Source organism: Gouania willdenowi, chromosome 6 (assembly GCF_900634775.1).
Source record: "Gouania willdenowi chromosome 6, fGouWil2.1, whole genome shotgun sequence".
NCBI classification, from domain to species: Eukaryota; Metazoa; Chordata; class Actinopteri; order Blenniiformes; family Gobiesocidae; genus Gouania; species Gouania willdenowi.
In genome coordinates this window covers 27,870,616-27,924,226 of record NC_041049.1, presented here as the reverse complement: position 1 = coordinate 27,924,226, position 53,611 = coordinate 27,870,616, and the positions used below count along the sequence as shown (strand labels likewise).

General features: G+C 41.1%; 3 protein-coding genes across 4 annotated transcripts in view; 2 read left to right on the top strand and 1 right to left on the bottom strand.

Moving 5' to 3' along the window:
- Window positions 1–1,098: 1,098 nt before the first annotated feature.
- On the bottom strand, window positions 1,099–10,237 carry LOC114464340 (troponin I, slow skeletal muscle-like). Its single transcript, XM_028448411.1, has 8 exons — window positions 10,090–10,237; window positions 8,033–8,060; window positions 7,875–7,878; window positions 7,736–7,777; window positions 6,896–7,027; window positions 5,674–5,763; window positions 2,309–2,476; window positions 1,099–1,875 (listed from the first exon to the last, which is right to left on the bottom strand). Exons 2-8 carry the CDS (start codon window positions 8,041–8,043, stop codon window positions 1,789–1,791), a joined length of 534 nt encoding a protein of 177 aa, XP_028304212.1. The 5' UTR covers window positions 8,044–8,060; window positions 10,090–10,237; the 3' UTR covers window positions 1,099–1,788.
- A 3,601-nt stretch (window positions 10,238–13,838) lies between these two features.
- On the top strand, window positions 13,839–45,328 carry lamb4 (laminin, beta 4). 2 transcript variants are annotated; one of them, XM_028448404.1, is made up of 36 exons: window positions 13,839–13,851; window positions 15,424–15,476; window positions 20,094–21,976; window positions 22,053–22,188; window positions 22,542–22,615; window positions 24,026–24,085; window positions 24,171–24,299; window positions 24,451–24,514; window positions 24,583–24,794; window positions 24,862–24,982; window positions 26,135–26,323; window positions 27,178–27,333; window positions 27,411–27,511; window positions 27,893–27,972; window positions 28,167–28,353; window positions 28,448–28,582; window positions 29,273–29,461; window positions 30,320–30,432; window positions 32,013–32,124; window positions 32,215–32,392; window positions 33,758–33,901; window positions 34,451–34,682; window positions 34,769–34,914; window positions 34,992–35,216; window positions 35,304–35,521; window positions 35,706–35,802; window positions 36,226–36,589; window positions 36,690–36,853; window positions 36,930–37,135; window positions 37,256–37,453; window positions 37,574–37,718; window positions 37,936–38,143; window positions 39,349–39,484; window positions 39,561–39,728; window positions 42,249–42,402; window positions 44,685–45,328. In XM_028448404.1, the coding sequence occupies exons 2-36, from the start codon at window positions 15,455–15,457 to the stop codon at window positions 44,822–44,824; spliced, it is 7,086 nt and encodes a 2,361-aa protein (XP_028304205.1). In that variant the 5' UTR covers window positions 13,839–13,851; window positions 15,424–15,454; the 3' UTR covers window positions 44,825–45,328. The 2 variants fall into 2 exon arrangements, with proteins under 2 accessions (XP_028304205.1, XP_028304206.1); XM_028448405.1 differs by having other exon boundaries at window positions 13,842–13,851; window positions 15,424–15,442.
- Window positions 45,329–46,551: 1,223 nt separating this feature from the next.
- The window catches only part of lamb1a (laminin, beta 1a), a 29,919-nt gene continuing 22,859 nt past the window's right edge, over window positions 46,552–53,611 (top strand). Inside the window, exons 1-9 of the mRNA XM_028450406.1 lie at window positions 46,552–46,633; window positions 48,986–49,185; window positions 51,400–51,538; window positions 51,609–51,682; window positions 51,759–51,947; window positions 52,029–52,092; window positions 52,623–52,825; window positions 52,904–53,024; window positions 53,093–53,281. Coding sequence (XP_028306207.1) covers window positions 46,612–46,633; window positions 48,986–49,185; window positions 51,400–51,538; window positions 51,609–51,682; window positions 51,759–51,947; window positions 52,029–52,092; window positions 52,623–52,825; window positions 52,904–53,024; window positions 53,093–53,281 — 1,201 coding nt within the window. The 5' untranslated portion in view covers window positions 46,552–46,611. The remainder of the gene's footprint in view (window positions 46,634–48,985; window positions 49,186–51,399; window positions 51,539–51,608; window positions 51,683–51,758; window positions 51,948–52,028; window positions 52,093–52,622; window positions 52,826–52,903; window positions 53,025–53,092; window positions 53,282–53,611) is intronic.

The following is a 53,611-nucleotide window of genomic DNA, read 5'->3' as shown; positions in this document are numbered from 1 at the left end:
GGTCAGAATTGTGGTTTATAGAGTTAAATTGAATAAAAGTAAAGATGTGTATGTGTAATTCTATTTAAATTTTAGCAAAAGCTTTTAATCCATAAGTATACTATATGAAGATAAAGCAGTGTTTTTCACATTTACTAAATGAGTTGAAAAATATTTAAAAACAATGCAAATTGTTTAAATTTAAACCTGCTGTAAAAACGTCCGACATTATTACAATTTAGTTTTTGAGTGACTATAAAACTAAATATTATATTAAATATTAGGCTTTGAGGGTGTAAAATAACCAAATATCAGGAAATAAGGCTGTTGTTGGGCAGAAATAGCAGGCAATGCTAAAAGCAGGTGTTCATTTATACATTAAAACAAGTCAAACAGTTGGTCCTAAATGTGTAAAAACACTCTAAAAGACAAGGGCTAATTTTTCTTGTTCATGCTGTTAGTGTTGGAACAATAACAAATCTTTTACTGGAGCTCCAAATAGCTCCCTTAGCTCTTTGAGGCCTCGCGGTACATGAAGCCTTTTGACCCTGTTGCTCTTCTGCTCTCATTTGGCCTTGAGAAGATGCAGACATAAAACGTGAACCGTTAGGTCTGTGAGAATCATATTATCAAAAATGGGGTTCTCTTTTCATGAGTTTTAAACATAAGTACCGCAGAGTTGTCTCTTGCTAATTAACTCAGTGACATGGAGCATCGTTTCTTGTGCCGGAAATTGTGAATCCAAGCCTTAACTGATGTAAAATGCACATTACAATGCCACCTTGTTTCTTCTTCCTACACTATAACACCAGAGCCATAGCCATATCCCTAATCACTTGGTGATGCAGCAACGTATAACCTTAAATAATTATACTACTGACTGCAATGGCACTGGCTTAAAGACAGATGGGTTTGCATTTGGTCACTAAATCTGCCCTAGTTTAAACTCCACGCACAGCCTTGGTCGTTATGAAATGGTATCACACGTTTATTTAACCCATCACTATAACACGCTCCCTGTGTGTGTGTGTGTGTGTGTGTGTGTGTGTGTGTGTGTGTGTGTGTGTGTGTGCGTGTGCGTGCGCGTGTGTGTGTGTTACAAAGTAAAATAAATATATCTCAGGCTGCAGTTTGTTTAATGATAATAATATTTCAGGGAAGGAAACAGCGCTATCATCTGTTAACTCACTGAACTACATTCACACTCAAAAAGCATAACCTAAAAAGTAACTGAAACCCAAAACCACTTTTTTCTGCTAAACACATATATTAGGGTATGAATTAGTGTTGTCCTTGTCCAACACTTGACATTTTGGTCGAAGTATTTAAATTTGTCCTATATTGTAGTAAAAGTGAGTGACAGCCCTCTATGGGTTGAAACCTGGCTATTACAAACAAATTTAGCTATTGGCTGAGATAGAGGCTAATTGTGTTTTGGAGGCAGCTTTGCTCACGAACCGCATCAGATGGGCCCCACTCGTCCTTTACAAACTCTGCAATCTGTAGGTTGGATTGAGAAAATTATGAATAGATTGGTATAATGAGTATTGACTCGTGTAGGTCGTTATCATAGCATCCATTGTTCTTTAGAGATGTTATAGTATAGAGTGGGCGTGTTTTTTACTGCTGCATTGGCCCCACCCATATCAAGACATTTTTTTTAATGTTTAACCTAGAATGCACATCAGCCAAATCCACATGGTTTAGTTACTGACTTTTTTTAGCAGGTGATCAACTGTGATGAGTTATTTGTAATTTAATGGCAGGAGATTATAATGTTGTGGCTGATCAGTAACATTGGGCTTGGTTTTATTGTCCAGAGGTGAACAGCTTCTTCCTTCCCTCCATCCCCGACATTGCCTCCACATTCTTCCTCCAGTCGGTCACCTCTTCTTTCTACACACACACACACACACACACACACACACACACACACACACACACACACACACACACACACAGGCGATTGTTTTGTATCATTCTGATATCCACTGTTAACGGCGCATTTAGTCTTTTCTTTATCGGCCCAAGATGTAGTTTGAACCCAAAAATCTGACACAAAATTTGTGAGAGAGGATAACAAAAAAACTCCATTAAAACGGTTTGGAAGGAATATGAAACGGTCACTGCACAGAAACGTGGATGTGTTTTGTAAAAACAGTTAATGGATTTGGTTTAAAAGTCAAGCTTTTGAACACAAAGCAGTAATTACAAACTTAAAACAAAAGTAAATAGACAGAATTATCAGGTATAGACTCACTGCAAACAGGAATGAGAAAAGCTTCAGATTTGGGTAAAATCTCAATACTGTGTGTGTCTGTGTGTGTACCTTCTCCTCTTCCTTCTTGCGTGTCTTCAGGTTGACCTTGAAGTCCGCCTTCATCAGCTTGGACGTGTCGCTCAGACCTCCAAACATGTCGTCTGCCTTCTTCACTCTCTTCAGGCTCGGTCGCTTCACACCCTTCAGCCCCATCACCTTCTGCCGCAGTGTCTGGATCTGAGAGAACCGGCAAACTGAACAGGAGAACTCTTGCGCTCATAGTTGACAATGCAGTCAAACACAGCTTATGATACATTTAATTACACTTTATAAAGTCAATCAGCCCTTACATAGTGCTATACAGTGATGTGCAGGCAGGGTAGAGAGTGCCTACCCAAGGGTGAATTAATGTTTTATTTATAATATAAATGTAATTTATTTTTCAATTTTCAACAGCCTACAGTACCTATAAGTTTGAAAGTGTCAGCATTTTGTGCTTTTCATAGCGCAAATAACTAAACACGGCTATTTCCTGGTAAAGCAGAGACGCTGCACAAGTCTCACTCCGCTGTAAGGCAGGAGGAAGCCACACCCTCTTCCAAAGGTACATTGCTGCTCTGCCTCTGGCCCCATAGCCTGTTTACATGTGTCAGTTACCCAATATGAAAACCATTTACATAAATAGGCAGATCGCTGTGCTGCCTTTGGACGTAACCGTGCTATGCTAAATGTTATACGTACATTCACAGTGCATTAGTGAATTGATACAGCATGGACGCTGCTATGTTCTCTAGCTCAAAGCGAAATAACACTACAGGCAGGATGACAGCGCTAGAGACGATAAAGAAACTTTCTTTTGAGGAAAAATGACAGCTTTTAAAAGATGGGAGACCAACACCTGAGCTACCAGACCTTTAGCAAAGGTAACGTCAGATGTTTCGTACTTTCCACAGTGAATGGTACAAAAAGAAGGATTGGCTTTGTGGATGCACCTCACTCGCTCTCCTGAGTTGTTGTTGTCGTCATTTTTTCTGTGTTTCTGTGTTTCCAACGCAAACAATGGAAGCGCTGCTGTGTCATGAGATCTTGTTGGGAGAGTATGGAGGTTACTATTAAACAATTGTTTAAGTTTATTTAATGGTGTTTTACAATCTTGATTTTGTTAGATTAACACTTGTCAGCCGAAACATGAAAATGTCATTGGTGTTGACATTGGTGATCTCGATTTGCAACGCCCTGCCTACCCAACCCTAGTGTTCACGGCATGTCATTGATGCTACATGTGTATCTGTGGCTGTCTGACTGTCAACAGATTATCTCTGAGATGACGAAGACGATGCATCTTCACTCGTTTGAGATCGAGTTCACTGAGAAATCTGAGCCATCACGTTTTACAGACACACTGACTTTAAGACACTAAATACACACTAATTCACACAATTTGGTAACAAATATCGATTGACGATATATATATTGAGGTTTTTTGTGACAATATTAAAAATCAATATTTCTCCCTCAGAGTGCAGTGACTGACTGAATTGATGTGCATTGTTTTTTGGAACTATGACTCGTATATTGTTTCTAAAAGTGCCTGATTCAACTTTTGTCTTTGTAAAAGGAAAATCCATCCCTTTCTGGCCCACTTATTGCTGTTTTCAGGGTCGTGGGGAATAGGGAAAATAAATACATTACGATTAAAATTATCTTTATATCGACTCTCAAAACTTGCAGAATCACAATAAATCATAATCGCAACATATATTATGGCTGAATGATTAAATGCATTTGCAATAATATCATGATATGATAAAATTAAATTTTGTAACCGCAAAAGCTGCAATTTTGAGAAAAACCCGAAAAAATCTGTGACCGGAGGTAGCCACAGTTCCAACCCCTGCGGCTTCTCAGCAGACATTTACTCCCCCTTAAACACGTTTGTAATTCTTCTCCAGTCTGCATTTACGTCACCCACCATAGTGTCATAAGGGGGAGTAAATAGCTCCTTAATAGCTACGAAGAGGTTTACGCAGTTGACGTAGCACACCGGCTTCGGTGAAGGAAGTCGAAGCTACCGTAAAAACAGCCAAAACAAAGTCTAAACTCTGAGGAAGCCTCAGGGCTTAACAGTTACCATAGACTCACGGTAGGCGAAGCAGCAGAGTTCCTGGGTTTACTTAGCTTCTATAGCATGTCCCGTGTCCCAAGGGCTGGGGGTGTTGTGCCAAAGTCTGTGACCTGAAAAAATCTGTGACCGCTGCGGCTTCTCGGCAGTAGAGAAGAAGAGTGCTACGTCAACTGCATAAACCTTTTCGTAGCTATTAAGGAGCTACAGTATATACTCCCCCTTAAACATGATGCACCAGTGGGTGAAGTAAATGCAGACTGGAGAAGAATTACAAACGTGTTTAAGGGGGAGTAAATGTCCGCCGAGAAGCCTCAGGGGTTGGAACTGTCGCCACCTGCGGTCACAAATTTCTTTGGGTCACAGATTTTGGCACTCTAGTACACGCTGCTTTAACCTGTTGCACAATGGCCTCAGCTCGACACTGAACAAAGTTTAGAACCAAACAGGAGCAGCACGTCAGTTGTTTGGAATTATTTTGACTATAAAAAAGAAGGTGTTGCGCTCCCCTGTCAAGTGACGAGTCTCAGGGCCTAGACGCACTCGCTACTTGCGCGCTCGTCGGAGATGCGCCGGTGTCTGCTGGGGTGCACGGTCCGTCGCTCGAAACAGAAACCCCACTTTTGCAGACTCGGTGGACCACCCGCAATGTTGTGGCAGCCACTGCTATCAGTGAGGGAGATCAGGGTGAACTGCAGAGGAAATAATTTCACTGTAATGTGATCAATGAGTTGTGAATATAATATTTGTATTAGTGTTCATAGAATTTTGTTTCCTTCTTCAGGTTTAATAAAAACATACACTTGTTTATTTTGTGTTTATTGGGACTTTGATTTACCTAAAAATTGTGCTGTTTGCTTAAGCACATATTTGTTATCTTTATTTTCCTGCACCTTAGTTTTTAATTCTGTTTGGCAGAATTTTGTTACGGTGTCGTGATGAATGCTTACGAGACTGCAAGTCACAGTATTTAAGTTTACAACTGTAACTAAAGTAGATACATAAACTGTCTTTAATATCAATTAAATGTATTTATTATATTGAAAAATAAATTGCAAATTAAATTGCAACATTGAGGAGAAAAAATTGTAATTACATTATTTTTTTACAAAGATGAAGCGACACCTGCTGGCCAAACTACAGCATAGCACATCAAAACAAGCTTTAACACAATTTAACCAAACACATATAAACACACTGACTCTAGCACACTAAAAACATGTTTTAGTTTAAACATGATCAGATGATGATGGGATGTTTACCTACAGTGATGGGCTGACCTGGATAATGGGGGCTTGCTCAGGATTCTTACCTCTGTCTCATTTTTCACCACCTTCACCTCCATGTCATAACGAGCGTCATCCACCAAGTCGATCTTCTTCTGCAGCTCTTTACACAGATCCTGGGGACAGGAGTCCTTACATTGACTGTGCAAAACTCATTCCTAATAGCGTAATGTATTATTTGTAATGGTGAAGGAAATAAGGTAGTGAGACAAGCTTGGATATGTTAGGATGGCACGTCCATCGCTGAATATATGTGTATATACAGTATGAACGTGTGTTTCTATGTGTGTGTATCTGGGTTCGAGTCAACGACATTTTTCAATTACAATTAGGCTACATCTTCAATTATCCATATTCAATTACAACTCAATTATGATTATGGTGACCTGCTTTTTTTCCAACTACAAATACAATTATAATTATTTCACATTCAATGAGTCACAATTACTGAGCCTGAAATAAATAACCTCATAAAACGTAACCTTCTTCTTGTGTTAGCTTTCTGTTAGCATCTCTTATGATAACAGGTTGAACTAAAAATATAATCTATTGTCTAATTTGTTTCTCATCTCTGGATTACCTTGTTGAGCTTCTTTATCCATGAAAATAATCATATTGATATTTTTGGTGTGGGCGTCTGAGACTTTTTTTGGTCAGTATACCCCCAGGTTTCAATTTTATTTATTTATTTTTTTTATGGTAAAATGATCCTAAAGCAAACGAACAGGTAGTGGAAAAGGTTGATATGAAACCTTTTTTAATGATTAACTAGGTATGTGTAAGTCATAGAACTGTAAGTAAGTAAGTAAGTAAAGTTTATTTATATAGCGCTTTTTTCAGACCAGGGTCACAAAGCGCTTCACAATTTACAGTTAAAAGGCACAATGCATATAAAAGTCCACTACAATGATGCTACAATGTATAAAAGAGTCCATTCACAAACTGTAACATACTGTAACCAGGTTTGCATTGTGTAAACAGTTTTTACAATTAAAAAAATCAATTATCTGAACCCAGTTACAATGAAATTATGATTACAACAGCAACAGATTTTTCCAATAACAGTTGTAATTATAATTACGTCATAATTGTAATTTATTATCAGATATGCAATTACAATTTTAATTGACCCCATCTCTGGTGTGAATTTATATAGTGTGTGTGTATGTTTATATACACTGTACATAAACATACACACACACTACTGTATATTATACAGTATGTGTAGTTGTGTTTCTGTGTGTTCACCTGTAGCTCCTGCACTGAGAGCCCACTGAGCTGCAGAGGAGGAAAGCTCTCAGTGACCACTCTCTGTTTCTCCGTCTGTCGCTGCTCTGTCTCAGACACCAACATGGATGAAGCTTTCTTCAGCAGCTTGGACTGAAACACAACCACCAACAATCAAAACACCCGCAAACTGGGAACCAGTGAAGCTCTGTGAGTACCTCATAAACAAAGTGTTGACCTTCATCATCTCTGATCCTTCTACATGACACTCCATGACCTGAAAGCTCATCGCTTACGTTCTGCTTTAGTCAGAATAAAGTTTAAGCTACATTAGTTTAGCTCAGAGATGTGTACCTTTTATCACAGCAGGGCCACAAACTGTCACAAATCTGTGGCCCATCTTGGGTTTAGTTCTTCACTCTTGTTTTGTTCACATGTGAAAACTTCAGTAACTTCTGCAATAACTGAACAAATACAGAGTGTGAACAGTTTTAACTTTATATGCATAGTTTTAACTAGTTTTACCTCTGGTAAAAGCTGCTCTTACCTTTAATTAAAAGTCCCCTGACTGTGTGAAAATAAGGATGCAGTGTATGTAAGTAAACTGTTTTAACTGACATAAAAAGCAGCCCTAATTTTTGCTGTGGACCTTGTTTTTTCTGCCAGTGAAAACAATCAAGTCCCTTGAATGTGTAAAACGTATGTAAGAAAACTAGTAATGTGAGGAAATAAAGAATTATTGTCTGAGAAAAGAGTTTTTAACTCACAGAAAATCTGCTCCTATTTTGGTTTTGAAGTTCAAAAATCTTTAGGAAACCGTGCGTGTGAAGAAACCGTCTTCACCTTCACGTGTTCACAAACCTTGAGCAGCAGGCGTCGAGTCGCGGGATATTTCGTTTTTCTCTGTAAGAAGAAGAAAACACACACACATTAGTAACACACACAGTGTTACCGTCAGTGACTAAAATGAGTAAAAATTCTCAAATAGATCTGCTCTCACCGGTCTGTGTGGTAATGTGATATGAAAAGACAAAGACAAAAAAACATGTGTTAAAGCATGAAATACTCAGATCTGAGAAGCACTCTGAGAATGAATGAATGAATGAATAAATAAATAAATAAATGAATGATCAAAGGGAGTTTTTTGCAGAAACTCACCCCTCAGACATCACTGCAGCGTGTAGAGCTTTAGGGAGAAACACACGTGACTTCGTTATTATCATTAGTCAGTATTTATTACTTTTTCATACACACTTTTATTATTATTTGATACGTATTTATAACTATTTATTTACTATTTTCTGTCTTTTCTTAGTCATTAGAATTCCATTTAGATTAATTTCAGTTTAAAAAATAATGAAATCATTTTAATCTGTAAAATATTTTGTCGACTAAAATGACCTAGTATTTTTTGGGATCATTTAAAATGTTTTTTTGACTAATTTCCGTCTTTCAGAGCATTTTATTCTACTTTTAAATTTCTGTTGACATTTAAAAACACATTTCATGACAGTTTCCCTTGTCCTGCTCAAGTTCGCATGTATAGTCTAAGTCAGGGGTCCGCAACCTGCGGCTCTGGAGCCTCTTGTGGCCCTTTGACTCTTTTGCAATGGCTCCCTATAGCGTTAAAAAAAAAAATATTAAAATAATTAATTGTTAAGTCTTACATAAGGTATTGATGATTAATGAGTAAAATAAATCATATTGTGCAATAACTCCATCTTCCTACTTCACCTCCTGCAACCTTTACAGACTCTGCACCTGTGATTAACCTTACATTTTAAATCCCTGGTAAGATAACTACACTAACAAAAAGATTATTCTGGAAGAAAATAGGGATTTCATTTGTGTGGGGAAACATTTATTTGACTGCCAACATGCCGGCTTAATATATATGCTTGATATGTTGCAAGAAATTAGAAATTAGCATGTGTTGACCGACATTATCATGTGTTTAATTCTAGTTATTTTTTGTAGCACTTCAAATCCATTAACTCATCAAATCATTCAAAAACTGTATAGAATTTTATACATCGTATTGTCATCAATGAGAAGGTTTTTTTTTTGGCTCCGGAAGGACTTTAATCCAGGTGAGATTAGGCAAAATGGCTCACTTGAGAGTAAAGGTTGCAGACCCCTGGTCTAAGTCTAGGTTTCCTCAACTAGGAAAGTACAGTAACAAAAAAAAAAAAGCAAGACAAAAGGTTTTTCCAGAGAAGATGAAAGTGAGAATGCTGTAAACAGAAATTCTAAACCATCCGCTGGAAAAAGGAAAGCAGAAAAGAAGTAAAGAAAGCATTTCATTGTGTGTGGTAGAGTCCCATTAATAGATGCATTGAAGTGTTTTTACTTCATTGATATTGTGGTTTGCTGCCAAAAACGCTGCCAAAGTATAAATAAATCCCCTTCAAAATAAAAGCACAGGATGTTTTCTTCATAGTTTTAATTCCTGCCAACACCTGTCAGCTCTCATAATGTAATGCTCATTGTTCTGTGAGATATTTTTAGCAGAAATGTGCTCGTGCTTCTCCTCAACTCCTGTTTAAAGGTGAACACAGAGACACAGTATACAGAACATAACATGACTAGCACATAGATAGGAGCAAACAGGTTGGAATAAGACAAGACAGACTTTAATTTTCCTCTGGATGAATTTAGTCTTACTGCAGGTTAAAGACTGGGCAGGTAAAAGACCTTCTAATCTAAAGATGAATAGCACTCTGACACAGAGCAGGTTAGATAGAGATGCAGCTTGACCATCAGTCCATAGCTCATCAATCACAGTAACCAACTACGTCTCCTCCACTGTTTGTCAGTCTGCAGCGGTGGCTTCATATTCCTACTTAACACATGATTAGTTCTAGTTAGTATAATTAGCTATTTGACTCTTACAGCAGCAGATCTATTCTTTATACATCTAAAACAAAGGTAAGGAACAGATCTCATTTTCATACATTTGTAACAAGGGACAGGAAAAGATCAATTCTTCATACTTCTGTGACAGATCTATCAGAGATGAAGAGATCAGGTGTGTGAGAACTGCTCTGTGACCTTTAACTGGTTTAAACTGGACCAGTAAATACCAACGGTGAGGTTTATGAGGTTTATAATGGACACAAATAAACACTTTAACTGCTCAATATAACAAGCCAGGAATTCGGGCACATAATAAGCCTGACTTTAATAATCCTGACTTTGAAAACAGTGGATCTTACCTTTGAGGACGCTGGGAAATCACAGATCAGACGTTGTCCTGCAGAAGGAGAAGAGAGTATGGAGATCAGAGAGAGATGGGCAGTGTTAGCTCTTCTGTGGTTGGTTGGACCGACTCATCACATGAAGCTTCACCGACAGCTGAAGCATCGCTCAGATACCAAACAGTCCGATTTACGAGCAGCCAGGAACACATCAGAGATCAAAGACAGTCAGCTGATGAACTGGAGCACCTCAGAGAGCTCCACATGACTTTACACAGATTCACATCACTGTTTACATCACTGGTAGCTTTGTTGACGACAAAAAATACATCTTAGTTTTTGTAGACAACATTGCATATGAAGAAGAAATATTCCATAACATAATACTTTGGTTTAAGGTACTGAAATTCTGTTCAGAAATCCTTTTTGTTAATCAGGTGGAAATGGTCTTTCCAGCCTGAGATTGGTCAATAAAGTAGGTATTCAGAAAAAAAGGAAGGAAAGGAGTCAGTCCTCTGTAGCTGCTAGAAACCTGTAAAATTTTGACCAATCGCTGCCTTTCGGCCCCAATTAAAAGAACCAATCAAATGTCTTCATGTTTCATCCTGCCCATGCCTCCTTCTGTCTCTCCCATTTCCTGTGTGCAGACTCCTCACATGACATCGTTCCAGGAAATATGGAGCACACAGAAGGATCTGAAGGGCCTAGTCTGCTATGAACTAGTTTGGAAGGTCTCCAATCAAAACCACTTTTGTTCTGAGGAAGGCGGGATAAGTCAGTAAGTGATCCAATAGGATGCAAGCTGATTGTCTTTAAGGAAGTGAGGCGGCTTATATGCTCTCTGCAACTGTGCAACAGAAACATCAAACACTGGAGCAGAAAGAAGAACAGATGTGTGAAAGACTTTCCATTTGATAGAAATAAAGGTTAGACTCAACGTAAACCGCATGGAACTAGCTAACAAACCTGATGTGACACCTGCAGTTGAATGGAGGTACTTCATGCCACTGACAACCTTTGGTAAAAACTGTCAATATTTGAAGGTATTTTTTTCTTAATATTGGGTAAGATTCACCAAAAGTGTTACTATTCAATTCAATTCAAATTTATTTGTATAGTGCAAATTACAACAAAGTTATCTCAATGCGGTTATCAAAATAAAAAATTCATAATAAGAAAAAACCCAACAAGATCCACATGAACAAGCATTTAGCGACAGTGGGAAGAAACAACTCCCTTTTAACAGGAAGAAATCTCCAGTAGAACCAGGTTCAGAGGTGGCAGCCATCTGCTGTGACTGGTTGGGGTTAGTGGACAGAAGGACCAACAGAACAGGATAGAGAGATAGAACATCAGAGTGTCTCAGACTAGTTGAGACGTGAACCACAGATCAGGAACTGATCATCAGCTTCAAAACAACTGAAACAGAGCAGAGAGAGAAGGGCGAGGAGAAGACACTGACTGCAGAAAAACATGATACAGTATTATCAAGTCAGCCTGCCTTGTCCTTGGGCCTCACTCCCAGTGGCCTAGTCAACACTTATTATAAAGGTGACAAATCTCTTCCTGTTTATTGGTAAGCTAACAGTGACTCCAAGGTCTGTAAATGTGACCGTTTACGGACAAGCCCATGTTCGCTCTAGCGATCAGATTGTTATGATTCCGTCCTGTTTATGTGGACTGTAAATCATAACCAGCTACATCAGAATTTGAATCTCTTCTCATTTATTGAACCAGTAAATGCAACCGTTTACAGACGAGCCCATGTCCGAGCGCTCCAGCGTTTAGGTTAATGCTATTATACAGTATTTCATTGATCATAATTGGAATTTTCCCAAATACGTTGTTTGATCATATTTACATGATAATCAGATGATTATTTGAATCTGCATTTAGTTATTTTTAGTTAACAATACATCACTTTTTCAGGAAGAAGAGACACAGCAATCTTAGTGTGAATGTGTGGACAATAACCATTGTTTATACTGTATTCTGTTATATGAAAGTTCAATCACATCAATGATGTTCACATAACAAGGATCAAATCTGTCTGTTTACAAACCTTAATACTATCACACATCAGGCTGACAGTTCACAAAAGACAAACTCTTATGATTTATATTTTAGTCAACTATACCGTATTTGTAACAGATTTAGTCGACTAAAACCTAAATGACATTTAGTTGACCAAAAGTACACTATGTCTGAAATCGTCCTCATCCTTTTTGGGCTAAAACTAAGTTGCATTTTCCAAAAAACCTGACCAATTTAAACTAAAATAAAATTTGCTATCAACATTAACACTGGTTTTCAAAAACACGTATCTCTCATGGCAGACTTTACATAAAAACTTCTTGCTCACAAATGTTTACATACACAGTTATTTCCCATGTATGTGTTTATTTACAGGGCTATCACCCATACTCCTTTTCATGTGCACATAATTGCTTGAATCTGTTTGTATACACAGTTATCCTACATAAATACTTATCACTCGTATTGCCTTTCTCACACAATTGTCAGTCATATCACTGTTAGTGTAAAAGGTTAACTCTGTAGCTGTGTTTGTATACACACACCTATCACTCCTATTAGTGTTTATATACACAAATATCATGTTTTTGTATCTAGACACAAATCTATATACACAACTTTCACTCATGTCAATGATTCCGCTGTATACCCAGCAATTATTCTTTTGCTCATGTGTGTCAGTGAACTGCAGGAATGTGGCTGCGGTTCCATCACAGGTCCCTGAATAAGAGTTATAGCTCGCTACCGGATTACCTGTTACAAATTATGTCTCTATATCAATATGTAATACTTCTATTAATGATACATATACACACACTGATATCTAAAACATGACTGTATAAAACTGTAAATATATTAAAATGTTTACTGGACTGTTTGAAATATATATAAACTGGCTTTACGCTGTTGTTACTGGTTTAACCGTTTTGTACATTGGGAATGGTAGTCAGAGGTGTAAAGAGTACTGATATAGCCTACTCAAGTAGAATTACTATCATTGATTGAAATTGTACTCAAGTACAAGTGAAAAGTAGCTTAATTAAATAGTACTCAAAGTAAAAGTTACTAGTCACCCCCCCCCCCCCCCAGACATCTGTATAAAATGAAATTATTTTTTAAATTAAATAACACCAATGAATTCTATTCAAAATTTAAAAAAAAATATCAGGCTCTAATTACAGCTACATTTATTAACTGTAAAACAGAGAAAAAACAGCATTCAATGCTGCATTACCTTTAATCTGATTGGTCGGCTATAATGTGATGCATTTGATTGTTGTCCAGTCATTTCATTTTTGGTAGTTTCACAATGTCCGTTGATCATTTTAAAACAAAAAACAATAATAACAATTGGGTATAGAAATGTAACATATTACTTTACTTCTTTTAAAATGTAATTAAGTACAAATAAAATTACTGATTTAGAAATATGTTCAAAAAAGTACAAGTACCCATGAAAGCAACTCAAGTACAGTAACGTGAGTACTTGTAGTTTGTTACTTTCACCTCTGCTGGCAGTGTTTCAGTTAATTCAAATGAATGAAACAGTAACATTAGAGGAGGATCAAGTTTGTGTCTCCCACTCCCTCACCTGTTCACGCCCCTCGCCTCAGGCTCTGTGTGTGTGTGTGTGTGTGTGTGTGTGTGTGTGTGTGTGTGTGTGTGTGTGTGTGTGTGTGTGTGTGTGTGTGTGTGTGTGTGTGTTAAATGCATAGATCAGCTCATTCCTCAAACAGACAGCAGCAGGTAAGGTTCACTCTGACTTTAATCAATGTGTGTTACAGTATGTGTGCATGTATTCATTCATTCATCCATCCATTCACTCGCTCTTTCAGCAGCCTAAGGTGGGTTCACCCTAGACGGGGTACACACACAGACACACAGTACTGACAGCGAGGAAACTGGAGTTACTGTTGAAAACCCACACAAGCACTAGGAGAACATGCAAACTCCATGCAGAACCTAGGACATAATACACCTGTATTAGATCTGTGCAGTGTTTCAGTCCTTATGTCTTTAGGAAACTGAACATCCACAGTTCATGTGACACACAAAAAAAACCTGTGTGCATCTGTGTCTGAGTATCTGTTACACTCACAGTTAATATGGGTGAGGTTGAGTTCTCATTGTACAACGAATACATACAAGTCTGTATATTGTTCTACTGACACACACTCTCTCTCTCTCTCTCTCTATATATATATATATATATATATATATATATATATATATGAATCATATCAGTGTTGCATGGTGTGAGAAATTTGTTCATTTGTTGGTGTGAAGTCTACAGACATGTAGACTTTAGATGAGTGTGCTGACTGCAACGACTCACGTTACTGTAATTGAGTTGCTCTTTTTGGTATATTTCTAAATCAGTCAGTTTATTTGTACTTAAGTACATTTTAATAGAAGCAATTAGTTACATTTCTACACCCAACCGTTACTGAATAAAAAAAAAAAATGTTTTAAAATGATCAACGGACATTGTGAAACTATAAAAAATGAAATGACCAGCATTGAATGCTGGTTATTTTCTCAGCCTGAGATTTTTTATATTTCTTAAATGAAGTAATTGTTTTTTGGGGGTTTTTTTTTTGTACATGTTGAAAGATGCCTTTGTGGAAACTAAATTAAGTTCTAATTGTGCAAGATTTGGTCTCTTAGTTTGTAAGTTCATTCATTAGATGTTTACTGTATGCAAGGGAACCGTGGCAAGATCTATTACCAACAATAAATGTGGGGGTGAAAGTAACTTTGAGTACTATTTAATTGAGCTACTTTTTACTTGTACTGAGTATTTTATGTATGTCTTACTTGTACTTGAATACAATTTCAATCAAGTAACAATCCTTCTACTTGTGTAGAGTATATCAGTACTCTTTACAGCTCTGTGAGTGTGTACAGTAAGGGAGCATTGCTGATGCCTGTGGTCGGAGACATCAGGTTTAAACACACCCTGAGGATAACGATGGTTTTATCCCACATTCCTGCTGAAGTTCAGGCTGCTGTCACACACACGCACACACACACACATGCACACGCGCACACACTCATTCATCACTCAGAAACTTGCCACGCTCTGCCCCTGCACATTACTCTGTTATCACAGCAGACACTTGATGGACAGATGCCCTAAGACTCATTGCCACCAAGGCAAAGGGAAACATATTGTGTATTAAGAGCAATGATGTCATGCTTTTACTATTTGAATGTCAGTCATTTTTCTGTGTTTCTGCAGCAGAAAATCAGACTGATGTTGAAGTGAATCATCTGATAATAATTCCTCTTCATGTTTTAATGATGTTGCTTCATCAGGAGGATAAAGTCCTGCTTGGTGAGAGACATCATGATCCTCCTCCTCATCCTCAGTGAGTTCATTTGTTCTCTTACTCAAAAAACTCACTGCTTTTCTTTCATGTACTTTTGAAGGTGCTTTTGCATGTTTGTGAACTTCTGTGTATTGTTTCGTTTTGTGTTTTGGGAGTCATTTTATGTGGTTCTTCATTTTTGTTTTTTGTTGTTGCTTTGTGTAGTCCAGGGTCCTGCACTAGCTGGGTTTTCTCCATTTGCGCTAACTACTGGGATTATCCTCTGTGTTCTGTATGACAACACTGCTCACTCGGCTATATTAATGGCTAACCTGGTTAAATTCTGGGTAAGTGTTTAGCGAGTATAAAAGAAAAACAAAGCACCACCTCCTCCAGTTCTCTTGTCAAATGACCCGCCCATTCTCTTCTAGATGCTAGATGCATTTACCCAATCACATCCTTTTGGAAAGGTATAGATTTTCATCTGATGGACTGCACAACAGTTGTTAACTGATGGAGCCTGAGTTGGACGCTCTTTGTACCGTGGACCGTCACTAATAGTAACTTATATACACGCTGTTGGCTATGCTCAGAGCTTTAGCAAGAATACATGATGTGCTACTAAACACAAAGTAGCAAGATCCCTGTAAGATAATAAAAGCTATAAAAAATACCAATAACGTCCACCTTATGATGCAAACCCTAGAGTTCCCTGGAGTCATCGGAGCAATAGACAGCACCCATAATGAGGCTGATACATGAATAGAAACACGTCTGTTGTGTAATAAAGTGAGAGGAAATATGAGCACATTTCTCCTGTCCTGAGCACTTTACACTAGCTGCCAGTTTATTTTAGAATTGATTTTAAACTCCTTTTGTTTTTATCATTGCATGGCCTCGCACCCAAATACCTGGCAGACCTTCTTCACCCCTATGCCCCTGCTCAGGCACTTAGATCAGCTGACCATCAATCAATCAATCAATCAATCTTTATTTGTATAGCGCCAAATCATAACCAATGGTATCTCAAGGCACTTTACAGTAGAGCAGTCTTAAGGACGGACTCTTCATTTTATGGATACTCACATATGCATATATACGTATATACACATACATATGTATCCCACACCCAACATGAATTCATCATGGCGGCAAGGAAAACCTTCTGTTAAGCAGCAGGAACCTTGTGTGGATCCCATTCCTATGATGAACAGCCATCCACGTTATGCTGTGTTGGGTGTGTGCAGAGGAAAGGGTGGAGACAGAGCCGCTGAGTCTCTGTAACTCCACACTGAGGATCCCACGGACCTGCAAGACAAAAGCCAGAAGGAGAACAGGAGCAAACACACAAGGGAGTAAGCAGACATAGAGGGAGTGTTTGAAAGAGGAATGGGACCCTCTCCGGTCCCTCTCTAACCTAAATGACCTCTCTCTTAACGCCCTCTCCAACCTCTCTCCAACCGAGCATGCCAGACCCCCCCCCCCCGGCAGTCTATGCCTATTGCATCTTAACTATGAGCTATGAGCTGGTTCCTAACTAAAAGCTTTATCAAAGAGGAATGTTTTGAGCCTAACCTTAAAGGTAGAGAGGGTGTCTGCCCCCCGAACCGTGGTTGGTAGATGGTTCCAGAGAAGTGGGGCCTGATAACTGAAAGCTCTTCCTCCTATACTACTACAATTGCTAAGGGTGCCAGACAGCAGAAAAAAGCTCAGAGGCCACCAATTTTTTGCAGTTGCGGTTCCGAAGCTGTGGAGTACTTTTCCACTTCATATCAGAGAGGCTGTGTTTAACTCTCTTTTAAAAATGCATCTTTTTACTTTGGCATATGGTTTTCAAATGCATTGATTTTATGTACTGTTATTTTATATATTTTGTTTTGTTTTATTGTTTGTCTTATAGTGTATGCACTTTTGTCACTTTGAACAGCACTTTGTCCCCCTCTTCCTAGGTTTTATGAATAGTTTAATTGGATTGTATTGGATTGCCCAATATCACAATTTAATGCATTAACTATATAATCAATCTATCTATCTATCTATCTATCTATCTATCTATCTATCTATCTATCTATCTATCTGTCTGTCTGTCTGTCTGTCTGTCTGTCTGTCTGTCTGTCTGTCTGTCTGTCTAGAGTTTGTCATTCTGTTGTTTGAGAATAATTCAGTGTGTCCTGTACTACGTCGCTGGCTAACTTCTTACAGGGCTAAATCACCATGGTAACTTAGGCTGAACATCTAACCTGGTCAGGACCAGGTTAAGTGCTGGATGAGATCTGAGAGTCTTCAAAAGTCCCGCCTCCTGACCTGTCCATTCTTACAAAATCCTAGTTGGTGTGCGGATTGGACAGCTGCCATCCTTTCATTCATCTGATGTCATCCTATAGGAAAGGTATAGATTTACATCTGATGGACTGATCGACAGTCAGCTGATGAAGCCTGTGCTCTCCGTATTGGTGGATGGATTAAGTCATTCATTCTTTCATTCATTCATACATGCGCTATGGTGGCGCTGACAGCCTCAACAGAAATGTACTATAGTAAAACAATGCACTCTCATCCCAATGTGTGATAAATTGAATAGGACTATCTGAATAGAAATACATCTGTGCTGTAATAAAGTGAAACTGATCAGAGCGCTGTCCGTTTATCATCCGATGGATTAATATTGTAAAATCTCATGCTGTGATTGGTCTGCAATCTCCGCCCCTTTTATGTGAACGCGCACATAGTCAGGCTAAAATTACCTGTCTAAAAGCTGCAGTATGTAAGTTTTTTTTTTTTTTTTTTTGCATCATTTGGTCTAAAATCCTTAATCATCTTTGAGCATATTGTAATCCAAAGTGTTCTGAGTGGACAGTGACTCTCTTCTCCTTCTCTTGGACCTGTAAAGTTTAGAAATCCAGGTGCGTGACACTGGATTTCAGCCAATCAGAGATCTTTCTACAAACAGAGTAATCCATGAGCTGTTTTGGCGTTACTATTGGCTGCTCGAGCTGCACGTCAGAAGTCTATGCACATTCGCAATCTGAGAGTAGGCAAATTGCGATGGCGGACATTCCAGCAGGAAAAGTCTCCATCGCGGCATTAGACACAGTGGTTACATAGCAAAGCAAGAGGAAAAGGGCAGACTGAGGTGGAGAAGCAACAGAATAAAAGAAAAAACATACTCAGGAGGAAAGGACCGCTTTGCATCCTCGCGGATTCCCATGACTGTGCAGGGTCTGCCCCACATACTGAGAGCCTAAACAGATGGGATCAATCTTGTGTAAACCAAGAGAAGCTTATCTAAGGTGGAGACAACAGACGATATTCATTTTACAGTCTGGATGCGGAGTGATGGTTGTCTCTCTGCCCTAAGCAGCAGCTGTGATTACTATCGCCTCTGTGAGCTGTGTGGCGGGGACGAGCTGACGGCAGCAGCCACTTTTCAGGGCAGTAACTACAGAGTGATACGTGCATTCATGTTAGAGTCTCTAAAACACCAGACAACACTCCAATAAGATAAAGTCCATACATTTTTCACTAGTCTCTATTGAGAAAAAAATCACTAAGTTGTGCATGTTCACAAGTATACCGGTAAAGGCACAATGAGTTTTGTTCTGGGAGGGGAGGGGGGAGCATGGTTGTTTCTCACAATTCTACATACTGCAGCTTTAAGTGAACATGTTGTTGACCAGCATTGCAATACAGGGGATCTCAGACCGAGGATGTTTGGTTTGGTGAAGCCCGCTAACGGAGAGATATCCAGGACATACCTATCTATATAGTACAGGCCAAGTGTGGTGTTTTATTTTTTAATGAAAATTTTTTAATTAATTGTAGTTTTTAATATTTTTGTTGCTGATTATTTCGCTTTGGTTGATTTAAAATATGCACTTTTTAGATTTTTGAAGAACTCTAATGTTTATTTCTGGTGTTTGTTATTTAAGGTTTAAAATGTTTTTTTTTAGAAAAGGAACCAGAGAAAGTGTGTGAGACACTTGTAATGGAGGAAAATTAAGCTTTTATTACCTATAATGACTGGAATGTTTGATTGGACAGTTGGACAGGTGTGTGTGTTTGTGTGCGTGTGCGTGTGTGTGTGTGTGTGTGTGTGTGTGTGTGTGTGTGTGTGTGTGTGTGTGTGTGTGTGTGTGTGTGTGTGTGTGTGTGTGTGTGTGTGTGTGCCTGCAGCAACAGTTTTTGGTTTTTGTCTCTGCATGTGATCACTTGTTGAATTTCTCGGCCTGTTTTCACATGTTTTATTTCTCTTTGGGATTTAAAGCTTGCTCCTTTCTCCTTCTCTGTCTCTGGGACTTTAGTTCCTTCCTCTGACTTGGCTCCTGAGGCTCGGCTCATCCAACGTTTGTATTTCTGCAGCAGAAATCAGTGGATTTCAACACACCACACAAAACACCAACAAAAACAGAAAATGATCACAAACACCAACAAAACAACAACAAAGTAAAACAAAAACACTAGCACACAAAATGACAATAAAAACACAAAATGACAATAAAAACACAAAATGACAATAAAAACACAAAATGACAATAAAAACACAAAACCCCAGCAGAAAACACATCAAATGAAGATGCCTGTGAGGAAGAAGAAATGGCTGCTGCACAGATAAATGTGGAGGAGATGTTTAACAGCTGCATTTCAAATGTGCCTTCATCAATGATTGTCTCTCTGCAGTTTGTCTTCCTGCAGCTCGAGCTCAGGACCTCTGGGAGAACCAGAACCTGTACCAGGAGAGCCCATACCAGGAGAACCTGGACCAAGAGAACCCAGACCAGGAGAACCCACACCAGCAAAACCCATATCAGGAAAACCTACAACAGGAAAACCAGGACCAGGAGAACCCAAACCAGAAGACCTTGTACCAGGAGAACCCATACCAGGAGTACCCGCATCAGGAGAACCCATACCAGGAAAACCCATATCAGGAGAACCCACACCAGGAGAACCCATACCATGAAAACCCGTACCAGGAGAATCCACACCAGGAAAACCTGTATCAAAAGAACAAGGACCAGGAGAACCTGGATAAAAAGGACCAGTACAAGGTGAACCCACATCAGGAGAACCCGTACTATGAGAATGAAGACCAGGCGAACCTGGACAATGAGAACCCGTACCAGGTAAACCCACACCAAGAGAACCTGGACCAAGAAAACCCATACCAGGAGTACCCGTACCAGGAGAACCCATACAAGGAAAACCCATACCAGGAGAACCCACACCAGGAAAATCTGCACCAGGAGAACCCACACCAGAAAAAACAGGACCAGGATAACCCATATCAGGAGAACCCGGACCAGGAGTACCCACATCAGGAGAACCCATACCACGAGAATGAGGACCAGGAGAACATGGACAATGAGAACCTGGACAATGAGAATCCGTACCAGGAGAACCCATATCAGGAGAACCCACACCAGGAAAACCCAAACCATGAGAACGAGGACCAGGAAAACCTGGACAATGACAACCCGTACCAGGTGAACCCACACCAAGAAAACCCAGACCAGGAAAACCCATACCAAGAGAACCCATACAAGGAAAACCCATACAAGGAAAACCCCTACCAGGAGAACCCGTACCAGGAGAACCCACACCAGGAAAACCTGCATCAGGAGAACCTGGACCAGGAAAACCCATACCAGAAAAACCAGGACCAGGAGAACCCATACCAGGAGTACCCGCATCTAGAGAACCCATACCACGAGAATGAGGACCAGGAGAATCTGGACAATGAGAACCCATTACAGGAAAACCCATACCAGGAATACCCGCATCAGGAGAACCCACACCAGGAAAACCAGGACCAGGAGAACCCATACCAGGAATACCCATATCAGGAGAACCCACACCAGGAAAACCCAAACCACAAGAACGAGGACCAGGGTAACCTGGACAATGAGAACCCGTACCAGGTGAACCCACACCAAGAAAACCCGGACCAGGAAAACCCCTACCAGGAGAACCCGTACCAGGAGAACCCACACCAGGAAAACCCATACCAGAAAAATCAGTACCAGGAAAACCCATACCAGGAGTACCCGCATCTACAGAACCCATACCACGAGAATGAGGACCAGGAGAACCTGGACAATGAGAACCCATACCAGGTGAACCCACACCAGGAAAACCTGGACCAGGAAAACCCACACCAGGAAAACCAGGACCAGGAGAACCCATACCAAGATTACCCACGTCAGGAGAACCCACACCAGGAGAATGAGGACCAGGAGAACCTAGACAATGAGAACCCGTACCAGGTGAACCCACACCAGGAAAACCCGGACCAGGAAAACCCGGACCAGGAAAACCCTTACCAGGAGTACCCGCATCACGAGAATCCACACCAGGAAAACCCATACCACAACAACCAGGACCATGAGAACCAGGACCAGAAGAAAATGGACCATGAGAACCCGTACCAGGACCAGTGTCCCGGTGGTTCTTGTAACCCTCAGCTTGGAGACCTGATGGTTGGACGAGAGGCTCAGCTTTCCTCCTCCTCCACCTGTGGATCAGACGGTCCTCAGAAGTACTGTATTATCGGATACCTACAGGTGTGTGTACGTGTGTTTTCACACACCTGCAGTATGTTTGTTACACATACGTTACCATGTTACACTTATCCTTCAGGGGGAGCAGAAATGCTTCACATGTGACTCTCGGCTTCCTTACCATCGACATAGCAACCCAAACAGTCACCGCATCCAGAACATCATCACGACCTTTGACCCCGACAGCAAAATGAAGTGGTGGCAGTCGGAGAATGGTGAGAGCTCTACCCCATACTCCATTTACTTAACTAGTTTCACCTCTGTCTGAGACTAGTTTAGGATTAGTTTTACTTTAGTGTTGGACTAGTTTTGAATTAGTTTTGGACTAATTTAGGATTAGTTTTATCTTAGTTAAAGAACTAGTTTTACTTTAGTGTTGGACTAGTTTTGGACTAGTTTAGCACTAGTTTCACCTAAATTTAAGACTAGTTTCTCCTTTTTGTAGGACTAGTTTAGCAGCAGTTTCACTTAGTTTAGGACTAGTTTCACCTTAGTTTAGGACTTGTTTTTACCTTAATTTAGGACTTGTTCTGGTACTTTCCAAAGAGCTCTTTGCTTTCCCCTGCAGGAGTTCATGGGGTCAGCATCCGTTTGGATCTGGAGACGATGTTCCAGTTCAGTCACTTGATTCTCACCTTCAGGGTAAACCTGCTCAATGATCCGACAGTAACACCACCACAATGCAACCTCTAAATCATAGAAATATATGGGAGAATAGAGAATACCATTGCAAGAACGGCTCCACTTCGGCCAATATTATTGCTCGGAATTTACTACATGCACGGTACCCAAGTAAATAATCAGGACATCACATTAAAGGACCATTAGAAGTATAAGTAATTTATTTACAAAGCGCTTTTTGCAGATAAAATCAAAGTGCTGTACAGAGCTGTGGTGAAAATACAAGTACAACATTGTAATAGAATAATAAAACATAGGTGCCTATACGTCATAAGTGCAGCATCATAAATGGATAATAAACAATTAAAATCCAGTTAACTAAAAGCGAAGTCTTCAACAGTTTTTTAAAAGTGTCCACACAGTTGAGCTCCTGGAGAGACTGGTGCACGTTATTCCAGAGTCTGGGGGCCACAGCCTGGAACGCCAGGTCTCCTCTGGTTTTAAATTTTGTTTTTGGGATCTTTAGGAGACCCTGACCTGAAGACTGAAGGCTTCGCCCTGAATTGTAGGGGCACAACAAGTCCATTCCATTAATGTAGTAACATTACATGGCCAATTAAAGGCGAAAGCCTCGATTTAATCTTAAAGTGATGGATGTGATCCTTGTTCGAATTGTTTACCTGGACAGACCCTTACTGCTGTGTGCAGTTATAGTCCCTGGTAACCTTTCCGAGTAAATCATTACTATTCACACTCTCTACTTTTAGGATGATAATAACAATAGGTCAAAGTTCATCCTGACAGTATTACCATTGACTGAACAACAAGAGCATTCTGAGTGCAAACACTTCCACCAATTGCCAGATATCCTTTGTGTCAGATATTGGCAGACATCTGGATCAGTGATCCTGATTAAAATATCATGATCATTCTGGTTTAAGGTATTGTAAGACATTTCAAGGACGTGGCTGTACTGTTGCTCATAACAGAATGTGAAACAGAACTCATGACTAGTGCATGTAATGTGCAAAGTCGCCAGCAGGAGGTGTTGTTGTACCAGCTCAAACACACAAACACACAAAGGGATGTTTCCTGAAAATGTCATTAAATTATGCATTAGTGTTTGACTTAGATTGTTTGCAGACAAATGAATAATAAAATAACGTCAACAAAAACAGTTCTTAATACCTCCTTGGCAGAAGTAATAAGAATAAATAATTACTGAATGTAAAAACCCCTAAAATCCAATCATAAATCATCAGTGGTGTTTGCTGCCACCTGTTGGTCAGTTGTCGTTCAGTCTGTTGCTTTCACTGACATACTGTACATTTGACATGCTCAGCTTCGATATAAATGTCATACAATAATATACTATCTGTTTATGTAGGTATAATATGATAATATAAACATTCTAAACTGTGTCTCTCTCAGAGTTTCCGACCTGCTGCGATGTTGGTGGAGCGCTCTCGGGACTTTGGTCGAAGCTGGAAGGTTTCTGAACTTTAGATTAATTATAGTTCATATTTGAATCTAATAATTATATTATATTTTGATCTATAATTCTCCCCTTCTTCAGGTTCTGCGCTACTTTTCAGAGGACTGCTCACTTCACTTCCCCTCAGTGTCCACCGATGCTGCCGAGAGTGTAGACGACATCGTCTGTGACAGCAGATACTCTGGCCCCGAGCCGTCCACTAACGGAGAGGTCTACTAACATATTAACATTGATAACATAATAAAAGGAATATCATCATTGACAGTTTAAACTAAACAATTTTAAAATTATTTTCCAAGAGAAGGAGCATTGGCTAAACCTAACTTATATTATCCAAACTTAACCTCACCTAATCCTGTAGGTGGTGTTGAAGGCTCTGGATCCTGTCTTTGAAATAGAAAACCCGTACGCACCCAACGTCCAAGGTAAGTTCACTGGTCACTGCAGTTCTCTGGTAAATGGCAGCTGCTGATGACCTCTCTTTGACATTCAGATTTAACCCTGCTAACTAACCTGCGGGTGAACTTCACACGTCTCTTCACACTTGGCGACACGCTGCTGTCGAGGCGCCGCAGGAACCCACAGAACAAATACTTCTACTCGCTCTACAACATGGTAGTCCAGGGTCGCTGCTTCTGCCATGGTCACGCTCAGCACTGCTCACCTGTGGGAGGAAGGGGAGACGTCTTCACCCAGCCTGGAATGGTACCAGAGCCAGGACCAGGACCAGGACCAGGAGCAGAACTCGGGTTCACCCATGTTGTGTTTTCAGGTTCACGGTCACTGTGTCTGTCAGCACAACACGGCTGGAGAAAACTGTGAGCAATGTCAGCATTTTCACCACGACTCCCCCTGGAGGCCTGGAGGGGAACGACCAGAGAGCATCTGCAGGAGTAAGCACCAAAACCAATCCACCCAGTAAAATCAGTTCAACCACAGTACATCCAGCTCAGCCAGTAAAAGCAGTCCAACCACAGCAAACCAGCTCAACCACAGTAAAACCAGTCCAATTAGTGAAATTAGTAAAACCAGTGTAGCCACACAAAATATTGTGAAAATTCGGCCACTAAAAATTTTTGTCACCAAAACGACTGATGCTGTGGTGACGCGAGCAAACACCACGGGCAGCACGTGCTTGTTTGAATATCAGCCAACGTATCTGCGGTGTTACACTGTATGTCTGCGGTAGTATATCTGAGCACTAAAGTGTCTTCTAAGCAGAGCTTGAGACGGAGCACGGTGTGAGAAGAATGAAGAGTTCACTCTCATGTGCCATTTATGTTTCCATGTCACGTCACTGCCACAGCTACGTGCAGCCCTCTGCATTAACGCCTGACGCACACCTCCAAAAAATCCTCACTACGCATCAGAAGAGTCTGTCAGCACATATATCACCAAGATCCTGTGCACTTCATCAGGACTACTTGATCCGTGTTATAAAGACCATTATGGAGGAATGGGTACATTGTTTTACCGTGTCCGTCTGCCACACGGTCGGATGCACAGCTCATATGTTGCAGGTGGAATCGCTAGAAAAGTACCTGCTTGCGGGTTTGACTGTCGGTGACATTGCAAGAGTGTTTGGGAGTGGCAAAATAACAGTTCATCGTTGGATTGCCAATAAACCAATAGATGAAAAGTTCAGCCAGTGTGGACAGCCCCCTTGTCTGCATAACATTTCATTGTCCGTGCTGAAGTGCGTGCATAAATAAAGAATAAATAGGAAGAATTGTAAAATACATAAAAATAAATAAACGATTATCATTCATGGCACATTGTTAAGTATTAAGTAATTTATGTATTCATTTATTTGTTTATCAATGGCACATATTTGTAGGTATTTATCTATTTATTTTTTAGTTATGGCAGAGTTGGTCCTCCATACAATGGTAATAATAATTGGCATAATAGCGTCTTTCGATGTTTCAGTTTAAAGCCTTGTTTTTCTCATTTTCGTTTCAGTGCATTCTTACAAAAAAACTGTTTAGCCACACAAAAACCAGTCCAAATAGTAAAACTTTTCTAATAACCGTCTTCTCTCTCAGGGTGTTTCTGTCACGGTCACTCCGACTCGTGTCACTTCGACGCCGAACGTTACCAACTCACTAATGGACAGAGCGGCGGCGTGTGCGACGAATGCCGCAACCGCAGAAGCGGTCCTCAATGCGAGCGCTGCGCACCGTTCTTCTTCCAGGACCCTCAGAGGACGCCAGAGGATCCACTGAGCTGCATCCGTACGGTCTCATCAGAGAACATGTCCCTCCTTTTGAACCCTCACTGTCATATATACCACTGTCCCTGTTAGCGGTTCTTTGTGGAAAGCCGTTCTTAACAGTTAGCAGGTCTTAGCTGTTAGCGGTTAACAGTTCTTAAAGGTTAGCAGGTCTTAGCTGTTAGCGGTTAACAGTTCTTAGCAGTTAGCAAGTCTTAGCTGTTAGCGGTTAACAGTTCTTAGACGTTCGCAGTTCTTAGCACTTCTTCACAGTTAATGGTTCTTAGCGGTTCTTAGTGATTAGCAGCTAGCATTAGCAATTACAGTTCTTAGCTGTTAGCGATTGATGGTCTTAGCAGATAAATAAATAAATCAAAATCCAGTTAGTCAATTTTATCAGTTAGTGGTTCCTATCAATTAGCATTTCTTAATGATTAGCCATTTTTAGCGGTTAGCGCCTCTTAGCAGTTAGCAATTGAGCAGCCCTAAACACTCGTCTATTGAGGAGATTGTGAGGATTCATGGGATGAAACATTTTAGCTACAATGGAGAATTGTTTCTACACTTTTTCTACTTTCAACTTTTTAAGAACACTTAGAATAACTGTAACTTTTTGATTTTTGAAAGCATTTTTATTTTTTTACTTCTTTAAACTTTTTAAAGTTTTATATAAAATTATTTAAATTATTAAAACTTTCTTTAATTTTTTTGGACTTTAAAACTTTTGCCAATGAGAACTTCACGTGATAATAAGATATATTTTCAGTGAAATGAAAGTTTTCTTTCTTTCGTTAAATTCTTGGTTCCTTCTTGTCTTGATGCTTTGAGTTCTTGGCTCGGAGCGTGTTCACCTCTGACGTTCTCTGTTGTTTTCAGCCTGTGACTGCAACCTGTCCGGTTCTCTGGGAGCAGCTCAGTGCGATGCTCAGACAGGGCGCTGTATCTGTAAGGAGAACGTTGAAGGTCTGCGCTGCGACCGCTGCAAACACGGCTTCTATGGCCTAAGGGAGGACGACCCGGCTGGCTGTCAAGGTACAACTATATAGATGGAGGTCATGCGAAAAGGATGATGATGATGACGATGATGAAGATGGTGCTTATGTGCTCAGCCTGCAGATGTCACACATTGGGAAGTGTTGGCTGTGATCAGCAGACTGGAGCATGTCAATGTGAGCGCCTGGCAGTCGGAGCGTTCTGTGATCGCTGTGTGGTGAGTCCCACACACACACACACACACACACACACACACACACACACACACACACGGACAGCAACAGTAAGGATGGTCATCAGTAGAGTGTACTATGAGACATAGTCATTTACATATTGAATCTCAAGCAGTTGCTTCTAGGATGTATCAGGTCTCTGTGTTGACGCAGACCCCTACACTGAATCTTACAATGTTGCTGCGACGCGGACCGTAAGGGCTGTGATTTGTCCGCTCCTAACCGATAAGTGACATTCATTTCCTTTAATGGCTGGAACCACACGTGAAGCACTGCCAAACGGACACACACACACACACACACATGCACTAAGAATGATACACACAGTCACTATGTGAGTGACTGTGCGTGAGTGTGCTTCTCAGGAGGGTTTCTGGGGTCTTGGAAGTTCGGGACAAAGGTGTTCTGTGTGTGACTGTGACATCGGAGGAGCTCAGTGCAACACGTAAGATCAATAATATTCATAATCATTATAATCAGAGCAATAATCATACCAACAGCAATAAACATAGTAGTAATAATCTTAGTAATAGTACTGACCGTAAGCGTCTCCTCCACATGTTTCAAGGCTTTTTTTTTACAGTCCGGCCATTTCATATATATATTTATATTGTTACCATGGTTACTGTGCTTTCTTAGGTGTGCCCACGAGGACGGACAGTGTCCCTGTTTACCGAACATGATTGGTCGGCGGTGCTCTGACCCCGCTCATGGATACTTCTTGCCCTCATTAGGCTATTTTCTCTATGAGGCAGAGCTAGCAGCTCCACTTCCTGGGTCAAGCCCCATCCCCATCCCCACCACGCCTCCTCCTTCTTCTTCTCTGGTAAGGAGCAAACATGAGTGACATGGTGTTTGTTAGTGTGTTAAAAAGGTGTGTGTGTTAAACTTTGTGTGTGCATTAAACTGTGTGTATGTAGTTGAATCCAGGTCTGTTACCACGCTGTGAGCAGTATTACAGAGAGCAGGGTTTTGACTTTAAAGTCTCCAATGGTCGAGTTGTTTTGGTTCGACGAACGCGTCGAAGGACTCGTCAGAAGAGACAAAGACAGGAGGTAATTGTAACACACACACACGCACACAAACAGTCACTGAGTATGTGTATATACTATGGGTGGGAATTGCAGGGTACGTAATGGTACAATACACAATACAGGCTTCACGATACCAATATCGTGCCTTAGTGGTTCTACGATAATCGATATATTGCAGGAAACTCCGACATCCCAACATTTGTCTCAAATATCAAAATAGCTACAACACTTTCAAGTGCAGAATGTCTGAGTTTTTTCCTGTGACTTAGGAAGTGCATCAAGTTGAAGTTTAGTTCCTTTTAAAAGTCCAGCTAAGCAGCAGGTTCCTCTGTATGATCTCAAAAAGAAAGTGACCTGATTGCACTACATGTAGTGTCAACCTGAAACCACAAATGTAGACATGGAACAAAAAAAGAAATGTGATATTTATTGCAAGCGTATAGATTCTGGTATCACAGGAGGAAGGAAAACGATTATCAGTGTCAGTTCAATCACTGTTGTTATTATTATCAGGTATTGAACTGTTGTCCCACAACTTCATTTACCCCCAAAGGGCAATATTTTTCCGTGTGTGTGTGTCTGTCTGTCTGTCTGTCTGTCTGTCTATCTGTCTGTTTGTGTACACGCGTGTGTGTGTGATAGTGTGTCCTGCTGAGAATGTGATAATGTGTCCTGCTGTCTGTGTTTATCACTGTGATGTTGGTCCCACAGCGTAGCAGCCTTCCTCTGTTCCCCGGACTTGCTCTGCAAATGATTCCCCGTCAGAGGTCAGCTGACCAGCCCGCCACCTGGACCGGCCTGGGATTGGTCAGAGTGATGGAAGGGGCAGGGCTTAGGTTTACAGTGGACAACCTGCCATCTTCATCAGACTATCAGCTAGTGATTGCCTATGAGCTGGAGGTGAGGCACAGATCCAGAGCTGGGTCAAAGTCTTGATCATGGTCCTAGTCCATGTCCAGGTCCATATCAGGTTTAGGTGCTTATTTTGATTCAGATCTAGGTCTACTGCCAGGTCTTCATCTCGGTTCAGCTCCTGTTCCAAATACAGGTCTTGATCCAGATACTGATTTAGATCTAGATCTGACTTGATCGAGATATGGATCTTCGCCCAGGTATGAGGTGCCCTTACTGGTGCGTGCTCTGCTGTGGACCCACACCTGCCCAACATGAGGAGTTTCTATGAATGAGTGATGCATTGTGCCCTGGCCTCCACTAGTCGCAGCACGCTTTGATGGGACCATGCCTCTCTCCTTTTGGCCTTGGACTCTTTTTCTTTACCTCTGCTACGATTCCCACTATGGCACTCATGCTGATTCAGTGGTGATGATTTTTGTAAATAACTTGATTTTAGTTATGCCACTACTGTAACCACCAAATACAGTATATAATATTGTTTTCCTGGCATTAATCACTCATAAGCACTTCTACTTTGTTCTGAAATTCCTTTTCCTTATTTTTTCTGCTATGATAGAGCGTAAAATCCCATTGGTCAGCAGATTTGTTTAAATCAAAAACAATTCATAAGCTCCTTTGACAATTTATAGTAGAATGTGGGTGTATTGATGGCGTGATATTAAGTAAATTCTCATGCACAAAATTATGGGGGCTGTGATTTATTAAGGGAAGTGCTGCATGCAGGTGTTCTCGGCATATTTTTTGGCACAGCACATTTTCACATTTTCAGTGCATAAGTTCAGCCCCACGTCCTGATTTAGATCCAGGTTTAGGTTTTGACTGCACCTCCTGACTCCTCTACAGGCACCCTCTAATTGGCTAGCTTCAGTCAGCATTGTTATGCTGTCGCCAGGCAACAGAGGCTGCCCCAACCAACCAGAAGGCACCAAAACTGTGTTACTACCAGGAAAATCGAGGTGAGTCGTCAGCGGTCAATACAACTCACTCCATTTTACACGTTACACGTCCCTAAGATGAAGGTTCAAAGGCAGTTTATATCTTTAATTTGATCTTTTATGGTATACTCTGATCTTGTTTTATGTTTTTTATTGCTTTGCTTTAATTTGTCTTTCCTTGCTTAAGCAATTTCCCCCTGGGATTAATTAATAAAGGAATTCTGATTCTGATTCATCTCGTTTTGCCTTGTCTTGTCTTGTTTTGTCTCATTTTATCTACCCTGAACATGCATTGTGTGGCCTCATTTTGTCTTGCTTTGTGATGTCTCATCCATCCTCATCTTGTCTTGCTTCTTGCTTCGTCTTGCCTTGTCTCGTTATGTCTTATCTTCATTTGCCACAACTTGCCTTGTCTTTCTTTGTCTCATCTTGCCTTGCCTCGTTTTGTCTTGCCTTGTCTTTTCCTGTCTTATCTCGTCTTGTCTCATCTTGCCTCATCTTGTCCTGTCTTCTCTTATCTCGTCCCATTTTGTCTCATCTTATCTTCACTGAACTTCCTTTGTCTCACTTTGTCTCTATCTTGTCTCTATCGATCTCATTTTGTATCGCCTCATTTTGTCTTGCTTTGTAATATTTTTATCCATCCACATCTTGTTTTGTTTTGTCTTGTCTTGTCTTGTCTTGTCTTGTTTAGTCTCATCTTGTCTTGGTACAAGATGCCTTGTCTTTCTTTGTCTCATCTCATCTTGCCTCATTTTATCTTGCGTTCTCTTGCCTCGTCTCATCCTATCTTCCCTTGTCTTCACAAGTCCTATCTTACCTTGTTTGGCTTCATATTGTTTGTCTAGCTTTGTCTATTCATACCTTGTCTAGCCTGGTTTTTTCTTGCCTTATCATATCTTATCTTGTTTAGTTTCGTCTTGACCTTTCTCACATTTGCCTCAACTTGTCTTATCTTGTCGTCCCTTGTCTTGTGCCCTTTCTGGTCTTGTCTTGTTTTGCCCTATCTTGTCTTGCCTTTTGTTATCTAGTTTTTTCATGTCTTGCCTAATCTTGCCTTGTCCTGTCTCACCCTGTCTTAACTCGTCTTGTCCTGTCTTGCTGTGCCTTGTTTCATCTTGTCTGTTTCATCTTGTCTTGCCTCATCTTCTCTTCTTTTTCCTTGTCTTGCCTTTTGTCTTATCTTGCCATGTCTCATCTTGTTTTTTCTTGACTTTACTCGACTTGTCTTGCCTTGTCTCATTCTGCCTTGGCTTATATTGTTTCTTCTTGTCTTGTCTTCCCTAGTTTTGTCTTGCCTCGTCATGTCTTGCCTTGCCTGATCCTATCTTGTCCTGTCTTGCCTGTTGCCTTGCCTTGTCTCATCTTGTCTTGTTTTGCCTTATCTTGCCTCATCTTTTCTTGTCTTGTCCTGTCTTTCCTTGCCTCGTGTTTTATTTTGTCCTGTCTTGCCTTGCCTGATCAGATCTTGTCCTGTCTTGCCTGTTGCCTTGCCTTGTCTCATCTTGTCTTGTTTTGCCTTATCTTGCCTCATCTTTTCTTGTCTTGTCCTGTCTTTCCTTGCCTTGTGTTTTATTTTGTCCTGTCTTATTTTGTCTCAGACTGGGCATTCTAGATGCTCCGGTCTGTCTGAATGCAGGAGCGCAGTACTTCGTGGACGTGGCTCTCAGCTCCCAGTCCGGTTCAGAAAATTCTCACATCCTCATTGACTCGGTGAGGAAAACCAAAATCCTCCCGCTACCATAATTGTCCAATCACAGCTTCTTATGACTTCCTCTCACAAAATTGTATCTGCATTCACAGATTGGTCTGATTCTCAGCTTCGAGTCAGTCCCTGACCTTTGCACTCAGGATGATGTTGCAGTTTCCCACCCTTTCCGCTGTGTTGGATTAGCTGTGTCCGACTCTCAGGAATCACTCCTGGAAGTCTGTGAAGGAATCATTAAAAGCCTGTCAGCAAAGATCCACAAAGGCGCCGTGGGTGAGTAAGCGTGTTTGGCCCCAACACGTACAGTATATGCAGTGTTTTGAAAAGAGGTGGGAGACAATTACTATTAGTACAAGTGATTTTAATGTAGGGGCTATCTTTAAAAAATTATTCCTCAATTGTGACGTAAGTTACTCTGCACAGTTTCTCTGCGTTTGTGATTGGTCAGATGCTGCAATCACATGCTGCCAGGCTGATTACCTAAATTAGTAAATTACATGGCTTAAAGGGACTTAGGGCAAGAACAAGAAATAAAACTTAATCGTGACACAGTAGGTATGGTGTTCTTTCTCCTCCAAACATGACCAGTTGAGTTTTTACCAAAAAGTTCTATTTTGGTTTTATCTGACCATTTGACATTCGCCCAATCCTCTTCTGGATCATCCAAATCCTCTCTAGCAAACTTCAGACGGGCCCGGACATTTACTGGCTTAAGCAGGGAGACACGTCTGGTACTACAGGATTTGAGTCCCTGGCGGCGTAGTGTGTTACTGATGGTAGCCTTTGTTACTTTGGTCCCAGCTCTCTGCATGTCATTCACTAAGTCCCCCCGTGTGGTTCTGGGATTTTTTCTCACCGTTCTTGTGATCATTTTGACCCCACGTGGTGAGCTCTTGCGTGGAACCCCAGATGGAGGGACATTATCAGTGATCTTGTATGCTTTTCATTTTCTAATAATTGCTCCCACAGTTGATTTCTTCACATCAAGCTGCTTACCTATTGCAGATTCAGTCTTCCCAGCCTGGTGCAGGTCTACAGTTTTGTTTCTGGTGTCCTTTGACAGCTCTTTGTTCTTGGCCATAGTGGAGTTTGGAGTGACGTTTGAGGTTGTGGACAGGTGTCTTTTATACTGATAATGAGTTCAAACAGGTGCCATTAATACAGGTAACGAGTGGAGGACAGAGGAGCCTCTTAAAGAAGAAGTTACAGGTCTGTGAGAGCCAGAGATCTTGCTTGTTTGTAGGTGACCAAATACTTATTTTACTGAGGGATTTACCAATTAATAATTAAAAATCCTACAATGTGATTTTCTGGATTTTTTTTTTCTCATTTTGTCTCTCATAGTTGAGGTATACCTATGATGAAAATTACAGACCTGTCATCTTTTCAAGTGGGAGAACTTGCACAATTGGTGGCTGACTTAATACTTTTTTGCCCCAATGTACCCGTAAAAATAATGTCAACCATGTTTCTCATTTCCAAAATGATGCATTGTAGAAAAGACTGGACAGATGAAACAGTTATTTTATGCTCTCAGGGACATTTGTGTGAAATGGCTAAATTTTGTGCAGTGGAAAATGTAGTTATTACACGTTATTGAGTGAGACAGTGACGGGGTTGTTTTTTTTCTGATTTCAGCCTGTAAGTGCAACCTGATTGGCTCCCTCAGCCCCTCCTGCAGTAAAGTGGGTGGAGTTTGTGAGTGTAAAACCAATGTGATCGGCCATTGCTGTGACCGATGCGCGCCGCTGACGTTCGGCTTCGGACCTGATGGTTGCACAGGTAAGGAGGAGCCTGCATTGGTTATTTGGGTCCATCTTAAACCTAGGACGTTGTGTTTGTGCCAAAATTCTTGTTTTCTTTCTTTTTTTTTTGCTTTGCAACATACAAGACAAAAGACAGGAACAAACAACAATGTAATTACCCGACAGCATACATCCAGAGAACAACATTTACAATTTCTTACAGTCCAGTAAACAGTGTGTGTGTGTGTGTGTGTGTGTGTGTGTGTGTGTGTGTGTGTGTGTGTGTGTGTGTGTGTGTGTGTGTGAGTGAGTGAGTGAGTGAGTGAGTGAGTGAGTGAGTGAGTGAGTGAGTGAGTGAGTGAGTGAGTGAGTGAGTGAGTGAGTGAGTGAGTGAGTGAGTGAGTGAGTGAGTGAGTGAGTGAGTGAGTGAGTGAGTGTGTGTGTGTGTGTGTGTGTGTGTGTGTGTGTGTGTGTGTGTGTGTGTGCGTGCGTGCGTGCGTGCGTGCGTGCGTGCGTGCGTGCGTGCGTGCGTGCGTGCGTGCGTGCGTGCGTGCGTGCCACAATTCTGAATGATGTTTGTGCGCAGGTTGTGCATGCGACCCTTATGGCTCGCTGATGGAGTCATGTGACCCTATCAGCGGTCAGTGTGCATGTCGGCCCGAGGTGAGCGAGCAGCGCTGCGACAGCTGCCAGAGAGGATTGTGGGGATTTCCGTCATGTCAGCGCTGTGAGTGCAATGGACATTCAGAGGACTGCGACCAAGAAACTGGACAGTGTGTGAACTGTAGGGGACACACCTCCGGAAATCATTGTGAAAGGTTTGAGTTCCATTCCGAGAAAGAGCTTTGTTTGTTTCTGTTTGTTTTGTTTTAAGTTTTTCTTACTATGTCTTTGTTTGTGGAAGGTGTGAGGAGGGTTACCATGGTTACCCGCTCTGTCGACCATGTCTGTGTCCGGAGCTTCTGGGCAGCAGCAGGTTCTTTGCAACTTCCTGTCAGTATGACAGTCAGTCACTCAGCCTCACCTGTAACTGCCTGGAGGGACACACAGGTAAGTGTCTGTTAAGGTGTATGACTATCCCACCTGTCCGTTTCACCTTCCTGTTCCACTTTCCTGTCCTTCTTTAGGTCCTCGCTGTGACTTGTGCAGCCCTGGTTACTATGGTAACCTGACGCTGGATGGGGCGCGGTGTCAGGAGTGTCCATGTAACAACAACGTGGATCCGAGCGACAGCTCAGCCTGCGACACTGTGACGGGCGAGTGTCTGCGCTGTAGGCACAACACTGCTGGGCCCCGCTGTCAGAGCTGCAAGCCTGGTTACTATGGCAATGCTGTGCAGCAGGCCTGCAGAGGTAAGGTCATAGGAAGGTCATGTAAAAACACATGATGCTAGAAATCACATTGTGAGTGTGATATCTCCTTCTCCTGTCCATGCTCAGAGTGCACGTGTGACCGGCGGGGCACGCAGGTGACAGCATGTCCACTGGACAGTCGCTGTTTCTGCAACGCTCAGACGGGACGCTGTCCCTGCAGGACGGGAGCAACTGGAGACCAGTGTGACCAGTGCGAGGATGGATACTGGAACCTGGATGGAGTGTCAGGCTGCCAGCCCTGTAGCTGTGACCCAACAAATGCTGTTTCCAACGTCTGTGACAAGGTCAGCAAACTTTAGTTATTTAAACCATCGATTACTGAAATCAACAATTACTATTATACTGCAGCAATTCAGAATCATTGAATCAATCAAATAACTATTTTTTTTTAGGAATTGCACATGATTAAAATTGCGTTGTGTGTGTGCGTGCGTGCGTGCGTGCGTGCGTGCGTGCGTGCGCGTGTAGGTCAGTGGACAATGTCTGTGTCGGCCTGAGTTTGGGGGACGACAGTGTGACGAATGTGGAGAAAATCACTTTGGAAATCCTGACCTGCAGTGTGTGTGTAAGTACCAGTGTAAACACTGGCGTGATTCTGTGCTGATATTCAGCACAACCTCTCATGTGATATTTCTTTTATACAATAGTTCTACAAGCACATTAGTCAATAGTATTAAGCAACAAGAGATTATAATTTGTTTATTTAAGCATTTATTTGGTTCCACCAAAACAAATAATGAAAAGGGAGGCAAGGCTGTTGCCAGGCAACACATAAACTGTTGTTAGAACGCCTGTGAGGCGAAGTGAAAATGTTTGTAAAAAGTGCCAGTGCCGTTGTTTTTCTATATCAGCACTCATAAAATCCAAGTCCAATCAAATTTCTTGGTCGGAACTAACTGTTGTATAATTACACACAGACACACACACATGTACATATATATTTCAGTTTTGTGTGTGTGTGTGTGTGTGTGTGTGTGTTTGTTCTCAGCTTGTGACTGTAACTTAGAGGGGACTCTGCGCCCGGCGTGCAATCCTGAAACCGGTGAATGTTTGTGTCGTCCGGGTGTCTCTGGGATCTTATGCGAGGAGTGCGCTCCAGGACGTGACTCGGCATTCCCCGACTGCAAGGAGTGCCATCCGTGCAGAGATCTGTGGAGCGGGCACGTTATCGACATCCTACGTGCCGCTGAGAGGATGTCCACACTCATCCCAGGCACTGCCACGAAGCCGGCACAACACCGACAGCAGCAACTGATGCTGAGGATTCACTCCGAATTGGAGAAATTTCACAATATCTCAAACCTGTCCATGCCCGGTATGGAGAGGGTGGACAAACTGTTTCTGAAGGTCAGGTGAGGACATTCATAGACAGAAAGGGACACGAAGACACAAATGGATAAAAGAATGTTTGATGATGGATGGATATTTTAATAAAGTTTTGTCTGGGAGCAGAAAGTTGAAGGACGTGATTGACCCGAACATCATCATCATCGATCCTTCATCGCTGTTGAACACCGACATGGAGAACATCCAGCAGGAGTTCACCAAGCTACTGAATCGGCTGAAGGACAACATCCTCACTCTCTCAGAGGACACAGATAGCGAGGGAGGACAAGGTGACAGAAGGAGAGCAATGTTGTAATCTAGATGGTGTCTGTTCTATCTGATGACCACTGATGGACTTTCCCATAGAGCTCTTTGAGGAGATCCAGAAACTGCACCGCACCTTCATGTCACAGGAGCAGAGGCTGAAGGATGCAAACAGAGCTGTGGAGGTTTCCATGGCAACCAGGCAGGATGCTAAAGACAAACTGAACACATGCAGCAGTCCCAGAGGAGACCTGACACCGCTGGAGAAGAAGGTCCAACAGCTCCAGATTCTCCCATTGAACAAGAAGGTGAGTTATCATCTGAAAATCCGCTTCAGCAGCTCTTCGTAAACTTGATGCCGTCAGCTAATATTTACATCACATTAAGTCCTACTGGACTTTGAAGCAGCTGCTTGTGTTCTGATGCAGATCTGTGGAGATCCAGGCCTGGAGGACTGTTCAGGATGTGGAGGAGCTCTCTGCACTCTGAGTACTGGAAGAAGGAAGTGCGGCGGTCCAAACTGTGGAGGAGTTCTTCCTCTGAGCGTGAACATTTCAGAGACAGCAAAGAGAGTGAAGGAGCAGCTACAGAAGCTCCCGACCCGGCTGTTGGAGTACAAGAACAAGGCAAGACCTCCTACCTCAGCAGGGCACAAAGACCAGTACTCCAGCTCAGTATGGTTTCCAGCTCTGATGTCCGGGCTGAATCTGATGGTTCTGGCCTCTAACAGGTGTTTTTGTGTTTAGGTGGATAAAGCTAAAGAAGTGACAAAGGATGCCATCACTCAGACCAACCAGCTCCAGAAGCGTCTGAGCAACCATGCTGACGACTCGGAGCGAAAGAAGAACCAAACCAAAGAGCTAATCCAGAGAGTCCGAGAGTACCTGATGGGTCTGTAGTCAGTCAGATGGTCCATCCATCCGTCTGTCTGTCTGTCTGTCTGTCCGTCTGTCTGTCTGTCTGTCTGTCTGTCTGTCCGTCTGTACTTCCTATTGACAACCCGTGCAGCAGCCATTTCTTATTCCCTCTAGCTTGTTATTCCAGTGGACAAATGTGTGTCTCTGGTCTGTGTTTTGAACTTGGCTTTCTGCCATGGCTCTGCTCTCAGATGACTTGGTTCCTCCTGAGGACATCAGTAGGATGGCCGCGGCCGTGCTGAAGCTGAAGCTGCCACGGTCACGGGAACAGATCTCCTCCATGATAGAGGAGATCAAAAAGCTCCTGAATAACGCTGCACGCTCTCAGGACGACCTGAAGAACCTCAGTGAGCGAGCCAAGAGCAGCCAGGACCTGCTGAAGCAGGCTCTCAGCCTCAGGTCAGAGACTGCTATCACTGCTGATATAATTGATTTATAATAATAATAACAACAACAACAATAAAATATAATTAATATTATCATTAAATAATAATATTATTATGGGTTAATAATATTATGGACCCATAAGCCTGGGGGTATTTCATCAAAGTGTGCTTGAAAGAACCAGGCCTACAGTTTAAACCTGGTTTATCCAAGCCCCTGCCACCACGCTGGCTTTTTTCATTTCATCAAACTCTCCTCAGCTTGAAGCTCACTTTGCAAAGTAGTAACTAAGTTAATCAAAGCAGATAGTGAAACTGGTAACTAATTAAGAAAGAAAGTATTTAATTAATAGTAACCATTAAGTAGGTAAGTTAGTTATTGAGAAAGTAAATAAGTTACGAAGTGGATAGTTAAGTTAGTAACTATTAGTGTTAGTACTATCTTAGTTACTAACTAAGATAGTATGAGAGTACTAGGATGGTTTGTTATTTACTAAGTCCATAGGTAATTTTGTAAATAAATAAGACAGAAACTAATGGTAAATAAGTAACTGTAAGTAGTTAAGTTAGTAACTAAGTAATTAAAAATGTAAATAAGTAACTTATCAACTATGTAAGGCTGTAGGTAGGTAGGTAGGTAAGATAGTAACTAAGACAGTAGCCAGGTAAGTAACTGAGTAAAGAGATAACTTAGTAAGTAACTCGACAACAAAGTTACAGAACATGTAAGTAAATCAGTGTCTCAGCCACATTTCTACTTTAAAAGTAGCAAACGGTTAAAGTTGGTGTTATTTAGTCAATTTGTCATAGAGAACTACTGAAGCATGTATGATCAGATGCTGATCATGTGAGCTTGCAGAGCTTGCAGAGCAAGACCCTCAGGTAAAACCTGGAAATAAATCTAAGCTGGGTTTGTTAAAATTCCCCCTTGGATCATGTAAGCGCACTTTGATGACATGTCCTCCTTTTTGAAGAAACATCCTCCGTTATTTATTTATTTATGTGTTGAAGGAAAAATGCACATTGAGCAAAATAAATATTTAATTACTCCTATGTATGATAGGAGCCTTCCTTTATCAAAGTAACAGGTAGAGCGGTGTCATGAATCAGGTGGTACTCCAGCAGATCAGCATGGCCTGAGATCAACCATCAAGAGTGTATGTGTGTGTGTGTGTGTGTGTGTGTGTGTGTGTGTGTGTGTGTGTGTGTGTGTGTGTGTAGGGACCGCACTAAGGACGTGGACATTAAAGACATTAGTAGGAATCTTTATGAAGCTGAGCACGCTCAGGACAAGGCCAACGACGCGTTGGAGGCATCAAGCAACGACCGCGACACGGCCAAAGATCTAATCACAAATGTGAGACACAAAGAAAGCCTGGGATAACGTCATGCATGAGTGACCCACCCTGGTTTTAACGTTATTTATGTCTCAGGTGGAGGACAGACTGACAGACATTGAAGACAAACTGACCAAGCGTCCTGGAGATCTGCTGAACGAGATCAGAGTTGTGAAACTCAAAGTAGAAGACAACCGACAGACAGCTACAGATGCCAAGGAGAGCGCACAGACCGCCTTAGACACAGCTACAGACACACAGGGGGTAAACTACGCTAGAAACCACAGACATTAGACTACAGACACACTATACACTTTAATCCAGTGCAGATTTATTTGTAAACTGCATATCATACACAAGCAGTGTTCATTTTGACGATAAATTTTGATTTAGTCATAGTCGTTTGACTAAAATAAATACTGATTTAGTCATCAGGACTAGTTTAGTTGTAGTCTAATTTAAAGACAGACATACACTGTGCGATTTTTGGCCCACTTTGAGCCGATTTGTCACTCGTGCATCTACTTTTTGGGATCAGTCCGAGTCTCAGCTAAAACGTGTGTTGTACATCATGTCGTATACATGGTGTAGTATACATGGGGTCATGGCCAGCTCTCCACCAGAAATCATACAGTCGTAAGAACCTGTTTGAAATCCTTATCGCCCCTCCTGAGGGTATCGCACTGATGAAGCAGTGCCACAGACCGCCTTACCTCAAACTCTCCTACTGCGCATGCACGAATACTGTAGGACCGCTGGAGAATTGACAGACCATACTGCCCATGTCTGTCCAGCCAACTCCTGGTCCATCACATTGCCGTCTTTTTGCTGAGATTCGCGTTTTAATGGCGAGTTTTTCTTCTTCTTTAAATTTGTATGTTGCATTTCCAAAAACAAGACCTTGATATGTTGTGTATGGACGTACAGTGTTAGCAGTCAGGTCCTATCAGAATGTCGGTCCGTATTGCGTGAGAACATGAATCGTGAGCTGCAAACATTCAGGCACAATTTGAGCTGGAGCTGAGTACAACGATTGAAAAATTGCACAGTGTCTGACATTAAGATTTACGTCACCTAAATCTGTAGATACAGTAGAGTTAACTAAAATATACAGAATGAGATTTGATGTGATCAGTGCTAAAACCGCATGATTACAAGTTCTGAATGGATTTCCTTCCATGTGAAAAAATAGTTAGTTTTAATTAGTTTAGTCAGGATCACCTTAGTCCAATTGTTTTTTTTAGCATGCAGTTTAAATTTGGTGGTACGGTTCTGTTCTGGGACCTCTCTGCACAGACGTTAGATGCCAACTGAAGACACTGTTTAATTAGACAGAAGAGGAGGAGCTGGGGTGGGGCTGGGTTGCGAGGTGTTTGCGGACAAAGCGTACAGAAGCAGTCGTGTTTGCAGTGGTTAAATACAGCACTTGGATGATGAATTGAATTAGGGGATGGATGCTGTTAGTTAACAGCTGCTGACAGATGAAGTATTTTGTGATGTATGTATGTATGTATTTTATGTAATTAGTCATAGTCTAGTTATTGTCAAAAATTTTGTCAACACAAACTATGACTAAAAATTTAAGTCAACAAAATGAACACTGTACACATGGCTGCTTCATGTGATTGAAGGTGCAACATTTAAAAAACATGAAACACAATTTACAAATCAACAATAAATACAGACACTAAACTACAGACATGCTATAAACTACAGGTAGTAAATCACAGACAAGCTACAAATTATAGATAGTAATAATAATACATTTTATTTGTAAGCACTTTTCAAGACACTCAGACACTTCACAGACAAGTTAAAATAACAACAACACAGTGATAAAAACCCGAAAATATAAATAAGAGGGAAAGAAAGAACAGTACAAAAAGCAAAAAACAGACATAAGTGAGTAGATGGTTATACATTAAAAGCAGAGTGAATCAGGTGTGTTTTGAGAAGTGATCTTGAAGATGGGAGGTCAGTGCAGTTACGGATTTGTCTTGGGAAAGAGTTCCAGTGGGTGGGGGCAGCGACAGAAAAAGCTCTGTCCCCCCAGGTTTAGTGCTTGGTCCTGGCGACAGTGAGAAGGTTTTCACAAGAGGAATGGAGTGTATGCGTCAAGGAATGTGGATCCAGTGGAGGTATTGAGGAGAGGGGTGATGAATGAGAGTTTTGGTGGCAGAGAAAGAAGGTGAAGGGCCCAGACGAGAGAGGTTTTGGAGGGAGTAATTTAATTTACTACTAGATAATAAACTATAAGCAAAATTAATTACAGACAAAGAACTACAGACACAATATAAATTTTATATTTCACCAAACTATATTGTCCTGCTAAATTTCATGAAATTGCACCCCCTGGAAAGGCCTCACAAATCCAAGTAAAGAGGTGGTTAAAGAATAATGATGACAAGAAAAATCCTTACGGGAACAATGGGGCCTTCGCATCACTTCTGATGCTCGGGCCCTAATTACAGACATGCTATAGTCTATATAGTAAACTACAAATAGAATAAACTACAGACACTGTAAACTACAGACACAATATAAACTGCAGACACTCTATACGCTATGGATAATAAACTTTAAAAAGAATCAACTACAGACATGCTATAAACTACAGATAGTGAAGTACAAACAGAATAAACTACAGACCCTGTAAACTGCATACACAGTATAAACTACAGACACGCTACAAACTACAATTAGTAAATTATAAACAGAATAAACTACAGACATGCTATAAACTCCAGATAGTAAACTTGTCTCTGTGCTGTGATTGGTTGACAGGAGCTGGCTGCTGTTGTCAGAGAGTTTGAGGATCTGAAGCAGAAGCGGCAGATTCAAACGGGCCAATCAGAGGCCGAGAAACGACTAAACGACATGGTTAAAGAGGCCGAGGACGTGAAGAAGAAGGTGGAGGAGCGACTGCGTCGCATACAAGGTTGTTTAAAATCACATGATTTTTAATCTACAGTGAAACCCTGACATGCTATCAAAGCAGAGCTGGACGTTATCTTGAAGAATATCTCTGAAGGATTTAGTGGCCACGTTTACATGGGAGCTTTAATTCCTTTTTAAAGCAGAATAAAAGTTAGTTCCTCTTTAAACTGACCTTGTAAACACTTAATTCCTAATGCTAATTTAATTCTGAATTAAACTTAAATCCGAATTAGGTGGCTGGTGTATTCCGATTTTAATTCCAAATTAAATTATTCCTCTTTTTTGTAAATACTTAATTCCCCTTTAAATTAATTCCGGTCGTTCTGCGCATGTGCGATGATGACATAATCCAGGATGGCCACACGGACTCCAGCCGAGACTATTTAATAAGAGCCTTAGAATACATGGATATAATGAAAAGAGTGGATGGATGGAAGCATCAACATGCAGATTTATTAAACACACATGGACCTCGGTAAATGGAACAGGCTTCACCGGACAGCTGATACTACGACCCGAAGGCGAAGTAAATGCGGCCCCATGCTGCATTCAGAGACTGTAATATTACTAAGTAGCTGGTAACAATTGAACCAGTTGTTAGAGCTACTATCTTTACCAGGGAGCAACTATTTATACCAGGTGATTGTTTTACTGGGCTTTATTTACTGGGGCGACTGTGGCTCAGGCGGTAGAAGGGTCGTCTTCTTATCAAGAGGTTGGGGGGATCGATACCAGTCTATACCTGTCTTGAGTAGTGTCCTTGAGCAAGAAACTGAACTCTAAGTTGCTCCCATTGGTGTGAATGACTTGATAATGTAAAGTGCTTTAGGACTACTTCAGTGTAGGCATAAAAGCGTGATAGAAATCCAGTCCATTTACCATTTATTTGCTGGTAAATGTATTTACCTTAAGTACTGTTAAACCCTTTTTCTTCCACTCCGCAGTCCAAACTGAAACTGTTTGTTATTGTCCAGCTGCCACTTCAAAACTACAATCAAATTAAAAGGAAAAACAGTTCTCATGCGTGGTCTGCGGACAAAGCGTGCAGAAGTAGGCGTGTTTGCTGTGGTTTAAATACAGCACTGAGACCAACTCTAACCCTTGGAACGCTCGAAACATGATCAGCTGTACGATTAACTGAATTAGGGGATGGATGCTGTCAGTTAACAGCTGCTGACAGATAAAGTATTTTGTGATGTATGTATGTATTTTTTGTAATTAGTCATAGTCTAGTTATTGTCAAAAATGTTGTCAACAAAAACTATGACTAAAATTTTAAGTCGACAAATGAACACTGTACACAAGGCTGCTTCATGTGATTGAAGGTGCAACATTTAAAAAACATGAAACACAATTTACAAATCAACAATAAATACAGACACTAAACTACAGACATGCTATAAACTACAGGTAGTAAATCACAGACAAGCTATAAATTATAGATAGTAATAATAATGAATTTTATTTGTAAGCGCTTTTCAAGACACTCATACACTTCACAGACAAGTTAAAATAACAACACAGTGATAAAAACCCAAAAATATAAATCAGAGGGAAAGAAATAACAGTACAAAAAGTCTTCTGTGTTACAGCCAACAATAAAAGGTTTGTTGTGTTTTTTTCCCGATAGACGTGATACATCACGTTCTCCCCTTGTCCAATCAGATCTCCTTCCCAACCTCCAGAACTAAAGCCGGATTGAATAAAGCCGAATAAACTGGTTTTTCTTGTAAACCTCAATTCGGGAATTGCTATTTCTATGTAAACATGAAGCAGAACTCTTTAATTCCGAATGATTTCATTCAGAATAACTAATTCCGAATTAAAAGACATCATGTAACCGTGGCCAGTGTTTCAGGTTTACTACTAGGGCTAGGTTGCTGGTGAGTTAGTATACAACTACAACATGATACACAATAAGAGAGCAATATTTACCCTGAAGTGAATGGATTTTATCGGTTCAGAATCAGATGTATGGAGGGTAATTGGGAGTCCGTTGAGCAAGGGTCACCAACCTTTATGAAACTGAGCTACTTAAAAGGTACTGAATAATCCAGTTGATTTAAACTTCTGAAATCTAATCACTATCCAAACACCAAATCTGTGATATTTGAACATGTTTGTCACAATTTTTTAGTGAAAATAAAGATTTAAATATGGTGTGTGTGCGTGTGTGCGTGTGTGTGTGTGTGTGTGTGTGTGTGTGTGTGTGTGTGTGTGGTGTGTGTGTGTGTGTGTGTGTGTGTGTGTGTGTGTGTGTGTGTGTGTGTGTGTGTGTGTCAGATCTGGAGCAGAGGATGGAGCTGCTGGAGGAGCAAAAGCAGCAGAGAGCAGCTGATGTGTTGAAGCTGCTGGAGGAGGCCGAGTTTCTGCGACAGGCCATTTCCTCCCAAGCAGAGGCCTACGCCAGCTGCTCCACCTAACCCTCACACACATGCTTATCACTTTATCACCCTCACAGGCTGAGGACTTTGTCTGTGTCTCAGTCTCTGTCTGTGCTGCAGCTGTAACTCTGTGGCATTAAATGTTTGTCATTCTTCGTTCCCTTCAGGGTTCTCCACAGTGAATCCTCTATCTCCATCTAACCCTATGAAGGAATGAATGAATGAATCCTCTGTATCCTCTTCTCTCACACCAACTGACTTCATGTCCTCTCCCACTACATCCATAAATCTCCTCTTTGGTCTTCCTCTAGGCCTCCTGCGTGGAAGTTCCAACCTCAGAATCCTTTTACGGATATATTCACAGTCCCTTTTCTGTACATGTCCAAACCATCTCAGTCTGAACTTATCTCCAAAACATCTCACATCTGCCAGCTCTCTGATGTTCTCATTCCTGATCCTATCTATCCTCCTCACTCCCAAAGAGAACCTCAACATCTTCATGTCTGCTCCCTCCAGCTCTGCCTCCTGTCTTTTCCTCAGTGCCACTGTCTCTAAACCATACAACATGGCTGCTCTCACTACCGTCTCTACACCTTTCTTTTCATTCTTGCTGATACTCTTTGATCACACATCACGCCTGACACTTTTCTCCACCCGTTCCTGCTTGCACACACTTCTTCACCTCTTTTCCACACTCTTCATTGTTTTGAACTGTTGATCCAAAGTACTTAAAGTCCTCCACCTTCTTTATCTCTACTCCCTGTAACCTCACTGCTCCACTTTGTTTCTTCTGCACATGGATTCTGTCTGGCTGTGGCCAACCTTCATTCCTCTCCTTTCCAGAGCACACCTCCACCTCTCTAGATGTTCCTCCACCTGCCCACTGCTCTCACTACACATCACTATGTCATCTGCAAACATCGTAGTCCATGGAGCTTCTGGTCTAAGCTCAGATCTCACACAGAATATGAGCTCAAAGAATAAAGTCAGGAGACATCACTGTTTGTGTGGTGTGTGTGTGTGTGTGTGTGTGTGTGCGAGTGATAAACAGATAGCTGCAGCTCATCTCTACATGCTCACACATGTTCAAACACTGAATTAAACCTTGGATGTTCCGGAAGGGTCCTGTTGTCCCCCACCCCCTATAAAACACACACACACACACACGCACACACACACACACACACACAGTCCTCCCCCGAGGCTGAAGCTCACCTGCAACAACAAAGGAGGTGTGTGTTGACATGAGGGGGTCAGGAATGTCTTTGTCTGTAAAGTCCCCTGTTTGTCTGTGTGCTAGTGTTATAGTGTGTAACAACACGTTTATCCTCTGATTGAAATGGTTGTTGGTGTATTTATCATGTGTGGACTGACGCATCACGCACACATATGACACACGCACACACACACACATATGACACACACACACACACACACACACACACACACACACACACACACACACACACACAAAGCTTCCCATTGGAATTTAATGGGATGGTGTGTGCAAACTTCGGGCTGGTAGTGTTTACATCATTGACATCATTCATTTATTCATCCACTCATTCCTTCCTTTCTCCTCTAGTTTGATGATAAGCCTTGAGTTCTTTACCTGCTTCCCTCTAAATCTGAGGAGGAGGAGCTGAGGGAGGGACTGTGTGTGTGTGTGTGTGTGTGTGTGTGTGTGTGGGTGTGTGCGTGTGTGTGTGTGTGTGTGTGTGTGTGTGTGTGTGTGTGTGTGTGTGTGTGTGTGTGTGTGTGTGTGTGTACGTGTGTGTGCGTGTGTGTGTGTAGGTCTGTAGTGTGTTAGTCGGACCTCCTGAAGAATGTTGCTTTTTTTTCTTCTCGGTGAGTTTTTCTCAAATTCACTTCAAACTTTCTCTTTTCAGCTTCAGCTCGTGATTAAACTTTCTTTTTTCAATCCCCAAACTTTTTAAAACCTCTTTAAAACGCTTAAAGCCTCTGGTAAAGTTTTTGAAAATACTTTAAACCTCTTTAAAACGTATTTAAACGTGTGTGCTGCTCGGTGCTCCTCAGAGATCTGCTCAGATCAAAGTCTGTGAAAGTCGAGCTTTTCTTTGATTCAGAGACAAACTTTGAGAGTAAAAGTGATTTTCTTTATTCAGACTTTTAATTAAATCACTGTGCTCGTGCACGAGTGTGTGCGCGCGGACACCGGCACAATCCTTTGAAGCTGGAACAAAGGGCCGGTGATGGTGTAACGGTGCAACTGGTGTCCGTGTGGACTGGTGACCAAGCGGAGTTTTATGATGAATAAATAACAACACTCATGAACTAACTGTGTTATAGCTGTGGATTATTCATGTGTTGTTGTTTTGGTTTTTGTTTTTTTTTTCAAATGCGCTCAAGTAACAAATCAATCAAATTAGTGACGTCATGATGTTAAAATTAAGGTTTGAAGTTCTATCAGAGATGATAAATATGTGAACATTAGTTATTAAAAGTCATGTCTGCACTAATTTGAAACATTGAACAAAATAACTGAGAATTCCTGTGGATATATGCAGAGGTTAGTACTGATATATATGCTTATCCAGTAGAACCTCTAGTACTTGATTGAAATTGTACTAAAGTACAATTAAATCATGCATGAAATTCTAGTAAAATTTAGCTCAATAAAAAAGTTGCTAGTTACTCTCACTCCACTCTTGCACAATTGAACTTAATATATTTTTCACAAAGTCATGAATTACAATTATTTTTTTAAATAAAACTACAGCAATTAATCCAATATATATAAAAAAAAAAAACAAGTTCAGATGAACTGCGGCTGGGACCGCGGAACATCTCCGTCCCGAATAGCACTTACCACGTTCCAGAGAAATCAGTCAAATGACTCTGTTCCACCAAGTAAAACAAATTCTATTGTGCGACGTAAAATCTGTCTGAATATCCTTTGAAACGATATATCACACAACTAGGTTCCAATAAATTTAGAAATTACCGGAAAAGGGGATATGCCCCCGAGCCCCTCATCAAATTATGCAAGGCATAATCGTGATCTACGTTGAATTATCTTTTAAATTATAAATCGCACAATTATGTTCCCATTCATTTGGAAATTACTGGAAATAGGGGTGGGGCCCAAAGGCCCCATTTCAAAAAAAAGGGCTCCGAGCATCTCATCATATTAATTCATAGACTATTCATACCAAACTGCATTCCGATCCAACGAGAACTAACAGAGGAGTAGCCATTTGAAAAATGGGGCCCCTGGCGCCCCGTAACATGTACGCGGTAATGGACCCCATTTATTTATTGGTATGTGCCAATGATTAGGTACCACCAACCGTCGTTATATTTGTCTCACAAATAAATGAGAAATTTACTTTCTTTTTTTTTCTTTTGGGGACCCCCTGCATCTATGCGTACACATCCATAGATTATACCTACCAAATTTCAGCCTGATCCGTTCACAAATAACAGAGGAGAGCGATTTTAACTATAGCGTACACAAGAAAAAGAACAAAGTGAGTGGCGTTTTGAGTATGGTAGCCCAGCCCAAAAATAAATGATCAGGCTCTAATTATAGCTACATCTATCAACTCTAAAAATTGAGAAAATAACCGGCATCCAATTCTGTTTTGATGCCGTGTATTACGTTTAATCTGGTTGGTCAGCCATGATGTGATGCATTTGATTATTGTCTGGTTATTTCATTTTTTGTAGTCATTGTCCATTGATCGTTTAAAACAGGGGTGCCCAATCCTGGTCCTCAAGGGCCACTATCCATCATGTTTTAGATGTTTCCCTCTGATTCAAATGATGAACTCATCATCCAGCCCTGCAGAAGCCTGATAACGATCCTGGTCATTTCAATCAGGTGTGTTGGAAGACGGAAACATCTAAAACAAGCTGGATAGTGGCTCTTGAGGACCAGGGTTGGGCACCCCTCCTTTAAAAAAATAAAAACCATTGATGGTTGGTTGTAGAAATGTAATAAATTAATTTACTTCTTTTAAAACGGACTTAAGAACAAATTAAATTACTTATTTAGAAATATAGTAAAAAATAAAAAAGTACGCATAATAGCAACTCACTTACAGTAACGTGAGTACTTTAACCGTTATTTTCACCTCTAGTTTCAATGGCATCTGTTTTCACATCAGAGATACTAAATGGTGTTGGTTTCCCAGTCTGTCACTGACGTTTGTCAATGGTTTTGGTGGAAACCATTAGGAATGCTTTCTACAGCGCTGCAGGTGAGCGTGGCTCAGGAGCACATCGGCAGCAGCCCCGAGCCCAGCGACCTGTGCACACAGGGCAGCTGTTACCCAGCAACAGGAGACCTTCTGATTGGCCGAGCCCATCAGCTGACAGCCACCTCCACCTGTGGACTCAACCAACCAGAACCATTCTGCATCGTCAGTCACCTGCAGGTGAACACACACACACGCACACACACACACACACACACACACACACACACACACACACACACACACACACACACACACACACACACACACACACACACACAGATATGAATTGAACAGACATGGTCCACATATGGCCTAAACAATACACAAAATGTATCTTAAAAAATTACAACAAGGACACACAATCTGCCTCCATACATACAATAAATTACACAAAAACCACAACATAGAGATACAACATGACTAAAAACAGAAAATGAAAAAAAATATAATATAACTCTAAAAACAAAACAAATATTTCTCGCAGCCCCCATTTATTAAAAGTGGCCCATCTCTGGTACATAACATTTATTATATTTATAAAAAGTTGAAAACAACATTAGAATAACATTATTTATTTGTTCATTTGAGAGGGACAAGTGTGCGTGAGAGAGAGAGAGAGAGAAAGTAATCTGATCTCTCACAGATGTTTCTCAGCTGTGTCTGGCACAGGAAATCAGACGGTTTGATTCAGCCAATGAGACGCCGGATGTTTCCAAACATCTTCTCTGTGACCTTCAGACACACAAACACAGACATACACACACAGAGAAGTCACTCTGAGGAATTTGATGTTTGTTCACAGGCGCTCACTGATCTGCTGGGGTCAGAAGTTGAGTTGTTAAAAAAAAAAAAATTAAAAAAAAAATCAGGGGGGATGGTGAATTTTATTGTTTGGGACAATTATTTTGTGCTGATGACAGTGCACATGGTAGAAACCTGTTATTGCTGTGTCCAGAGATCACACCTTTGGTGACATCAGGGTTGGTTTATGAAGAGTAATGATAGTTCCATCTTTTGACCTCCCTAAAATGTTACTCTTTCCCTCTTAACTCCAAAGTCCCTCAGTCCGAGCTGTCCACGTTGCTTGGCCATTATGCTGACAAAAACTTCAGCTGTGCTGCTTACTGAAAAGAAAAGAAAAATAACGCATGTTTTGTTGTATTCGCACATTTCTCCTGGTCCACAGTGTTTAACTTGTTATGATCAAAGCCCCCTAAATGTAGAAATGGTGGAAATATGTCCAATGTTTAAAGAGTAATATTTTCACAATCATTGGTGAAAATGGCTAAAGGGAAGGAAAGGCGGGGCGACTGTTTTAGAACAGGGAGGATTTTCACTATTCTTATTTGAGGGGCAATACCATCCCCCCTTGACACAAGCACTGGCTAGGGTACCAGCAGATTCATGACACCGCTCTAGCTTATAAGATCTCTCTCTTAGAACTGGATGATCCATATTTAAAGAGGTCATAAGGGCTTATACAGGTGACTATTGTTCCTAAACTCATTGTACAAAGGTTTCCATTAAATTCCATTATTACACCCAAGTTAAAAAACAAGTCATACAGGGAAAACTGTTAAATGCTGGTGTTGTTCAGGGGATCAAGAAGCAAATCATTTCCACATGTTCTCGGAATGTTTGGAAATGTTGGTGTGATTTACACAAAATAATGGGGGAAATGTTTAACACAAAGTTGCCCAATCACTTCAAAACTTCTGTCTCAGGAAGACATGACTCCCTCATTGGGAATCTGAATAAACAATTATGTAGAATTATGGTAACGACAGCAAAGAAAAACATCAGGAGAAGGTGGACGAACCATGAACCTTCCACAATCAGTGAATGAATAGACAGTCAATCAAATGGAAAAAATACTTCACCTATTTTACAAATTAATAGATTTACAATATATTGGGAATAGGACTGACTGAAAAGAAGCACAGGTTGTCCCCATCAGTAGATATAGGAAACAGTGAAGCTGCCTGTTATGTCCGAAGGGCAACTCCTTGAAACTATCAGAATGCCTCCCTAGAAAAGTGTTTAACCCTGTATAATTATTATATTATATTATATTATATTATATTATATTATATTATATTATATTATATTATATTATATTATATTATATTATATTATATTATATTTATTTTAGTTCTTATTTTGGTTTCATACATCCCAGTTTTGGAGAAAAAAAAAAAAACACACACAAAAAAACAAATACAGGTGTGAAATGTATGTATGTATGCACTGCAATACCCTGAAGAAAAGAAGATCTTTGAGTCTTAGCTCTGTTCCTACACAGCTGCACAAATACACAACTACCATCCTTCCGTTCCTTCTTTGAGTGTTTCTGAAAGTCTGTCCTCATTAATCCTTCCTGTCCCTAAACAGGAGGAGAAGAAGTGTTTCCTGTGTGACTCGGCAGCACTCTACGACCAGCAGGCCAATCAGACGAGCAGTCATCGCATCGAGAACGTGGTGACGACGTTTGCGCCAAACAGACTGAAGACCTGGTTTCAGTCTGAGAATGGTGGGGAATGAAAGTCAGGAAGTGGAAACCTGAGGTGCACACAGTGTGTAATAGTTGTTTGTTGTTTCAGGTATGGAGAACGTCACAGTTCAGCTGAATCTGGAGGCGGAGTTTCATTTCACTCATCTCATCATGACCTTTAAGGTATGGACAGACTCAGAATAAGACCGCTGAAGATGTTCTTCTCATTGGTCTCTCTTCTCCTCTGGACGTTCTTCAGACGTTCCGTCCTGCTGCCATGGTGATCGAGCGTTCTGCCGACTTTGGGAAGTCGTGGCAAGTTTATCGGTACTTTGCCTACGACTGCGAGACGTCCTTCCCGTCTGTGTCCCATGGTCCGATGCAGCGCGTGGATGACGTCATCTGTGACTCGCGTTACTCAGACATTGAACCGTCCACAGAGGGAGAGGTACCCAGCAACTAGAACAGTCCTTGGTTCTTTTTTCTCTTGTTATCATGGAGATAAAGGAGCCGTTTCCTTCTCTCTCAGGTGATCTTCAGAGTTTTAGATCCGGCCTTCAGGATCGACGACCCATACAGTCCTCGCATACAAAGTAACTGCTGAAACTACCTCAATCCTCTTACTGTATATGATATCCTCAACTAGTCAGTACTTATCAGCAGGAGGGGTTGCTGTAGCAGGGGGTGGGGCTTGATTGGTCTTTTGCTAAAATTGTCCATTTTAAGTGATGACTGATTTCTGAGCACACCCACAAAACCCTCAGACTCAGTTTAATGATCACCTTTTGATTTAAAATATCCCTCATGCCTCTCAGAATAAGATATGATTTATTATTTGTCAGTATCTTATTGTGTTTTTATCTACTATAATTATAATTACTATTATATTTGTACATTTGTATTATATTTTCCTGGAGGTGTGCACTCGGATTGAATCCCTATTTAATTAACAGTCTTTTATTTCATTACTGTATGTATGTTTTCTGTCTTTTCTATGTTTTAGTGTTTCTTCTTTTCATTCGAAATATTCCTGGAGCGTCTGTAAAAAAGCAATTTCTCCTTAAAGATAAATAAAGTGCATCTGATTCTGATGGTTTAGCTTTTGACCTCGTGTTTGTCTCAGACATGCTGAAGATCACCAACCTGAGAGTGAAGTTCACCAAGCTGCACACGCTGGGCGACAACCTGCTGGACTCACGCATGGAGATCAAGGAGAAGTATTACTACGCCATCTACGACATGGTGGTGCGTGGGAACTGCTTCTGCTACGGCCACGCCTCCGAGTGTGCGCCCGTGCACGCCAACGCACACCCCCGCGAAGGAATGGTGGGTTTTGGTTTCTACTATAACACATTAAAAACATAAAGGGACAGGCCTAACAGTGTGTGTGTGTGTGTGTTCCAGGTACACGGGCACTGTATGTGTAACCACAACACTAAAGGTCTGAATTGTGAACAATGTCAGGATTTCTATCACGACCTCCCCTGGAGACCTGCAGAGGGCCGCAACACCAACGCATGCAGGAGTGAGTGTGTATGTACGTGCGTACGTGTGTTTGCATGAATGTATTGATGTTTGTTTGTGTGTCCTCAGAGTGTAACTGTAACCAGCACTCTGACTCCTGTCACTTCGACATGGCCGTGTTCGCCGCTTCGGGAAACACCACCGGCGGCGTTTGTGACGAGTGTAAACACAACACGGACGGAAACAAGTGCGAGATCTGCAAACCGTTCTTCTACCAACACCCAGAGAGGGACGTCAGAGACCCCAACATCTGTCAGAGTGAGTATTAATGTTAGCCAGTGAATATTACCATGTGACATTTTTCGTACGTTTTTCCGCATTAGTTCTGTCACTATATGATCTGTATCAGAAACACAGTTCGTTCCGGGCACGTGTGTGAGCTACGTCACTTCCTTCATTTGCTATTTTTACGATGAGGCTCCTGCAACATCACGTACCGTGTTATTTGAATGCAAACAACCGTAAGATGTTTGTAATATAGTGTAATAGTGTACTGTGTATGTAAATAATGTACTGTTTTTAATTGTTAATAAAGAAAACGAGTGCTTGTCAAGATACCAGCAGATACAAAGTAATACTTTATTTAAA

Excerpts from the sequence above, each read along its gene's own strand:
- LOC114464340 (XM_028448411.1), bottom strand. Across the intron at positions 7,028-7,735 it reads CTCGACGCCTGCTGCTCAAG|TCCAAGCTGCTGAAGAAAGC; the intron begins GTTTGTGAACAC and ends GTTGTGTTTCAG. Across the intron at positions 1,876-2,308 it reads GCAAGAAGGAAGAGGAGAAG|AAAGAAGAGGTGACCGACTG; the intron begins GTACACACACAG and ends GTGTGTGTGTAG.
- lamb4 (XM_028448404.1), top strand. The coding sequence starts at position 15,455 with ATGATCCTCCTCCTCATCCTCA. Across the intron at positions 28,583-29,272 it reads AGAAGAGACAAAGACAGGAG|CGTAGCAGCCTTCCTCTGTT; the intron begins GTAATTGTAACA and ends TTGGTCCCACAG. Across the intron at positions 30,433-32,012 it reads TTACTACCAGGAAAATCGAG|ACTGGGCATTCTAGATGCTC; the intron begins GTGAGTCGTCAG and ends ATTTTGTCTCAG.